The sequence below is a fragment of the Wolffia australiana genome, chromosome 11 (genome assembly GCF_029677425.1).
Source record: "Wolffia australiana isolate 7733 chromosome 11, ASM2967742v1".
NCBI lineage: Eukaryota > Viridiplantae > Streptophyta > Magnoliopsida > Alismatales > Araceae > Wolffia > Wolffia australiana.
The window spans coordinates 8,344,407-8,416,495 of NC_135845.1; the positions used below are offsets into that span (position 1 = coordinate 8,344,407).

At 38.8% G+C, this 72,089-nt stretch overlaps 2 protein-coding genes and 1 long non-coding RNA gene across 4 annotated transcripts; 2 read left to right on the plus strand and 1 right to left on the minus strand.

Annotated features, from left to right (window-relative positions):
- Nucleotides 1-21,981: 21,981 nt before the first annotated feature.
- LOC144709788 (myosin-G heavy chain-like protein) lies at nt 21,982-24,033 on the plus strand. The gene is made up of 3 exons (XM_078583433.1): nt 21,982-22,331; nt 23,097-23,153; nt 23,595-24,033. Exons 1-3 carry the CDS (start codon nt 22,127-22,129, stop codon nt 23,888-23,890), a joined length of 558 nt encoding a protein of 185 aa, XP_078439559.1. The 5' UTR covers nt 21,982-22,126; the 3' UTR covers nt 23,891-24,033.
- A 10,077-nt stretch (nt 24,034-34,110) lies between these two features.
- LOC144709576 (uncharacterized) lies at nt 34,111-34,979 on the minus strand. Its single transcript, XR_013583064.1, has 2 exons — nt 34,655-34,979; nt 34,111-34,329 (listed from the first exon to the last, which is right to left on the minus strand). It is a non-coding gene; the product is annotated as an uncharacterized LOC144709576 (long non-coding RNA).
- A 3,559-nt stretch (nt 34,980-38,538) lies between these two features.
- On the plus strand, nt 38,539-48,112 carry GPS1 (geranyl diphosphate synthase 1). Of its 2 annotated transcripts, none has more exons than XM_078583169.1 (12): nt 38,539-38,759; nt 40,904-40,996; nt 41,155-41,235; nt 41,398-41,469; nt 42,976-43,107; nt 43,207-43,293; nt 43,821-43,892; nt 46,419-46,504; nt 46,575-46,707; nt 46,802-46,891; nt 46,983-47,081; nt 47,535-48,112. In XM_078583169.1, the coding sequence occupies exons 1-12, from the start codon at nt 38,619-38,621 to the stop codon at nt 47,712-47,714; spliced, it is 1,266 nt and encodes a 421-aa protein (XP_078439295.1). In that variant the 5' UTR covers nt 38,539-38,618; the 3' UTR covers nt 47,715-48,112. The 2 variants fall into 2 exon arrangements, with proteins under 2 accessions (XP_078439295.1, XP_078439296.1); XM_078583170.1 differs by having other exon boundaries at nt 38,619-38,759; nt 40,901-40,996.
- The last annotated feature ends 23,977 nt before the right edge of the window (nt 48,113-72,089 follow it).

A 72,089-nucleotide genomic window follows, 5' to 3' on the forward strand; every position in this document is an offset into this window, starting at 1 on the left:
CATCACTATAGAAGGGGAAGGGGTAATCGAATGTGAAGGTTTGGAGATCCTTTGAAGAAAAGAAAACCGCGTTGGTGTTCCACGGGGTCTCCACATTCTCCTCCTTAGAGGAAATTTTTTTTGCATTGTAGGGTACTTGTCGTTGAAGTGTTTACTGGTCACCGCCGCCTGCAAGCCGCCACCGCTCAAAGTCACCATTGCTTGAACTGCCAGCATCAATGGACACAGTTACCATGACCGTCCGCGGCCCTTGCAGCCTCGTTTCAGCACCTACCACTGCATTCTCATGCCATCAACACTATTGAGGTGTGCTCCAACAGTCCTCCCCCCAGCTCCTGCGACCACGGCCGACCTTCCAGCAGCTGCCAAAGCTGCTTGTCACGGCCCCCATGGCGACGTTGTGCATTCGTGTGGTTTCTTTCCCCACCCGCACAGTCCTAGTCCGTGACCCAATGGTGCTCATTGCTGCCTCCTACAGCCCGGCTGTGGCACTGCCCCGGTTCCACGCGCTCCCACGGCCAAGCCCCCTTGCACGCCCAATCTCCTTGATTCTCCTTCAGCCTGCTCTCACCCGTCCTTTGCACCATCGCCTAGGTCTCTAGCACTAGCGAACACAACTACTGCGCTCACCTAGAACCACTAGAGATTATGTCCCAGCCTGGCCACCACATCCTAGCGTCGCCAGCGCCCACAGAGATGAGATCCTATGGTTATCCCCGTGTTCCAGCGACCCCCCAGTCACGACCCAATGTTGCTCACCGCCGACTTTTGCGGTTCTACTAAGGATCCGCGTGGCTTCTCCATGCTCCTACTGCCAAGTTGTCGCCATCCGCACGACCAGTCATGATTTTTCGGCTACCCCCATAGCGATGCTCTCTCTCTTGTGTGCACCCAACCGTTTTGGCAGTAATTCCCCACCATCCACCCAAGTTCCTGAGTCGACCACTAATTGATGTGGTTTCCTCTCGGTCGTCCACACGTCATCCATTCGACATTGTCACACGATCCTCTCAGCCCAAACCAGTTGTGGGCACTCTTGCTAGCGGTCACGCTGGTGATTGTGAACACTAAATCTTCCCAACCACCAGCCATGGATGATCCCCTGAAGCTTCTCCGCCCGCCATTGAGACTGCTCTCGCTTCAAGGAATCCCACGTCAACTCCACGGCAATCGCGACCCGCCCTGTCATCTGGGCCCAAGTCCATAGGACACATATTACCTTCTTCAGCGTCGGTTTTCGTTTGATCCTCTGCCGATAGTTTTGTGTATCTTAGGACTAGCCACTGACATTCAAGTTGGGGGTTTTCTTCTTTTGGTGTCGTGTTTGCATTACTCTCGGCGACGGTCAGGACGCTCATAAACACTCACTGTCCCCCATTCCGTCAGCCTTTTGATCATCTGGGTCATTGGGAGCTTGTCCAGACCACGACCCCTCGTATCATTTACGTGGACTATCAACCCGGATCAGTAGGTTTCTGTTGTGCTTCTCGTTGGGTTTTAAAACTTACACGTCATTTATCCACATTCGCATCTTGCACTATCGATCTTTCCCTGTGGTGTAACACAAGTCGTTCAATCTCGGCACTTCGTGTTACATCAGGTGACAGCTCAAGGAAGATGATGTGATGAAGTCCTTGACAAAGACAGTGAAATATCGAGAGAAGAGTTCTTCGATGATTTCTGAATGCATTAGTACTAACTCAAATGAGCAATTGGGGTTTGATCAAAGACCATGCCCTAAGTTGTCCTGGGAGCATCAAGTAGATGAGGGACTATATATACATGGTAACAGATTATGAATAGGTTCCATGAGTGAGTCGATACGCACTCCTTTGTATCTTCTAGAGCATGTGTAGCTTGGCATCCCATTTGTTGGAGACTCAACCGAGCGATTGGATTAAATAGATCTAAATTTAACTAATATATATGTTGATGTAGTTAATTAATTTGGAAGGTCAGTAAAGGTTATTGGGCTGCTCAAGTAATTAATTAGACTAATACGTGGGAATAGAAGGTCACTCACAAATGGTCTTTTGGGCGTCAGAAGATATACTTAAGTTTTGGGGATTTTTATAGAAAATACCCACTTAGTATAAATAGGGAGGGGGAAGGCCCTGAACGAAGTTCACGTGGGCGAGAATTTTAGGGGCCTTCCCCTTCTTTTCCTACTCTCCACACTTCATCTCCACTTCTGATGTGATCCGGACGGCATAACGACGACAACAGAGATTGAACAGGGCTCATCAACGAGGTATGAGGAAATTTGATGTGCTGAGGACTGCATGGATACTTCTAGACGCTGCACACATGACCAGCTCCATGCAACTCGTTCGAGGATCAAAGGAATCACAAATGTGATCTGTGCTGAGGTATTTCCTTCAATGGTTTTATGGATGCCATACAATTTTGCTAAAGTCTTCCGCTATAGATCATTTTAATTTGTTTATCTAGATCTAGGCCTATAGAATCCAACATTTTTTTCCCACTCCCCTCTTCTTTATCTATCTCTCTCCCTCTCTCTCTCTCTCTCTCTCTCTCTCTCTCTCTCTCTCTCTCTCTCTCTCTCTCTCTCTCTCTCTCTCTCTCTCATTCTTGCTCTCCCTCTTCCTCTCTATCTCTCTCCTCTCCCTTCCTATCTCTCTCTCTCATTCCTGCTCTCCTTTTTTTCTATCTCGCTTTCCCTCTCCCTTCCTAACTCTCTTTCTCCCACTCTCCCTTTCTATATCTATCTCTTTCCCTCTCCCTTTCAATCTATTTCTAATTCTCTTTCTCTACCTCTACCTTTCTATCTTTTTCTATCCCTCTTTCCCACCCTCTCCTTTTCTATATATAAATCCTATCCCCTTTATCTCCTTCTATTTCTCTCTCTCCCAATCCCTTTCTTTTTATCTCCCTCTCCATGTCCCTTTCTATCTCTCCCTCCCTCCCTTTCCTTTTCTATCTATCTCTCTCCATTTCCCTTTCAACTTCTTTCTATTTCTCTTTGTCTCCCTCTCCCTTTCTATTTATCTATCCCTCCATCTCCTTTTCCATCTCTATTTCATTCTCTATATGACTTTATCTTTTTATGTCTACCATTCTCTTTCACCCTTCACCTCTCTATCTCTCACTCATTCTCACCGTCCCTTTGTCTTTCTTTCTCTCCCTCCCTACCTCTCCTTTTCTCTATATCTCTCTCTCCTTGTCCCTTTATATCTCTGTCTATTTCTCTCTGTCCCTATCCTTTTCTACCTCTCTCATTCCCTCTCTCCCTCTCCATTTCTGTCTCTCTCTATCCCTCCCTCTCTTTCTATCTATCTATCGCTACTGCCCATTACTATATCTTTCTATTTCTCTCTCTTCCTTTCTATCTCTTTCTATCTCTATATCATTCCCTCTCTCTGTTTCCCTTTCTACCCCACTTTATCCCTCCTTCCCTCTCCTTTCTCTCTCTCCCTCCATCTCATTTTCATATCTCTCTCTCCCTTCCTAACTCTCTCCCTCTCTCCCTCCCTCTCCTTTTGTATTTAGCTCCTTTCCACTCTCTCCTTCTCCCTCCATCTATCTCAATATATATTTAGATCTACATATCTATCTCTCCACCACTTGAAGTTCTTGGTTCCAGTTAGTATTAAGATATGTGGTAGAGTTTAATACCTCTTTATTTATAAAAGAATACCACCATTTCTAACACAGTGAAAAGACATTTTGAACTTTAGGGAAAAAAGTTTTACTATTTTTGAATCCATCTTTCATAGTTATGTTCAAATTTTTATTTTTTTAGAAAATTTTTTATTTTTTTAGCAATAACTCTTGGTTGAATTTAAACAGTAATTATTCAGCAAACTCACTCATATTCTCCTTCTGTCAAATGGACTTTTGAAGATAATTTATTCGCAAGTTGAATGGTCCTTTTTTTTTTTACATGCTCTGTCATATTAGTATTTCAAAATGTAGGAAGATTCCTTAGGTTTTTAAATCTCAGAAAACATTCAAAATAATTATTCTAATATCTTTGATGTCACGTTAACTTAGTCAACAAGTTTTAATTTTGATTAATTTCTTGGATCTTTTTTTAGTGCTTATATTTCAAAACTGCTTTAGGAATTCTCATTTATGTTCAAATTTTCAATGTGGGCTTTACCCTTTACATCAATTACTGTTGAAATATTCAGCAACCTTAGTATAATGTCTCAGTCTGCGCATGGACTTGTCAAAGGGTGCAACTTTGACCTGTTTTCTCATCCTCATTTTCTGTCATTTTTTTTATTTTAAAATGAAAGATAATTGCAATATTTATTTAGGTAGCAAAAAAATGAAAGTCTTTATCTGCCTAGAAAACAAATGATGACTCTCATTCTGTGTGTGATATTGTAAATCTCCAATTTTTCCTCAACTTCCTTTGATATTCAATCGAATGAGCACGAATATGCTGATATAAGAAACATGAAGTAGCGCTATGAATTTTTTTGCAGAAAATAATTTATTGGTGACAGCTTTTTTGGCCAGATACCACTCAATCTTTATTCCTTACTTTGGACTTAATGTCTCCCATTATTCACAAATATTTATATTAATATATTAACACATTAAAAATTTTCTATTTAATGCTTAACTTTGTAATTGTCATCATTCGTTCTTCTATTATTGATCCTTGATTCAAAATAAAATCATTTATTTTATTATTCTTTCATCATATAATGCACAAAAGAAGAAATTCCTATAATAATCCAAATGATCCACACTACAATTTATACCATTAACTTACAGTACATGTATTTATGAAATATACATCTTTCCATATACCTTGATCTGATTTATTGTGATTTATGCCAAATTCCATATATCCACAAATATTTTGAATAAATATACCTTTCTGCCTTGTATCTTCAAGAAATCCAAGATAAAATACCAAGATAGGGAAACTAGATTCAATAGAATTGCCCTACCTCTCTTAGTACTTGAGTTAATTTATTATTCCAAAGCCTTGGCGGGCAAGAATGACTTTATTTCAAGTCTACATTCTTGTTTATTTTAGTCCATACATATAAATAGAAATTTCAAATATGAATTGTGATTGAATTACACAATTTTACCTTGATCTTAAAAGACATTAAATGGACCCCCAAAATGGTCTTTTAGTGGATTGTACCTATTTTCCAGGTCTAGATCATGGCTTGGTTTTATTCTCTCATCTAGTTCATGGCTTGAGCTTCTCTTTCTCTCCCACTCGCATCCATATATCACCATAAATCATCCTGTGATTCTTTTATAGATAATTCTTCCTAACTTATGTGATTCGACCTGAAATGTTGTCATAGAACTCCCTTGCTGTAGCTCTCCTAATCTTCTCTTTTATGTATCAAATGTTTCTCGAACATAAGTTAAATGATGGACAGTTGAGATAAAAATATTTCTTGGTAACAGCACGACAAAAATACTTCTCAAGATATAATTCATTCATTTTCAGTAAAAACAAATTTGATTTATTTTAAAATGTATGGATGAATCAGTTTCAACAAATAGACTCCTTCAAATTCTACTCAAAATGTAGATTGTGTAATTTCATCCTATATACATTTTCAAATATTTATCATTGTGGATAATTAAATTCTATAAAAATACATAAATAAATTTGAAAAACGAAATACATATTTATAAATCATCAAGACAGATTCCAAAACTATATCTAACATGGAAGATAAGTACATGATCATGCAGGTCTGGTCCACAAGTATGAGGCATTATTCCTTATTTAGAGTGCTTGAAATATGAAAAAATGTACTAACTTCAAGCAAACAATACTAGAGAAATGGTTTTGAAAATAAATATCAGAGATGGAGATTTGAAAACATATGGTGTCTTAAGGAAGATAACATCAATTTTCATTTTGACATTAAAGAACTTTAGAAGTAATTTTGGAAGAGAAATGTCCACCAAAAAATGATGAAAGCCAAAATTCTAAGATACTTCTATGTTCTTCTTCTGGGACACATCTCCCTAATATTTGGTCTACACCTAAGTGAAAAAGTTCATGATCTTCCCTGAAATATAATTGAGCTTCTCTTAGAATTTTCATTTTCTTTTGCATGTTTGATTCATCGGGTGTTTGGCCTGAAACAAGATAATTGACTATATGGGCAAACCATGGGATTCTTCAAGTGCTAACCCTAAGTATATGCCCATCAAGAAAATTTTAAAAAATAAATGTTGCGGTGTTGATGTGTAATCTAGATAACTGATCAGAAACAAAGTTTTTGGACCCACATCTATCTTTGACTTCAATATCAAATTCTTGCATCAATAAAATCCATCTAATTAACCTAGGTTTTGTTTCTTTATAATTCATGAAATATCTAATAGCAGTGTGATCACAAAAGATAACTATTTTACTACCTAAATAATACGATCTCAACTAATGCAAAGCAAAAACAATAGCTAGCAATTCCTTCTTAGTTGTAGTATAATGAACATGAGCATCCACTAAGATTTTGCTAGCATAATAGATGGCCATCGGCTTCTTTTTGATCCGTTGACCAAGAATTGTGCCCACAGCAAAGTCGGAAGCATAACACATAAGCTAGAAAGGGAGACTCCTGTTAGGAGCTTCTATAATCAGTGCCTTCACTAGAGCCTCCTTGATATGCTTGAAAGCTTGCTTCCCTACATCATTAATTTCTAAATTCACATCCATAACTAATAAATCTGTCAACGGCTTAGACAATTTAGTGAACTCTTTAATGAATCATCTATTGAAACCTATGTGGCTAAAGAATCCTCAAGTTCTGTGGTGTTGGTGAAAAGTATAAGATTATGGATCACTTCCACTTTTACCTTGTCCACTTTGAGACCACGGCTATTGACTAGATGACCCCAATCCATCTTGAACCATGAAGTAGAACTTTTCCCAACTTATCACTAGCCTCATACCTACAAGACATTCTCTAAGTTAGCAAAGCATGCATCAAAATCCTTAAAAAAAACAGAGAAATCATCCATAAAAAATATCTACACAATCTCCTACTAGATCAAAAAAACAAGGCAGTCGTACATCATTGAAATCTGGCGGGAGCATTACGTAATCCAAATTGCATGCTATTAAATGCAAATGTTCCAGAAGAGCAGACTAAATTATTCTTCTCCTGGTGTTCAGGATGAATTTGTATTTGATTATGCCCTGGATATCCATCTAGAAAAAGGAAATAGTTTTCACCTTCTAGTTTTTTCCCAAAAACTGATGGAGAAAGAGCAAGGGGTAGTGCGCTTTCTGTCGCTGCATTTAGCTTATTCTAATCAATGCATATTCTTCAGCTAGTGGGTAATCTAATTTGGATCTGTTCCCCTTGCTTGTTCTTGGTCATGATTATTCCCATTTTCGTAGGAACTACCTCCTACATGATGGGGTTTAATTTCCTTTGACACTCTGTATTAGGCTTCACATTCTCATTAGTAAAGATTCTATATCCAAAATGTACCAACCAATGTCAAATTAATAATTCCTAGGCATGGTCAGCAATTTAGTTTCCTATTGCAAAGATAACGAAAATGATATAATAACATGAAGGTCATTGTTCTCTCCTAGGAAAGCCTATTTCAATGTGGATGGCATTTCAAATCGATCTTCAAATAAACTGTACAAACATTATGCTCAGATCTGAAACCATCTTGCTAATCATAAGATGGTAAACCCATAATATCATAATCAAAATCATCATTAGAATCATCCAAGAAAATTTCCTCACAAGATTATTCTGGATATTTAATTAACCTAGACATCAATTTCTACTTTCTCTTTCCCAACTTTTATTTCAAGAATCCCCTCATCCCAATCTGGGTTTCCCAAGCTGTGGCTAAGAAAGGTTGGCCTTAGGGGCATTCCTAATATCCTTAGTGACCTTCATAATATCCTTAGCCACTAGCCTAACAGAAAATGACAATGTTCAATTTTTACTACAACATCTTCCAACAATCCATAGGTATGCCAAATAGATCCATCTGCCAATTGAAGTTCTTCAAAGATTGGTTCTAGATCTCCAACTTGAAATTTATCATATATGGCCTTTGGCGAAATTTTAACACTTTATCCTGAATCAAGCAGTGATTTGGAGAAAACCATTCTCCTTATCTCACATTATATTAAAGGAGATTTGAGATCCCTATGTTTTTTCAAGAAGCTCTTGTAGAATAGAACATAAATTTTGAGATAATTCTACACAAATTTTTAAAAATTTAGCATAATGGGGATTATATTGAATTTCTTCAATCAAAATCTTAATCGTTAATTGCTTAACAGTTTCAAGAACATGCTAATCATTAGCACACGATTTAGCCTTAGAAAATTTCAAAGCATAAGCAAATGGAATGGTTGGAGCATAATATTTATGATCAGATTCTTTCCTACTCTCTTCTACATCCTCATGAGACTCATCTGATTCCTATATTTTCAGAAATATCATGAGGAACTTTTCCATTTCTCAACTTAGAAATCACATGCATAGTTTCATGATGATTTTTGCTTGAGATATCACTATCAATAGATCATAAATAAGAATATGTAGAAAATTAACAAACACTTTGGATTTCAAATCTGTAGATATTCATCTTTAAACCTGAAAATTTGTATACCATATGTTATAATAATGAAGAAAAATACAAATAAATTTCGAATTCCTAATTCTAAATGATCTTTGAGATTTTTGAAATTCTAAATGATCCATAAAATCTTTCAAGGACATTGAATTCAATTTATGAAGAAATTACGAAAGAGTTTGAATTCTATTTAGCATAAATCACAAAAGAGTTATAATTAAATTAGATTAAAATCACATGATTGTTTGATTTCTTTCCAGTATAAAATCACATATTAATTTGATTCAATTAAGTAGGATTCATATAGTAATTTCAACAAAATAAAATCAAATAAAAGTCAATGTAGTAAAAGTTTACCTACGTATTGAATTAATGATTTTAGAGCTATCACATTATAGATTTTCAATTTAATAAAACAAAACCACGGAGTTTATTAATTGATAATTTGACCTCAATATAGTAGAAAGTCTTTAGAAATATTTTGAATCCTAGACTGTAAAAATGGGTTAAGATATTTCAATAATATGCGGTCTCAAGAGTCTAAAAATTTTGAGATTTGAAAATTTTCTCATACATTATTTGTGATTTGAAAGTTTGGCTTGGAAAATATTTCAAACAATTTTAGAGAAAAATTAAAAATCAACTTTGAAATGGAAGCGAGGTGAAAAATGGGTTTGGCATTTAGAAATGTATTTTAGAAAAAAATCCTTATTCAAATGCCAGAAGTAACATTAACAGATTATAGTTCTAAGACATGAAATTCAGAAAGAATTAAACGAAGGTTATTCATCAGCTAAGGAAAGAATTCTGCTTTCTACTAGTTCCAGTTCCCTTAGTTTACATTGTCCTCTTACCAAGGAAGAGACATGGGAGGACCCGAGTTTATGTTTAGATAACAATGTTCTGCAAGGTTGTGAGGTTTGTATCACAAAGTCAAGGGGTATATAGCTGTAAGTAGGGGGAATGAAAGAGGATGTGCTCGTCTTTTTCAAAGTTGGGGCAGGAGATTCTCATGGGTTATTGAGAACTTCCCCTCCTCTAAATATTAACTAGAAGCAAATGCTCAACCCAAGATAATTATTAATTAAAGGGGAATCGGATTTGATAATAACTCTGATGTATCTTCTTTTAAATACATGGTAATCATAATTACTTGCCATCCAATTTTATGAGGGGGAGAAAGAGGGAGAGATAGATAGAGAGATTTAGTGAGAGAGATCGTGACAGCCCTCACTTTCTTGAATTCTTTCACTCTTTGTTTTTCCTAGAGAGAGTTTAGGGAATGACATTGGAAATATACATGGATAGCAAGCCAATTACAATTCCATTTCTCATCTTAATTTCATTAATAAAGCATATTCATTATAGTGCACTTGAGAGAAATGAAGTCCATCAATACATGATCAGACTTAGTGAATGATGATTAGATCATAATATGGAGATCACTAGCCTTTAAGTGTGTGTTCTACATATTCTTGTTCTAAGGATACTTGAGAAGGACATCAAAGTATACAGATAGAATAGCACTATCTGGCCTCACTCATCTAATGAGTATGATTGGTAGCCATTAGTGTGGAGACATTAATGATAGATGGTGGGTGATCTTTTGTGGTAAGCTAAGTTCACGTGCTTCAAGAAGTTCACAAATATGGTTGAGTGGTCAAGATGGGATCGTCCACCCTTGGTATAAAAGAAGATGGTTGTTCACAAGATGTTTTTGGTGTCTCAGGTGTAAGGACAACTGACACAACCGTGACATGAATCAACGCGATTAACAGTTTGGTATAATACCATTCAGGGATTCATACGGATCAATTCAGTGAACTCTTTCCATTAAAGAACACCCACTATCTATCCTTGGTGTCTCCACACTAATGGCTATGGAACCGACCATACTCATCAGATGATTGAGGCTAAATAGTGTTATTCTATCAGGATACTCTGATATCCTTTTAGAGTATCATTCAAATAAGAATATTTAGAGCACATGCTTAAAGACTAAAGATCTCTATATTAGGATCTCATCATAATTCATCAAGTCCAATCAAGTATCCATGGACTTTATTATAAGCTTCATGCATACACTATAATGAATGTGTTCTATTAATGAACATCGAACGATATAAGAAATTTTTGATTGGCTTGCAGATCACATATATTTCCATCAAAAGTATCATGGCAATTAAGGTGATCTTAGATCTCCACTTCCTCCTCTCCAAGCTTTCTTAAGGCTCACTCTTGTTGGTTGATGGAGAATATGAGAGGGGAAAAGGGGGGAAGCTCTTGTTGACATGAGAGCCTAAAATGGGTGCCCATGACGAATTTGGCTGATCATGTTTAGTATCCATGTTATGAATCAATTTAACACAATAAAATTTATGTAACCTCACTTAGTACAGAGCTTAGTAAAGGGTCGAACCTCAGGGAGCATAGGAACAAGATTAGATTGCTTCCAAATTATGAAACAAACTGGAGCATAACCTACAGATCTAAGCACGTAATTTATGAGAGAATGAAAGAAAGGAAATCAGCCGTTGAATCCACATTTTAATATATTAGTTTTAGATTAAAGCAGAGCAACATGATGCTTAGCGAGTGATAATGGAGGTAGAAACTGATGCTTAGAGAGAACAAATAGGAAGAATGAACGAAATTTCTTCTAGAGAACATGTCTAATAGGAAAGCTAAGATGAAAATAAGTCAAACATGTCTTTTGTACTAATGGAGGAATTCGTGACAGGGAGAAAGACGCCCAAGCTTTCTCACAGACTCTGTAGTGATGTTGGTCTTGGACCAGGTGGTGGATTGTTTGATCTGATGATGTTCATCGCCTGAATTCTCTTCCACAACGCTCTTGAGCATCCAAAATGCTGGAACAAGTGCCTTGATCTTCTCTGGGTCTTTCTTGTAGCTCGCTGCTAAGAGGAGAAAAAAAAACAAATGGCAAAGGGAACTTGGTTCCCGTTAATAAGGTCTTAGCTTCAACCTTAGTCGGGCACTCTCTGGGCCATTCGATCATGATGATCGTGATCAGGGAGCTCAGAGAAGCGTTAAATTCTTCCCTAAGTCTAAGAGAGAGACCGCTGATAAACCACTTAATAAGATCCTAGATGTATGATTACACAGTGCCATCAAGCAGTCCCTTCGCTTCCAAATGTGTATGCCACTGAAGATTCCCATGTCACATGTTAAGACTTCCTTCTTCGGTTTTGTGTTGTGGTTTATGACGTATATGATCCAGCCATTCTATTTATAACATTATCTACTCTTCCCTGTTTCATTGCATCCAAAAACTCAAAAAAAGTGTGAGAAGTGAACCACTTGACTTCAAAGAATTCAAGTGGGATTAGTCTCATGAATTATCCACAAAAATGCATAGAATGATGCATGAAAGGACTATAAGGTAAAATTCAAATAAATGTAGTATTTCATCTTAGGACTAGCATGATTTCAGATGAATTTCTACCAAAATTTGGCATTACTATGCATGTAGGCAATGAGAAATTCATGGTTATCACCCCTCCTCTATTTATACTTCATTTAACATTTTCACTAAAATCTATTAAGTAATAGTATATTCACCAATGCTCTTATAATCTTATGAGTGAGACACTCTAGGCCCATAATTTTTTTAGTTAATAACTTTATTAACGCAATAACAACTATTAGCTGAGATTATTAACCAACTATATCAACATATGGTTTATTTAAATAATCTATTTAAACAAATGGATATGTTAGGTTTCTAAGCCATGGAGTGTCAAGCTATACCTCTTGGTCTAGAAGATAAATAGTAGTGTTTGAACTCTGTTATGAAACCTTTAATGTCATCAGTTATCATACATGTAGAATACTTTATCTGCGTGGCACTCCTGAATAACTTAGGTTATTATTAATTCTCGAATCCTAATTCATCATTCAATTAGTACTAATGCATAACGAAGATCATTGGAGAATGTCTTCTCAAATATCCTCACTACCTTGGCTAGGGATATAGTTGCATCATCGTCATTAAGTCAGTCTACTATTATAACAAGGGCGGATGATCCACTTTTGACCACTCCATTACCTCTATGTGCTTCTTACTATATCTGAGCTAAGACTTGTTTGAATCACATGTTTGGATACTTATAAGTCATTGCGAAAACATAGTCACCATCTATATGTCCTTGGTGTCTCAGGGCAATGGATCATTAATACAACTGTGACGTGAATCAACCAAATTGGCGTTTAGATTTAGTACCATTCAGGGATTTTTACGGAATAATTAAGTGAACTATTTTCACTTAAGAGCACCACTATATATCCTTAATGCCTCCGCACTAATGGCTAAGAGAAGAACCATATTCATCATATGAGTAGGACTAAGTACTATTTTATCTTAGATAATTTGACCTCCATATCGACTATCCAACAAATAGAAGAATTTAAAATACATATATATATATAGTAGCGGCTATATAATAATATTATAACAATTTATTGGGTCAATACATATATTCATGGACTTCATTATAAACATCGCATGCGAATACTAATAAATAAATGTTGACCATTGTATAGCTTGAAATGATTGGCTTGACAGATGTAACATTCATCATGGTATAGCTTGGCACCCCGTTTGCAGGAAATTGGGTTAAACCAATCTTTAGTTTATTAATCCAAATGTCGATATAGTTAATTAATGAGGTCGAACAAAAAATGTTGTTGGTTGGGCCACCAATTTGTCAACTAGATTAATACATGGGCCTTGAGGGTCATAAGATCTATGGATAATGGTAGGTATATGAAAATTATAAGGAATTTTATGAAAACTACTTAAATATGTATAAATAGAGGGGGCACCAACTTAGATGCCCACGCCAACAAGACCTGGGTGCTCCCTCTTTCTTCTTTCTCTTCCCATTCCACTCACTTCATTTGGGAGACTTCATTATGAAAAGATCTAGCATATTTTCAAGAAGCGTTGGAGGAGAAGAAGCGAAGATTCATCATTTTATCAATCGCAAGGATATGTCTAGAAGCCACACATGTGAAATAATTGAAGAGACTATCTCAAGGAGAAAGTAAAGAGAGTAACAAATTCCACATAAGGTAATGTGATTATCTATAGTTTTAGATCAAGTCTAAATTTTTTTACACCTATGTTGCGTGAACTTTTGTTTAACAGACTCAAACAAAGCCAAAAGAGCCCAACACATCTCAGATCTAAATTTCGTGCATTTTATATTGGCTCAAAAATCAGGTCAGCCATTTTGATGCATTTTTTATGGGCATGGAGTTGCATGGCAAAGCAACCGGGCTACATGTGTGGGGCTTTTATGATAAATTCGGAGAGGAAGATGGATAGTTTAGGCAAAATATCCCTGTAAAGACCTAGCAATAAATTATTGTATCTTATTTCTCTTCCTTGAGTTTTTTAATGTCTCCACCAGCAGTGGCTGGCCTTAGGAAAGAGAACAATCTAAGGTCAATTAATTATTTCTCAGGCATTAATCAGTGAGTCCCTTCTTGGTTTCTTTAAGTCCTTTTACATTGGTAGCAAAATGTATATTATTGGTGAAATGTATAAGCTCATGGAGGGATTATGTGAATAAGTTCATCAAAAATTATATTCTAGACCACATAAAAATATTTTGATGAATAATATTTATTGAATTCCTCATTGGGGCCTTGCTTAAGTTGTCAAAAGTCTTCATAAAATCAACTAAATTATTCTTTTTTCCTTGTTTTATGTTGCTTAATTGACTTTCAAGAGAATATCAGCTTCCTGGCTTCCTAGGCCCTTACCTCAAGGTAGGAACAAAAAAAAACACAATTCATATTTGGGGTATGTGCAAATCAATTATATGCACACAATATACATGCATGCGAGTCAATACTTGTGATAGTGCACAATCCTGTGCATGTGCATACGCCCACAACCTTGTGAAACATCGTGCACATGACATGCCCCGGTGATTCTAAAAACGTGCAAGCCTACGCTCATGTCAGGCTGCTCAAACCAAAAACAACAACACATGAAACACTACGCATGAGACACTCCCATGCAGACACAACAGTGCACAAGTATGAGCTCTTGGCTGCACTCATAGGCCACACACAGCATGCGCGTGAGACACACACAAAACCAACGTGTGAAATTATGCACTTGTACCTGACCCTGCACCCAACGTGTGAAATTATGTGCATGCTGCTTGATCCACTACACATTTACACACCCACACCTGATCAAGCCTCCATTGCGAGTGTTGTACGTGCAAATACAGTTTTATCCCTATTTCATTCCCATTTTTATCTCAAATACTAAAAATATTATTATCTTCTTTTACTTTACATTTATAATTCAAATTTAAAAACCTAACCACCTGAGGATTCACCCTTTCTCAATCTACACCTAGTATTAAGTGTTTGAGATGAAATTATACATTAATTTGTCAAATCTAATTACCCACTATGACTATTTTAACCCATAAAATTGGACTTACCAATGGATGGTGAATACTTAAAGAAGAGTCACATCATTTTACAATGAATGTTAGGCATAAAAATATTCATTTCTGGCGAAGATGTTATTTCAGATTCCATTTTTGAGCCTTCTTTGATGTCCAACTAAATGATAAATTTTACCTCAGATATGGGATTGGTTTGATCTTGGGCTCTATGGACGTCTCTTTGTGTGTGTAATTCAGTTAATTGATAATGAAATTGAAAACATAACTTAATATTATTCATTGAAAACATAACTTAATGCATATTTTCAGAATTAATTCTGATGGTATATTAATTTTATAAATTGAGGAGAACCTAATACTATTCATTCTGGGATTCTAAATATAACCACATTTACATTGCCAATTCAATGGGTATTATACTCCTCATGATTGGTGCCATATTATTCTGAAACTAGGTACTTCAGCTAATGATAATAAGTTATTACTCAATTTCAAATAATTCCACTATCATTAAATAATAATATACTTTAAGGAGAATTATGAAATATCCATATAATTTCATACCTTAAATTATACATAAAACTATCAGAATTTAAACAATTAAAAATGAATTAGTCAATTTAATATCCAAAAAATTCAACCTACACGTTAGTAGATCAAAATTAGATGCAAATTAAAAAGACTGATGGTGAATTAAAGAAGTTGATGCACATGAATTGATTCTTAGGTTATGTTTTTACATATTTTTTAAAGATCAATAATGAAGTGAACAAGGACAAATTTTTTTGGTAATTGAGATATAGTGATAGGATGAATCCTAGACCCAAATAAATTTGGATATTCAAGCCGAGGCTGAGAGAAAAAATGTTAATATTCTGTCTTGAGGTTACTAAAAATATATTGACCTAAATCTCATTATGGAAGGATAATTATCTCTCTTGAGGTCCTCACTTTCACTACACGTGCGCAAAACCAAGATACATCCCTATAAATGAAATATAAGTTATTTGATGTGTAAATCATTCATCTAAAAACTAAGTTCACTAATATTATTTATAATATATATATTCATAAAATTATCATATATTTATTTTACATAAGCTCTAATTTTGACAGCTGCAGTACTAATAGTTTGTGTTGAGCCTCATGATTTTTTTAAAAATGGCCTAAATTGTTAATTTGTGAAAAGATATCATTAATAGTGTGAAGACAACTATAAATGATGCAGGATGACTAGGACTGACGCGGCTAGGGTGGATAACTCAACTGTGGATGGATAAAACAGACCAAAAATCAACACGATCAACTTCGGACATTTAAAGTCAGAGAAAATGTTGATGGTGCAGCCCCTTTCCTCGGTCGAGGGCAGGAGGACTGTCTTACAACCACCGCGGTGAAAACAAAGCTCCAAATCCAATATCTCAAATGGTACATTATGAGAAGACGCTCACCTATTCTACCAAGTCTGACGGCGGTGGAAAATACAGGATAAAACATTGCAGGAGATAATGCAAAACGCCAAAGAGGGAAGAGTGGACCTCTAGCACCAGCGTAGTACGATAGGGTGATGCGGAAAATTGTCGAGGTGTTTGGTGGCGAGAGTAGTTGACGTGAGCTTTGACAAGCTGGACGTGGATCCAATTGAGCCGTTAGTTGGCGCGAGGTCAAAGGGGGAGTTGCCCTCTAGAGGGATTCTGATGTCGGACGTCGTCATGAAGTCGTCCAGTCGTCACCGAGGGTGCGGGCTCGGTGTCGTATCGCTAACTAATCGGGCTACGTCGAAAGACATCGTCCAATGGATTCGAGGGAACAGGTATAAATGACGGGATGACGAATGAAAGTCCTAATATCGTACGTGCGTGCGCCGACGAGCAGTGATTGCCGTTCCAGGGAAATGACGGGTCGCCTGAGTGAAGCCTGATGGGCCTCCTGAACCTCGCCCGAGAGGGTCGAGGGCGAGTACGTCGCCGAACGGCAAATTCCTGCTGAAGTGCTCACACGCGTCGGGTGTTCCCGACTCGTACCGGACGAGTAAAGACTCTCGTGAAATGTTCATCGTTTTCTCAACCTGTCTCACGCTCACCTATCTAACCCGAGTGCGGAGGAGGCAACGCGAAAGTATACTGAAGAAAGTAAGAGACGCAAAGAGTGCGGGAAGGGGTACCTTCGTCGCGTTGGCGACGTCTTTCTCATACCAAAACTCGAAGGAGGCAGGTGCGGGGTCGCCGATAGTAGTTGCGTGCGGGGACGAGGTGGAGACAATGCGATTAGTGGGTGTCGCAGGTGGCGGAGGCCGGCGATAGTGGCGCCTGATACGGTCTGGGCTGTGATTGCGGGCGTGGAGGGGTGCTTGGTGAGACAGTCACCGGGTGCACAATCGGGCACACCAGGGCGACGCGGGCGTCGGTCGGGGCAGCTGGTGGGGTGGGCACCAGCAACACGCCGCGCGTTGCGCGCGCTGGGCGAGCGTTCCAATCAGCCAAGCGCGCGTAGGACACGCACGAGTGCGGCGCGGGGCCCGTGAAGGCTCAGCGAGTGAAGAAACGGGCCGGTGGTTGAACAGTTGATCGGGCGTGAGAGGAGCAGATCGCACCCGGCGGCAGGGGTGTACGACGGGAAGACTGACGTCTACGGCGAGTCGGGCGTCGGCGTATCCCGCGACCGCAGCGAGTGTCAGCGGGCTATAGTCAAAGGGGGGGGAGGGGCGCGACCGGCACGTCGGAGGGAGGGGTGATGGTGGGACGGCGCACAGGTGATAGGGATTGGCTACGGTATCGGGAAGGGTGATCGGAAGGGGATTTGGCGAGGTAGGCGATGGGCTTGGGCACGGGACGGAGATCTGGGCGATGGTGAGGCTGCAAACGATAGCAGGGGGTTGCTCTGGTGGCAGGGGAGGGATCGGGAAAGAGATAGGGCGGCTTGGCGGGGAGTCGGGCGGTCAAGGGAAGGTGACGGGAACGGCGGTGCGGCAATTTCCGGCGACCAGGAGGCAGCCCGACCGGGCGTAGGCGGGTCAGCGGCGGCGCTGCGGGTTGCCGGCGAACGGACGATGGGGTAGCGACGATTCCCCCTTCCTTCTCCTCTCCTTCTTCCTCTTCTTTTTCTTCCTCTTCTTCCTCTTCTTCTTCTTCTTCTTCTCCTTCCTTCTTTCTTCTTCCTTCCTCTCACGTACGTGACTCTTCAACTTCGTAAAATATAACTTCCAAAATTCAAGAGTGGTTTGGACGCCCACCTCTCCCCCTTATATAATGGGTGAAAGTAGGCCCCCTTTTAACAACAAAGAAAAGATAAGAAATTAGAAGAGATAATGGGCTGGTTAGGCCCATGTGAGGGGAAGATGTCCTCATATGGGCTCTTCCCCTCACTACACGATGGCATGTAAGACGATGAAAAGTACCGAGACGAAAGATAAGGAAATGAAAGTACGAAAAGAAAGCAACGGGGAATAGTGGCTGCTCCGATGAAGATGTGCGCGTGCGTCATGCCGAGTATTTGAACTCGGGGTTGCGTGTCGCCGCGGCGGCTCGTCGTGTCGGCTGGACACGTGGCGGTGGCGGGCTCGATGACGATGATGGCTCCTCGCGTGCTGGCTCGATGACGTCCGGTGGCTCCTCACGTGCTGGCTCGATGACGTCTGATGGCTCCTCGCGTGCTGGCTCAATGACGTCCCGTGGTGCTACGCCATCAGATTCAGGTAAACGGAGTGCACAATTGCAGAACCACGCACTAAGGGTATTTCTGAAGCAAGACGGTGACCGCATAGAATGCGCTCAATGCCGTGGATGCGCAATTGGCAATATGAGCTGGTGGCACTACACGCAATGGCCGCGCAGGAGGGCACGCTGTGCAGTGGCCGCATGGGCAGGCGTGAAGTGCAGGCGCGGCGTGTGGGGGGCGCATGTGCGAGCGCAGCATGTGGGGGCCGCATGTGTGGGTGCGGCACATGGTAGCCACATGGACAGGTGCTGCATGCGATGGCGGCGATGGTATGCGGCAGATGTGCTGGCAGCAACTATGGGCAGGAAGGTCTCCTCTCAACAGCAACATCGGTGACAAGTCGCGGCAGTGGAGAAGACGATAGTAGGGCATGTTCTTTAGAAGAAAAAAATTCCGAAGAAAAAATTACCAAGGAGTTCAGTACAGCATTGGCGTATTTATAGGCCTTGGAGGAAATAGAAATATAAATTATCTTTAAAAATCAAATCTAATTTTAATTGACGCTCAAATCCCGGGCCCAAAGTTGGTGCTGCCGATGTGTCATGACACGGGACGTCTCCTACGGAAGTGGTGCCACGTCCATTGATGGTGCGTTGTCGTGTGTGCCACCAATAAATATAAGTGATATGTTACACAAGCATTAGTATGCATTGATATTCCATCAGCTCAATAAGAGACACAATTCACTACTATCAATGTGTACCCAAAATCCAAAGGTAAATTTGGTATCATGAATTCTGTTGTCAGTATCCCTACATTCTTTTAGCTTTTACAGTGTCTCAAAAGTTTCTAGGCCGTGATCAACGATATGAAATGATTGAAGAAGCATAATAAAAGGAAAATTTTAAAAACATTGAATGGTGATTTAATAACCTTGAGAAAAATCAAATCAACTAGATGTCTATAATCTAGATGTACCCACATGGTCCTCACATGTTGTCTCCTTACTTTGAACTCGGTAAGTAAATTCATCAATATGAGATGATCTTCTTGGTGTTTTTGTTTCACTAAGATGGGAATGGTTGCTGTCTAGATAATGTCTTCATAAGCCCAATAACTCTTTATTGGGTGAAAAATATAATTACCCAATAACTCTTTATTAAGTATCTAGGAAATGAGATGCCAATCTAGACTGCATTCTCTAGAAGGTTCAATGGAGTTCATCAACTCTTAAATCTAATATTCAGTCATTAATTATCATCTATGTGTAAACCCTCATCTGTATGACACTCTTAGAATGACATAGTTGTGGTCAATTGCTAAACCCCATTTAGTCATTCAAATTAGGAGTGATATATTGGAAAATCAATGAGGAACTCTTCACCGATATTTCTACTAACTTGGCCTAGGACTTAACCACATCATCTTCTTTGAGTCAGTCCCCTCTTATACTGAGAGATGATAATCCCATCTTGACCACTCAATCACCATGGACATTTTACTTCACACAAGCTAATATTTTTTAAAATCTTGTTATCATAACTCAGAGCTCATAGTCAAAAATAAAACTGTCCATCCACCATATGTCTTTAGTGTCCTATGTGTAAGGAACAACTTGGTTAACAATTAGATGTAAAACTACCCAGGGATTTATTCAGATGAATTAAGTGAAGTCTTTTTGTAAGAACACCCAGTATATTCCCTTAGTGTCTTTGTGCAAATGGTTAGGGGATCAACCATCATCATCATATGATTCTGAGTACATAGTGCTAATCTATATAGATATTTTTATGTCCTTCTCGAATTTTATATCAATAGAATAGTACAAGAGATATTTTAAAAGATAAGTAATCGCCGTGGTATAATCTCATTATAATTCTCTAGTCACTGAAAATGCCATTGGATTTCATTACGAGCATCACACATGTAAAACAAATATTTATTTGCATTAATGAATTTGGAACAAGACATACAATATGTAATTAGCTTGTAGGCCATTTATGATTCTTGGATTTCATTCTGTTGAAATATCATTTATGCATTAATTTAATAACTAATAAGGTATTGGAATAGTTGTATAAATTTAAAATACTGAAGTAGAATTTAACCATCAAATAAATATCACATGAGTACTAATATTTTTTTAATATAACGCCAAGATCATCCAAATTTAAAAAGGTTGCACACCAAAACTAGGCCAACTAAGGTTATGGTCATCAATACAGTAATACCAAGTAGCATTCACTATCACTAATGATAATGATGACTCTCTCCTTTTCAAGCAAGGTCTGATGACAACAACTTTGTCTCATCATCACCTTGTATCACTCCCCCTTTGTCAAGCTTACCCAAATGACATGAGGAGATGATGATTTAGAGATTTTCATTGTCATTATCACTCAAGCTACAGATAACAATTAGAGACGACAATGACAACATGTGTTTGGAGGAAAATGATGATTATGGTCGAGCATGTTTTGTCGCCACAATTGGGCAATATTGCCTAGTTCAGTTCCTACACCGACATTCAACGAAGGTGATGACGGTGCCTCTTCTCCAACGCACACCAATGCCTCTATGGGACATGAATATGCTTCTGGCATCCGAGGTCTACTTGACGAGGTATGATTGTCTTATGCCTTTTCTTTTTGTTTATGTAGAGGGCATGAACAAGAAGGGTATGTGTAAATCATGATATTAACACTCACTCCACAACTACAAACTCTGTAAAACACTAAACCGTAACATAAATAAAACTCCCGTATACGGCATCTACGGCACGACTCGATGGGTCTGCGTGTACAACCCTTTGGTCAATCGTACCAGGCACCTTTGGTAGATCGTACAATCGACCAAAGGGTTGTGCTCGTAGACCCATCCAGCCGTGCCGTAGATGCCATTTAGGGGAGTTTTATTTACGCTTATTCCACGCCTACAAATTACTTGAAAACATTAAACCTTAACATAAATAAAACTCTGTAGACGGGAATCACGGCTCGGCTGGATGGGTCTGCGAGCACAGCCCTTTGGTCAATCGTACCAGGCACCTTTGGTCGATCGTACAATCGACCAAAGGGTTGAGCTCGTAGACCCATCCAGCCGTGCCGTAGATGCCATTTAGGGGAGTTTTATTTACGCTTATTCCACGCCTACAAATTCTTGAAAACATTAAACCTGGCACGGTTGGATGGGTCTACGAGCACAACCCATTGGTCGATCGTAACCGGCACCCGTGTTTTTGCAAATGAAGACCATAAGTTCATATAAAATCTCTCGATGTACTTGAACAACTGATAAAATCTCATCTATTTTGATTGGGTCCCGGAGAATGAAACTTGTGGCCAGTAGAGAGAGGGAAGAAGGGCCGTGAGCCCCACTCTCGGAAGCTCCCTCCTTCACAGCAAGTTTCATTCTTCACGGCGATGTGATCTTGCGCCGCCCAGAAAATGGCTTGGAGCGTCTCCGCCCCATTCTCCCCAAACCGGCCGGCATCGACCCTTGAGAAATCTCGCTCAATTTTCCATGATTTTCAATGGCAGAGAGAGAATCGAAGAACCCAGTTCGAGTTGGCGAGGAATCGCCATGAAAGGAGCTGCTTTGTGGCGGGCTCGTCTTCTGATGGATCGCCCTCTACTAGCAGCGAGTACTCAGGTTTGTTGATGGGTTCTCTTACTTTGATTGAAAAACGGATAAACTGGGAATAATGTCCGCAATCCCTTCGTTCTGATTGGTTCATGGCATGGTTTGGGATTTTGTAAGTGTTTGAATTTGAAGAGGGTTTACCGGTATTGCTGGAATTGTATACATTTTTAGGCGAAATGGGGTACATTGTATGATGGTGAAGAGAAAAAGATCGTCTTTAGAGTTATAAGGTTGATCTGTTTTTCCCCCTGACTTCTCCCTTTGTCATCAAGCAGTTGGTACAGTGAGGATAAAAAATGAAGGGTCATCTGGCCTTCGCCATGATTACTATCTTCTCTTATTGTTTAAAACTAAAAAAAACCAGGGAAGGTGAATTTTTTATTCAAAAGTTGAAAGGAAGTTGTCTAATTTTAATAACTTCAGAATATTTCCTCTTCTTTTGGATAATCACGAGCTTTTGTTGGTTTTACCAGACTTCTCCTATTTTTATTAATCAGCTGATACTGCGTGTAAAAAAAATGAAATTATCATTGGTCCGGCGCCATAACTAGTATCCTCATCTATTGCTTAATATTACTATAACTACCGGATATGAAATTTTTCTGAGGAAATTGATTACAACTGAACTTGATGCTCACTAAATAGTAGCCAGAATCAGTGTCTTCTGAGAACCATCTCATATCCAAAGCTCCCATCCAAAGACTAGTTCTTCCCCACCGGCTTTCATTTGTAGTGGCATCTGCCATTGCTGATTTTAGTTCAATTTTTGTGCAGTTGGATCTTCTGCGCGTGCCCAGATGGATCTCCTCGATCAATTGGCCTCGGGAAGTGGTAAGCTTATTTTCTTCTCATGTTTATGAATTTACTTGTTGTAAATTAGGGAGTGGCATCAGGGTTTGGCCTATTTGATGGTGATTTTGATGACTAGTCATCATCATTCTCATCATTTGTTTGTGCTGAGATGATGATGATGCAAAGGACTTGTCCGCATCCCCATTCATTTATGGCTGTGGCTGACCATGATGACTCGGCATGGTCATCATCATCCAAGTTGCAGATGAATGAAGAGGATGTCAACGATGGAGAACAAAGATTATTTCAAATTTCACCAAATCGATAACAAAGATTATTTATGTTTTTTGTGCATAATTGTAGGTCTTAATTCTTTTGTAAGCGGAAATTCTGATATCTTTGCCTTTGACATGGATAATGCTACTATCCGGACCTATTTTGAAACTTTCTCTGTTAAAAAAAAAAATTAACTTTGGGCAGAATCCGAGAGCGAAGACGAATTTTATACAAGGTCAACAATAAGAGAACAGCTTTTGGTCCTCGTGGATGGAAGGATCGGCGACTTTACCATCCCCTTGGGGAAGAGGCTTAATGTGAGGAAGATCAAGCTCACCATATCCCAAAAGAGGAACATCAAAAGGCAAGCTTACCTGAACGACGTCTCTCGGAGGAATGATTCCCAGTTTTTTGCCATAATTGGGGCTTCCATCTTGCTGCCGCCCGTGGTCATTCTTGCCATAGCCATACTCACTGGCTATGTTCAGCTCTTCCCATGATCAACCGGGTATGAATCTCTGTCCCCAAGACAGAAGGATCAGAATCTCATGTATGAATCTGAAGGTTTTCTTGTACAGTGATGGTAAAAAAGCCATGAATATATTATCTTTGTTCATCGTGAAATGGGAAAGTCTTTTTTTCACATTTGATGAAAAGTTATGGGGAAATCTCTGACATCCTTGATAATTTTGTGAGATGAGAGCAGAACGTGATAAGGAGGAGGCCATCTTTAGGTTTGATGGGTCATCACAGGTAAGCTGGAATAATGTTGCAAAAATAGCAATGATCAAAGTAGCTGAAAATAACCAGGGGTTGTAATCAAATCAATGTTACTGGCAAAAACGATGAAAAAATTGACAGCTGCTGGAGAGAACTCCAATCCCAAACTTCTGAGATGATCAAATTTGCAACCAGTTGGTCTTGAGGTAGAATGTGTTTGGAGGAGAATAATACATGGGAAGAGAGCATTATGGCTCGTAATGTATGGCTCCAAGGGTAATAAGTTCCAAGGGTAATATATGGCTCGTAACAATTGAGTCTTAGAATGATTAAAAAGTGAAAATAATTAAGAAGAACCAGATCTAAAATACCAGCCTGAAACTCAAAAACAATGTGTGCAGGTGAGAACTCCAATCCCATGCATTAGGATTGCAAAAAGATCTAATGTCTCAGAATACATGTTCATAGAGAAGTGTACAAAATCATTCAAAACATCTTCATCCGACTTAAAATTGTGCAATGGAACTTAAAAACAGAAAAATCAAATTTTCAAGAGAGAAATCCAAGCCCACACATTAGGACTTCAAGCAGGTAAAGTGGCTCAGTCCAATGAGCCTTGACACATGCTCAGTGCAGAGGAACAGAGTATGGAAAAAGAGATTAACATATTTTTTTGGGAGTCCCTGGTCTAGAGGTCTAAATAGAGGATCAAATTAATACAAAATTATCAGAATAAAAAATATATATCAGAAACAAAAATTCTAATCATTATCAAAATAATAAAACAAATTGTGCACACAATCCCCCTCCTCCCATCAAACCTCCAACACACAGAACGATATTTCTATCCTCCCCTAAATCTCTCCACATGCTCCCACATTTAAAGAACTCCATAATAGACATCCCCATTTATCAATCAAGGTGGATACTAATTAATTGGCTTGTTGGTGGTGAAGGAAGATGCTACCTCTGAAAATGCAAAAACACATTCAAAATTTTTATTGTTTGATAAGTTTTAAATGTCTGAAATATTAATTCATTTTTTGATGAGTTTTTATAATCTTTGGTTTCATTTTTTGATGAGTTTTTATTGTTATATTATTTTTTCTAAGAGATCAGTGTATCACACATTGGGAATTAAAGAGAAATTAACACCTTGTTTCTTACGAAGCAGAAATAACTCCAGTTCTCATTAGATGCCAGTTGTCATGCGAACTCAAATTATAATATGTATTCATCTTCCAATTATATTTCCTCTTGAAAACTCTCTTAGGTCTTAGATATCATATCATATTTAAGATCTCTAGTTTTGTTCATTTTTCAGGCAATCAACTAGTTCCATTGTCAACTCTAGTGTAAAGGACAGAAATCAATCTAAACTAAGAGTACTCCAAAGCAGGGAAACTTAACGAGTTGACTTTCTATTTAACTTGGATATAACTTTGAGAAAAATTATCCAATAAATTGATCTTTATCAATCATGTTTCATATTTGATTAATGTGATTTTTAAAAAAATTTAAATATATTGTAGATTATATAATGACAAGGTTGAGATCACGGCCACTATAAAATGTAAGGAACTAGGCTAGAAGCTCTTAGGGCATGGATCAAGGGCTGAGAAACATAGGCGCAAACAGAAAAAAAAGGAAGACTTAGCATTCCATTTGTAAAAAATATATATACACACACAAATCAAGATAACCGCCACTTAAGACTAGTTTTCTACGTAGTGGCATAGCAAGTGATATTTCATGACCTACTTCATAACATCTCCATGAAAGCTGGAGAGTGGACATTATCCATTACCAGCTTGGACACAATATAATCATGTTGAAGCATGGTCAAACACTTGGTCAGAATATTGACCAATTGGTTCTTGTTTGGTGCATAGGTAATTTGGATATCTTGTTGCTCCAATCTTTTCTTGATAAGCTGGCAACAAAGGCCTATGTGTTTGGTCCATTCATGTTGAACTAGATCATGCAATATGCTGATGGTGGAGTTATTATCACATCATATAATGGCAGGTTGGTAGTGTTGCATCGCCACTTCTTGAAGAAGATTTCGTATCAAAAGTGTTCTACTGATGCCTTTGACTAAGGTGTGGAATTGTACTTCAGTCCTTGAGAGAGACACTTATTTCTATTTCTTGTTGTGCCATGAAACAATAGAGAATTTTATACTTTTCAATCAATCCGTGAACTAGAAAAGCCATCATAAGTGCAAGCTTCAAGAAGGTAGGGCTTACTTCTTATGAAGGTTAGGCCAAGGCCAATGTACCCTAAATGTAGTGAAGTACCATTGAATGACCTGAAATAAGTGACTTTAATAGACATCATAAATTTACTTTGAACATTAACAGTAAAATAAATATATTGATGCTTGTGTGACAAGTATATGAGCCTCCTTCATGCATATCTCTAATTAGTGAGGATGTCGATGTTTGGTTCTATTGTATCATTGGCGAGCTTCTGATTTACTTCCATGGGAATTAACAAGGGTTGACATTGGAATTTTTTAGCCTTATTGAGAAGTTTAGATACATTTCTGTTGAGGTAAGATAATTCCATTAGGAGAATGGGCCACCTCAACACCTTAAAAAGAGACAAGGAGGTCTAAGCTCTCAATGTCAAAGTTGATCTTAAAATGTTGTTTCAAAATAGTAATGCCATGACAATCATTCCCTGTAATGACATCATAAATGTAGAAAATTAGGAGAAAGACCTTCCTAAAGAGGTTATGGTGATAGAACAAGGTATTTGTCACCATCACATTAATGATAGTTAGGTGTGGTTATTGCTTGTGCAAATTTGGTAAACCGTTTACTGGGAGAATGTTGCAAACCATATAATGCTTTTTGGAGATGGATCACCTGTCCTCATAGAAATTTATATCCCAAAGGCAGTTTCATTTATACTTCATTTAAACTTACTCCTTCAAATCATCATATAGAAATGCATTTTTGACATCATATTGGATCAGCCACCACTTATGACCTACAGCTAAGGAAATAATAACCTGAATAGTATTCATTTCGGCTACATGAGAAACATTATCATGTAGTTAACACCATATTAGGTATATCACTAGGAAACCAACATTGCCTTGGAGCATTTAAGCTTGCCATCAACTTTGTATTTTATGGTGTCAACCCACCTACAACATATAGCACATTTGTCACACCACCATGTTTATTTATGTTTATTGAATAAAATATTTTGTTCATTATTATTCCAATGTGATGTTTATAATGAAATCCATAAATACATGCAATGACATAGTGAATTATGATGAGATCATAATACAACGATCACTAGTCTTTAAACATGTATTCTAGACATTCTTAATCGATGGATAGTCGAGGTGGACATAGAATTATCCGAATAGAATAGCACTAACTGATTCTACTTATACGATAAGTATAACTTATTTTGTAGCTATAAGTGTGGTGAGACTAACGATAGATAGTGGGTGCTCTTTGGAGAAAGAGTTCACATAAATGATCTGTATGAATCTCTGAATGGTATTATACCTAAATGTCAAGTAGGTTTATTCATGCCATGGTTGTATAAGTGATACATTAACCTCAGACACCAAGGGCATCTCGTGAATGGACGACTACATTTTGACTATGACTTACGAGCATCAAATCATGGCATTCAAACAAGTCATAGCTCGGGTGTAGTAAGAAGCTCACAAAGGTGATTGAGTTATCAAGATAGGAGCGTCTGCCCTCGGTATAAGAGGAGATTGACTCAAGGAAGACAAAGCAGCAAATCCCTGGCCAGGGTAGTGAGGATATTGGAGAAGGTGTTCTCTAATGATCCCAGTTACGCTTCAATACTAATCAAATGACAGATTAGGATTTGACAATGAACCATGCCCTAAGTCATTCGAGAGTCTTACGTAGATGACAGATTAGACATTTACGGTAACCGATGATGGTAAAGGTTCTATGAGAGAGCCCAAACACCACTCGTGATCTTCTAGACCATGAGGTATAGCTTGGCGACCCATAGACCGGAAACTTAACCTATCGATTGGGTTAAAATTGATCCTTAGTTAATTAATATATAGATTGATATAGTTAATTTATAAAGTTGGTCAATAATTGTTAATGGGCCACTAAAGTTATTAACAAGAATGATACGTGGGCCTTTAGGGTCACATGCATAAGGTCATAAGGGCATTGGTGGATATATTTTACTTTGTAGGGTTTTTGAGAAAAACTTAAGTAAAATATAAATAGGGAAGGGGCACTCATTTTAAGGACCTAGGCCATCCAAAATTGAGCCCCCCTTTCTCCACTCTACTCTCTTCTCTACTTAAACAAGGAGAGTATCTTCAAGGTAAGAAGATCTTCAAGATTTTCAAGGAGAATTGAAGAAGAAGAGGTGGATATCCAAGAGCAACGTGATCATGTAGATACTTTAAGAGGTTGGACACATGAATGACTTTAGAATGATCTCAAAGTGAGCAGGTCAAGGGTGGAACAAGTTCCCCATAAGTTACATGTGATGTATTGTTTTAAAGATTGATTGAGAATCGATAACACACTTCCGTATCCATGAAAACCATGTTTTCCATGATTGAACCAAGGAACATAACACAACAATTTTATGGCAATTACTTATCTTTAAATATGTTTAATAGACATTAAAGTAATTAGATAGAATGTCACTATCTTGTCCCACTGATATGATGAGTAAGGTCAACTCATGACTTCTAGGCCCGTGCGTGGGATGTTAATGTCACTCTGATAAAATATTATCTCATAATTATTAAGCCATATTGGTTTTATTAAAAGATATATCTCATACCATTCTTTCTCTAGGTTCTTGCCCCTCCTTTTCCATCCCTTACCAATGCAACCTGAGCATCGAGAAGATCATCCCAAAGAGGTGGTTATGCTTATTGAGTAGAGCAAGGAGATTCGACATGGAAAGGACTGAGAAGATGCGTCTAGAGGACAGACACCTGTGTCTCATGAGGGCTCATTTAAGAGACCATAAAAAAAAACAAATTTGATTTCACAGAAAGTGATATGACCATTTTATCTTTTCTATTTTTAAATGCCATTGTGATTTATTTTATTTCTTACAGTTTCTAAGTCATCCTTGGATTGTTGATCATGAAAACAGAACTCGATGCGCTTTACCCACCTCACCCATAACCCACTAATTTTTCCTTGTTACAAATTTAATTCCACTTAAACAACAGATGAAGAAAACAAAGATCAATGATCTAGTTTCAGAATAGTTCCAATCAAAAAAGACTCATGCAGCTTTGTAAAGATTAAAGGGAATGCAATATCAATAATCGAGCTTAAGAGAAAATCTAAGGAAAGAGAAAGATCATGGCTTTTAAAGTTTCAACTCCATCACAATAGCTGATCAAAGCAATAGGCGATCAATGTTTGAGCTTAACAACAGATCCAAAGAGTAAATTACATGGCTTGATAAGATTAAAGTTCTAAAATATAACATCTAAAGGAAATACAAGGTCAAGGGTCAAGCTCAAGAACATATCAAACAAGAAAAAAACCTAGCTTAAAAAAGATCAAATTCCATCGAAAAATATATCAATGAAATAGAAAATTCATCATCAAGCTTATGATCAGTTCCATAGGAAAAAAGACGATCAATATAACAAATTGTAATAGCAGATATGGCTTAACAAATTGCAGTCTACAGATTCAACACAATTGTAATAGTGATGTGGCTTTCTTGAGATCAACTCCACCAAAATAACAAATCAAGGACATCAAGATCAAGCATACAGCTAAAGAACAAAAAAAAGTAAAATCATTTTTTGAAGGAAAATCTGCGACAAAATATAAAATTATGGGTTGCTAAAAAGTCTATTCCATGTGATATGTCAACATGTTACATTTGTTATCATTTTCTATGATAATAAGGGGTCAACCAATTACTTGTTGAGCAGGAAATCAAAAAAGAAGGCAGGACAGAGAGGGGCTAACCTGAAAGCTTCAATGTCCATGACATCAAGAAAATTGCTGCTAGGGTTGTCAGAGGGGCCACATAGGATAGCCTATCCAAATTGCACTGATAATCTCAAATTTAGGGGTTTTAATTTTCATCTTTTTTAATTGAGATTATTTAACTGTATTTAAGAATACTTAGTTAGTGATGAGTACAAATCGTCTCCACGGGGAACGATGATTAAGGAATTAATTTCTTGTGCTAGTGATGATCAACGAGTGAAGAGATGAAGACGAGAATAGAGGATATGAGCTAGTGATATCAAGTAAAAGGATGCAAGTTATATGTTAATTTAACGAGTAGGTGAACGTTAAGGATACGATGACGGTAGAGTGTGTGGATGATGATAGTGGTTGAATGTAGACGGTGTGATGGAGAGGACAGAGAGACGAGATAAGAGAGTAAAATTTGAGTGAAGATACGATGATAAACCCTTATTACATTAATTATGGTGTCGAGAAAGAGACAACGTAAGGCGAAGACACTTACCTTAGATCGTTATGTTCTGCCATGATCATGACAATTTACGAGTGCCGGTAAGCTCCCCCTCTTCTCCAATGCTTCTCCCCACACGCCAAAGACACCAAGAACACACTTGATGGATCTCAAAACTCACTATCTTTCAATCAGACTACACAAGTAGGAAGCAAGTTCAAGATGAACTTCACAATGATCCAGGCCTCTATTTATAGATAAGAGCACCTCATGGAAAGAGGAGGGGAAGACAAAGCAATGCTGAAAGTTTCAGGTCAATCAGAGTTGTGGATCAAAAGTTATGGCCATTTGATGTTTAGCCAATCTTAGCCCTTGATTTCCTTCTATCTCATCGTCAGCATCACCGTTTTTCGTGCCTGTTAAGAAGTCAAAGCGCTCTGTATTCTGCGCTTTTCATATTCCATGTGGCGCTCTTCACATTCCGCGCCTTGTGTACCTGAGAAAAAGTAAAGGACAAAAGAGGGAAAAAGACAAAAAAACAAAAGAAAGATCACTAAAAATATATTTTATCGAGGATGTGTGGCGGTGTGTCAGCACGCGCCACGTCACCCTCTTCCTTCTTTCTCTTTTCCTTTTTCTTTTTTTGTTTTAAATGCTTCGACGTGGTCACACCATATCATCCTACGCAAACAACAAGTGAGTAATTACAGCAATCATCTCTTCGCGAATCACAAAGCAATGATTGCCTAGTTAATGATTGGCTGGCGCCAATCATTATAGAATGCTCTGATTTTTTGCCTTTCGACGAATCGAATGGCAACACGTGGCGGTGCAAAAATTAAAAAAAACTAAAAATTCTTTAAACTTTCATATTAAATAAAATGAAATCCCAAAAAATAAATATAAATATTTATTTCAACTTAGAAAAGTCATATCTTTCCAAATTTAATGTCAAAAAATTGCAAAAAAAATCATATTCTGTTTCAAAAGATATATTCTTTTAGAATATATTGTCAGAAAATTCCAAAAAATACACAGAAAATGTAAAAAAATTAGAAATTCATTCTACAAATAGATTTAATCACTTTAAGCTTGATAACATGCAAATATGAGTAATTTAATGCATATAAACATGTAAATATGATCATATTAGGTACTAAAAATGCATGTTATCATGCTCCAAATCTGCCAACATTCCTGACTCATTTTGAGACCAACACTATCTCAAGTGGTGTCAATACTAAATTTGTCTAACAAACCCAATAGGTCTGACAATAAATTTGTTAAAAAATGATATTATAAAAAATAATTCAAAATAAACACATTTATTTTGGATTCCTGATCTGGAACTAGGAGTTGGGGTTCAAATCGAAGCGGATCATTTGAATTATGATCTGAATATTTAATTGACCAAAAGTCAACTCGATCCAAACAGATCATATTTCTTGATAGAACAAGGAGATTGTTTGAGATCATTCTTGATATTTGATCGATCTGATTTCAATAATCAAAATCAATGGAAAAGCTATTCAGGTTGGTGGATCAAAATTGAACAGTTCAAAAAAAGGTAAACTCTCCCTCCATCTCTGTTTTTTGCTCGCTCTCTCGCATTCTCTCTCTTGTGCATTTTTCCTCCCTCACTCATTTTCTTCCTCTATCTCATTCTCATTCTCTCTTTTTTTCTCTCATTCTCTCTTTCTTGCTCTCTCTTTCTCTCTTTTTTGCTCTCTCTCACTCACTCTCACTCACTCTCACTCTATCTCTCTCTTGGTTCTCTATCTTTCTCTCTTGCTTGTTCTCTCTCTCACTCTATCTATCTCTTGCTCATTCTTGCTCTCTCTCATTTTATTTAATATATATTAATTTTTAATTAATTCTAACAATTCAATCTGATCCGAGCTGATCCGATCCGAATGAATGGTATGAATCGAATTGATTTGGGTATCCGGTCTGAACATTGACTGGATCATCTAATATGATCTGACCCAATGGGTTAAACCGAGTCCGAATCATTCATCTGAATTGTATGATCAAAGTTTGGATTTGATCAATCATTAGAAACTTAGGGCTGCACAAAAATCAAATTTTCACTGTGGACCAGCCCAATGGGACTTGAAAGAGATGGCACCAATTTAGAAGAAGCAGAAAGAGTAATACACTGGGTGTATTAGATAGAGACCTAGATAGAGAGATCAGGAGAGAGGCAGAAAGATATAGAGAGATACATAGAGAGACACAGACAGAGACAGAAAGAGAGATAAAGAGATGGAGAGAGACAAAGAGAGATAAACAAAAAGAGGAATGGAGAAAAACAGAGAGAGAGAGAGAGAGATAGAAAAATAGAGAGAGGTAAAGAGAAGAAAGAGAAGAAAGAGAGCAGAATACAAGAAAGAGAGAGAAAGAGAAAGAGGAAAAGATAAAGAATTAGATAGAAAGAGAGAGAGATAGAGAGATAGAGAGGGGAGATATAAATTTAGCAAGAGAGAGAGGAATAGAGGAAAGGAGATATATATTGAGAGAGGAAGATAGAGAGAGATAGATAGAAATAGCGAGATAGATAGAAATAGAGAGATAGATAGATAGAGAGATATATAGACAACTATAAAGATAGATATAGATAGATAGATAGATAGAGAAAGCGAGAGAGAGAGAGAGAGAGAGAGAAATATATAGAAAGAGAGTGAGATAGAGAGGTATAGAAATAGAAAGAGAGCGAAAGAGAGAAAGATAGAGAGAGAAAAATAGATAGAAAGAGAGTGAGATAGAGATATAGAAATAGAAAGAGAGTGAAAGAGAGAGATAGATAGATATAGAAAGAGAGAGAGAGAAATAGATAGAAATAGAAAGAGAGTGAAAGAGAGAGATATTTATAGCAAGAGAGTGAGATAGAGAGATATAGAGATAGAAAGAGAGTGAAAGAGAGTGAAAGAGAGATATAAAGATAGAGCAAGAGAGGGAGAGAAATACATAGAAAGAGAGCGAGATAGAGAGATATAGTAATAGAAAGAGATAGAAAGAGAGAGAGATGTAGAGATAGCAAGAGAGAGAATATATAGAGATAGAAAGAGATATATCCAAAGATAGAGAAAGAGAGATAGATAAAAAGAGAGAGAGGGAAAGATTGAGGGAGAGAGGACGAGAGAGATACAGAGACCAAGAGAGAGAGAGAGGAAGGTAGTCTGTCATCTGTCATTGTCTGTAACGGCGGACGGATAACTGAACGGTTGAATTTCCGTCATATGTCATTAGTCATCCATCATTCCTGACGAATGACAGATGACGAAAATGACGGACGAAACTGCGGTAATGACAGATGACTTTTATCGATGATGAATTTTTTAATGTATTTATTAGAAAACATAAAAATTTGTGTAATTTTTTACCAATTCAAATGTGCATTTAAATAAAAATCCATAGTTTCTTTCATAATTTTATATCGGTATAATGTATCAATTTGTTATGTTGATTGTGTAGGATTGTTGGAACATTAATCGTGATATTTTATTAATATTAAATGTTACAATAATCCTATTCTTACACTTTATATACTTGGTAGATGATATTTCCTTAATATACTTTGAATAATTCCCAAGAAGGAGACAAGTGATAAGTATTACACATCAACATTCAACTGAAAATAAAATTTCTTTCATATTATACTATCCAGAAATCATTAATTAGTTGAGAAAATAATTAATGAAAAATATCAAACCTCCCAGCGCAATCAAAGATCCAGCAAGCAAATATCCAGTACAGAAATTTCATCTCATAATCAATGTACCTTCCATAGAAATTTCAGCAGATTAAGAAACAGCAGGCAAAGACAAACCACTTTAGAGAGCAGTGAAAATTGTTCTCAACAAAAATAACAAAAACCATTGAAAAAAATATTTTTTTTGAACAAGTGATTAAGGTAAGAAAGTTGATTCATTTTCAGGATTCAATAGAATACACAATGTTTTAGCGAATCAACGAGAAATGTTTTTACGAATGATCAATAAGAAATTAAGGCACGAAAGTGGATTCTTCTTCGGGATTCAAAAGAGTACACAATGTTTTTGCAAATCAGTGGGAAATGTTTTGGAAGTGTGTCATAGAAAACTGACCTTCAGTTTCAGGATCGATGAGTGCAGCGCGAGACGGAAGATAAACAAGGTAGTCGAGATGGACGAGGATCAATGACCGCAGCGACTAACCTTCAGTTCGGGCCAACTGCTTGCAAGACGGACGAGAGACCCAGGAAGAGGAAGAGAGGCGCAGGCCTAGGAAGAGGGAGAGAGGCGAGAGCCGGAGAGAGGGAGAGAGTGAGAGAGGCGACAGACAGAGAGAGGAGACAGATGGAATGGGAAAAGGGCTGGAACAGGGGGGGGTCTCGGACGTCCATTCCGTTCTATCACTGGAACATCCATTCCGTTCCGTCACCAGAACGTATGTTCCATTCCGTCACCGGAACGTCCGTTTCGTTCCGTCAACAGAACGTCCGTTCCATTCCAGCTTTTTGAATGGACGAGTGACGGAACAGATAAATGATGGTCTCGTGACGATGACGAATTGGTGACGAATGACAAAAATGATGAAAAAATTTTCGCTGGACGGATAACGGTTCCATTCCGTCTGTTTGAAAACGTCATCCGTCTTTGTCCAACAGCTCTAAGAGTAGCCATCAGGGATCAGATAAGATGCGATCATTTGAATCTTGTTCAAAAGATTCGAACTGATCTGTTCGAATCTTTCAATCGAACTGACCCTTTGTTTGTGTTTGATCAAAAGTTTCGAATGAACAAATTGGTTTGTTCGTGTTCAATCGGCCATTTGTTTGAACTATTCAAACAAGTTCGAACAAATGGCCAGCAGGCACCAGCGACCGCTTGTGACTTTCTCTCTGGCGGTCGTTGGCCGGCTAGCGGCCACTAGACGATGCTGGTCGGCCATGGCCATTGCTGGGCGGTGGTGGCTGATAACATGCAAGTTAACATGTTTAATTGATGAATATTACATTATATTTTATGTGTTTTAATGACCATATTTGCATGTTGTCATATATAAATAGAGATAAATGAGATATATTTTGATTTTATTGTTATTTCTAAATTTATATTTTTTTACATGGTATTTAACCTCATTTCATTGAAGAAATAATTTTTATAGGGCATTAAATACTTAGCCATAGGTTGGTAATGGTTTTCCTATTTTTATAGAATTTTTCCATATTTTTATATAAATTTCTGACCATTCTATAGCGAAGAAATGATTTTTTTCATATTTAAATAATACATATTTTATTTATTTGGCATTTTAGAAAACATTTTTTGATATATTTATATATACATAAATCAAGTGGCATCACGTCATTCGCCCGAAATTTGGGCGAATAAGCGGATGCATATTATTAAAATAATCATAAGAAAGAGAGAGAGCATTATTGGCTCACTATGGCGTCGCAAATCACGATGCCATAATGGGCCAATCATTAGCTTGAAAGCACTTACAACGTGGCACGGTCGGCGATAAAGATCCATTTTTATTTATGTGCAATGATTCTATGCGTGCATTTATGATGTACTTCCTCGTACATACAGTCGGTTAGTTGTGTGCATTGATTGCACGTGACAATCGATAGGCGCATTTATAGTTATTAAAGAAGTCGTTTTATTTAATATATGCAGCGTCAATTCACAGTGTGCATTAAATGTACGCAAAAATCAACGCTGCGTATATTAAATAAAATGACAGTAAGCTCACCTCTCTTTTATTTTTTATTTTTTATTATTTTGAAGGCGGTGATGAGGGCGACGTGGCTCATTTTTAACCACTCAAAGAGAGCATCGATTCACCAATATTTGCGCGCTGCGGAAGCGGACAAAGACATGTCAGAATGCGATCCGAGAAGGGGAAAACGAGAAATAATGCGCCAACCAATCAGAAAATGCCATTTTCTACCTTCTTGGAGGAGAGATAAAATCAATCCAACGGCTAGGATTAATCCTCAGTAAAACGGCGATATCTTGATATCTAGCTGTCCGATTGAGCTGAAATTTTGAGGGTATGTTTGTCTTTTTTCCCTCTACAATCCAGACGGTTGGATCTTTAAATAGAGGTGTGGAAGAAGGAAAAATTGACCTTTTGAAGCTCTCCCCAAGGATTGGGCCTAGAAGGACACAGAGTTGCTTTGGAAGTTGACAGATCTTGATTCTGCATTCAATGTTGTAAGTTTCTGATTTGTATTTTGAACTTTTTCTTGAGAGATTCCAAAACGCCTTGGCATGGGCGAAATGTACATGCCCTAGAAGTTGTTTGAATGAAATTAACATTGCAATTTGAGTCTGATTCGAGATCTGATTTTTAAATCTTTAGTTTTAAATATATATGGAACAATTCTGCATTTTTAGAATTTTATTTAGGGTTGGATTTCACTATTTCCCCAAATTCTTCACTTTCTCTCTCTATGTTAATTCATCTATTTTCTCTCTCTAGATTTCAAAATGGATTTTTTGGAAATTTAATTCAATATATAAAAAACCTAAATATAAAATTTCATCCAAAAATTCGTTCATCTTCAAAACCCCTTTCTTGATTATTAAATTCCCAATTTTAATCCATTAAAGTTGTCTTAAAATTTTATAATAATTGGGAAATTAAGAATTCTAATTAATATGATCTTATAATTAAAATTATTCTATCTTGAGCTTTTTCGCTGAAAATATTAAAATCAAAAGTAAGTTTTTACTTAATTTTGATTGATTAAAAATATCATTAAGTATAATTAATGTCTATTAATTGCAAAATTTATTCATTCTTGAATTAATTCATTAAAAAATGGATAAAATTCTTGCTTGCTGGCTCCATGTGGTTCGACCCCTTGCTTTCTCTATACTCTTTATTTAGTGATTAAGGGTATTTATAAATTTTATTGTATAAGTCTAAATGTTCAATCAACGACGTATTTACACACCAATTTTAGGCTTATCAGTGGCCGGCCACTGAGCGGCGTTGGTGGCCGCTGAGCACAGCTGGGCAGCACTGGCCGCCACTGGATTCGAACATTCGATTCAATCTGATTCGAACAACGTGCTCGAATCGGATGGTGTTCGAACATTTGATCCGAACAGCCATCTTGTTCGAACAATCCGATCCGAGCAGATGCACAGATCGTGTTCAGATCGAATCTGAACTGGACAGATCGGTGTTCGGATTGGATGGTTCGAATGCTTGATCCGATCAAAATTCAAACGATCTGTCCGAATCCCCAATCCGTATCTAAGTGAGAGAGAAAGAGAGAGAGATAGATTGATAGAGAGAGAGAGAGAGAGAGAGAGAGAGAGAGAGAGAGAGAGAGAGAGAGAGAGAGAGAGAGAGAGAGAGAGAGAGAGAGAGAGAGAGAGAGAGAGAGAGAGAGAGAGAGAGAGAGAGAGAGAGAGAGAGATAGACAGGAAATGAAGGTAACAAAGAGAGAGATAGAGATAGAAGAGAGAGAGATAGAAAGAGAGAGATAGATAGAGAGAGAGAGGGAAAGAGAGATAGAAAGCGAGAGAGAGATAGACATGAAATGAAGGTAACAGAGAGAGAGAGACAGGAAATGAAGGTAACATAGAGAGAGATAGAGATAGAAGAGAGAGAGGGAAACAGAGAGATAGAAAGAGAAAGAGAGATAGAGAGAGAGATAGATAGATAGATAGAGAGAGATAGATAGATAGATAGAGAGAGAGAGAAAGAAAGATAGATAGATAGATAGAGAGAGAGAGATAGACATGAAATGAAGGTAACAGAGAGAGAGATAGACAGGAAATGAAGGTAACATAGAGAGAGATAGAGATAGAAGAGAGAGAGAGGGAAACAGAGAGAGAGAGAGAGAGAGAGAGAGAGAGAGAGAGAGAGAGAGAGAGAGAGAGAGAGAGAGAGAGAGAGAGAGAGAGAGAGAGAGAGAGAGAGAGAGAGAGAGAGAGAGAGGAACGTGTTCTGTTGAGAGCCCCTAGTGTAAAGCTCTTAAGAGAGGGTCAAACGGCGGCAAAACTGCAAAACAGTCCCCCTCCCCCCTCTCTCTCCTTCCTCCGTTCTCTCTCCTCTCCGGCCATGGCGATTTGGCGGCAGCTCCTCCGAAGCAGCCACGCCTCCGCCCTTCGCCCCATCCCCAGAATCCTCTCTTCCCTCTCCGCCTCGTCCTCCTCCCCCTCCCACGCCTGCACATCCGACGCCAGATCCGCCTCCCTCGAGGTATCTTCTCGTTTTTTCTGCCTCCTACTCTGTCGTTTACTCAGAAACTTGCCTGTTTTGTGAATTTTTCGTTGTTTGGCTCTTCATTCTTTCCGTGTTCTGCGTTTGTGCTTGCATCTCCCTCTGTTTTTGCGAGAAAAATAGAAGATTAGCTCGAAAAGCTCATGTATTACCGTGCCCTTATTGGATTTGAGAGTGGATTATTGCGCCATGTCGAAGGCTTCCAATCGGAATTATGTGAGTTCTCTTGATCGTATTTATGGATTCCTGTCTGTTGTCTGGCTTACATGTGTTGATGAACTCGGCGTTTCTCTTTCAAATATGGGAATGAATTTTGTGTTTCCTTTTTGCACACACTCCAACCTAGGTCTTTATGGGTGGAAACTTTATCGTTGTTGCCCGTGCGCATTCTTCGTTGTTGTTTCTGTTCGTCTTTATCGAGTGTGGCCGAATTAGCTTAAGAAGGATCAAAGTCTACGCTGATTTTTATGGGTATTGGAGCCTTCAAGGCTTAGTGGTCTTTTTTCTAAAACGATGGTCATAGGTTAATAGTATTAGTTCTCTTGATAGTATTTCTGGATTCCCATCACTTGTGTGGGTTACATACGTGCAAACGATTCAAATCGAAACTCAAATCGGATTGGAAAATTGTCTGCTTTTATCGAGTGTGGATGAATCGGGTTGAAAATTTTCAAGTCCACCTTGGCTTGAATGGATATTAGTGTTGACCATTGTGTCATATCAAAGGCTTAAATTGGAACAATATCAGTTATCTTGAACGAATTCTAGATGCTCATGGGTTGATGGGAATGGCGTTTCTCTTGAATATAATGGAATCATTTTTGTTTTTCATTTGTATCTTCTTGTTTTTATAGTTATTTTGGTGTCGTTTAGGTCAGAATTGATTGAACCTTGCCAGTCTTGCGTTGTCCTCATTGTTGTTGAATCATGGTTCTGTGCCGTTTTTGTTGGTTCTGTGTTCTTGAATGAAGAAAATCACCTTGGCTAAGCTCAAGGTCTACCCAGATCATGAGAGTGGATTATTGTGCCATCTCGAAAACTTCAATCCAGAATAGTATTAGTTCTCTTGATCATATTTCTGAATTCCCTCCTGTGATCCATATGAGTTTATGAAAATGACGGTTTTTATTTAAACCAAGGGAATCACTTTTGTATTTCTTATGTTTTACTGATTTATGGATCCCTATTAGTATTCTAACTAGGAAAGTTGCATTTCAAGGATTCCCTTGGTGACTTGAAGAAATAATTCAAGTATTGCTCTGCAGACCTATACTTTCTGCATAGATTCAAAGGCCTTCACGCCCTCAGATTATGCCTTACTCGCAGACTAACCTCAGATTCGAGACTCCACTATGCATTTTTCTTGATCTTATCCACCACCATATATCGATTTCAGCTTCCTTTAAATAAAAGTTCCATCTTTCGAGATATTCAGTGACGCAACATCATTGATGAAAGAGAGTTTTAGGAGGAAAATGATTTAAGACTCACGAAATATGAAGGAAGTAATTTTTTGTTTGGTTGAATCTGGCAAAAGTAGCATATATTTGGTATTATGACTCAATATTTTGGTTTGTTAGTCAGGGTGAATTCATTTGGAGTTTACTGATTTATGAGGCTTTATTCTGGGTTATCATTTTTTTGTATCTGAATGATATCTCCCATCAATTCTATGCTCTAGAGCAGTTAAGTATGTCAATTCTATAGAAACCTATAGAAGTGTGCTGCATGTCTAGAGAGAGTCGATCTCTCTAAACTTCTCAATGCCTTCACATCAACTGTTCCGAAACTAAATGAGAAACTTCCCGTTGCTTGTTGGCTCTCCTAGTTAGAAGAAGGCTCGTTGGCTTTCGATATCGATAGAGTCTTGCTCAGTAAGGAGATTTTTAGGTCCTACATGGTTATAATTGTTTATGATTTCTAAGAAGGATGACTAAATTAATCCTTATTCACAAAGTTACATGCAAGAAAAGCGAGTTTATGACTGGGATGACAGAGCATCGATAATAATTACTGACGAAGGGACAATAATTAAGGAACTCTCGTTATTATCTGTTATTTCCTGCCAAGCAATGCGTATTTTGAGATCTTTCATAATCACACCTTTTCCTGTGGTTCAGTAGGTTTGGAAGGGCGGAGGAGCCTTGTTTTGTGGTTCCCATTGCTACCACAATGCCAGATATCAACTTGATCAAGATAGCGTCACCGTGGCAGAGGTAGTATTAATTGTTTCCTTGAAAGAGCTTCCTGTTGAAAATTTTATTTTTGGTTGCCACAGAGTTCACATAGTTAGGGATGTATTTATGTGAGTCAAATTTCATCTTACGCTGTCATTTCATCCCCTCATTTTATCATGCTCTAATGTTTTCTCCAGGAAACGGTGGACCCATTTTCCCTTGTTGCTGATGAACTGTCAGTACTGGCCAACAGGTTGCGCTCTATGATAATTACAGAGGTCTGGACAAGTTTACTTTTGGCTGTTCAATTTTCACCTTTTCTTTGAAATTTTCCCGCACCATCTGGTCTTCTCCTAGCTCGAGATTTTACTAGTGTGACTGAAATTCTCACTATTATCTTACTTATGAATTTTACTGATGGCTGATTTCCTTCCTGTCAGGTACCAAAACTGGCATCTGGGGCAGAATATTTCTTCAAAATGGGTGTCGAAGGAAAAAGGTTCCGCCCCACTGTAAGATACCCCTACAGACTTTAATTTTTAATTGGTTTGTTTCTAGTGTTTGCCATCACTGATGATGACAAGAGGAAAATGATGTGTTATCCTCGTCCCCGGCAGTCATCCTTGACTGGATGATGATTTTTTTTTGAAAAGTGATTTAAGGTGGTTACCCGACAAAGCGGTAACCACCCGACGACTGGATGATGATGGTGATGATGATGATGATGATGATGATGCTGATTTTATCATGTCATAGCCTTAGGCTACTCTGTTAACCTCAATCAAATGATGAGATACGATGACAAAACTGTCATGTCCATCATCATTTGTCCACGCCTAGGGTAACGATGGTGAGGGCAGAACCGTCATTGTCACACAAGATGTGGACGATAACGATGACTGTAATGGGTTCTGGGTGATGATGATGGTTTTTGCCATCAGCCCCAAGCATTATGTGTTCGGACATACAAGGCTCGCAACATGTAGCTTGGCCTGTCTGGGACAGTCAGAATGTATATAAATACTAGTTAGGAGGCGATCCCTACCTGGGTTTGATCCTTTTGTATCTTTTCTGCAATCTCTCTCCCTTGGTATCTCTTTCTAGATTTTCTCTGCTAGGATCAAGGACCCTGACTTTTTAGTGTTAGAGCCAGATTCTGACAAATTATGACTCATATAGTCTTATTAAAAAAAATTTCATCCTTATCTCTCCCTCTTTCTCTCTCTTGTTAGATCCAATGATCCTAATATTTGATTCCAAATGCAGGTTCTTAGAGATTATTCCCCTCTCCCATCCCAAACTCTCTCTCTCTCTCTAGAATTCTCCAGATGAGTCCGATAATCATTAACTTTTTAGTGAGAGAATTTACCACTGAAGACCCAGTCAAAGGTAAGCTCAGTCAAAGACTGAGCCCTAGGGGGGGGGGAATAAAAGATTCTTGAAGATATTTAACACACATCAGATGAATGATCCCGGAGTTCTTCCTAGCATGATTGGGTTGTGAGGGCAACAATTTCTGTATTTAGAAATTTTCGAGGCATTGACCGTTCTGGCTTCTTGTATTGCTCTTCTTCTCTCATCTTTTCTTGATCATCTATCAGCTCCTTACAGCTATGTTCCAGAGCCAGGCTTTGATTTTTTAATACTCTCAGATTCTTTCAAATTTTATATTTTTTCTGTAAATTTAAGCGTCTCTCTCTGTATTTCTCTATAGATCACCCTGTTGGGACCTTGGACCCAAACATTTTACATCAGAACCGGGTTCCGACTGTTAGAACTCATAGATTCCATCAAAACTTCTCTTTTGTATCCATATCTTCCAATGCTAGGATCCTTCATTATAATATTCAGTATCAGAGACAACTTCTGAGTATCTGGTAGTCATAAATTCTAATTGACCAAAAAGGACCCTACCACCCTTTCCAGCTTTTTATTGGTATAATACTTTCAAATCCTGGATACTATGTTTTTTCATAGTTTTTACCAAATTGCTTATCACTACTGACCATCATATTTAGGTCCTTTTGCTCATGGCATCGGCCCTGAACGTTCCAACGCCCAGTTCTGCCACCGATAACACGGCTCATGATTCATCAATGGATACCCGTGCAAAGCAACAGTGCATAGCAGAGATCACAGAAATGATTCATGTCGGTTGTCCTAAGCTCAGTTTAATTTTTTTTTCCACTCATTTATTCATATGGTTATCGGGCCTTGTCCTTTACTTATTATACCCGCTTATTATTCAGGTGGCCAGCCTACTTCACGACGATGTGTTAGATGATGCAGATACAAGACGTGGAGTTGGCTCTCTGAATTCGGTTATGGGTAATAAGGTACTTGCAATCTTAGTCCACAATCATATATTTTTGTTTTATTATTTGAGATATTTAGTTTGGTTCTTGATTCTTTTAAACGAGTGATTTTGACATTTTTTAAAGAATTATATAATGAGGCTAGCACTTCGACCCTGAATTAACAGATTTATGGATATTTGAAAACTTACATCTTGATGCTTTCATTGCTTCATACTGAGTGCGAGGAGGTCCTGAATAACTCCATTGATTTGGGCATACCTTATTAAACAAATGATATGGATATGGAGTATGTTGGATCAATGCGTTATAGACTGTGTAAAGGAAAATTTTCCTTCGTGAAGCAAAATTTGGAACTACCTTTAATGAATGAAAAATTTCTACTGTACCACATTTAATCTGTTGGATCAATGCGTCACAGACTTTAGGAAGCAGAACTATTTTTATTTATCTTTTTTAGATATAAATGTTTGGAACAATATAATTCCTCAATTTTTTTTTCTGCATGAAATTTTTTTCTGACTTCGTTCATTTTTTCTACCCCTCAGCTTGCTGTTCTCGCAGGGGATTTTCTCCTCTCAAGGGCTTGTGTTGCACTTGCTTCATTAAAAAATACAGAGGTAAATTTTTTGAACTGGAGTGGCATTAAAAAGAAGCTACTTATGTTTCGCATTTTTTAACCAAATCATAATTAGATATTATGACGCTTCTCGCACTGTCTATTTGTTAGTTTACTCTGTAACCTTATTCTCTGTGTAATGTATGCATCCCTCAAGTAGATCACTTATGAAAGGATCACCTAAGGCACCAAAAGCTTTATGGGCCAGGCCCATTTCTAGTGTATCAAGTATTTAAACTGTTCAATGCAATAGGAATCCGTGAGATTTTATAGAGGAGAGGATGGTCATCCGCAAGAGGAGAGGCCCTTGTGGAATGGATATCACTCAGGGAGGGGATAGACATCTCGAGAAGATAGAGAAACCAACTTGATGATACTTCCTTGTCTGCCCTCCGAAAGGGAGGGTTGTTCTATTTAAAGGAAAATAAAAGCATATTGGAAAATGTCTAAAATGCCCCTATTTGGGGGAAACATCTAAACTAGTTCTCGATATGACGGGGAGACGGGATCCTATCATGATCGGTAAAGGAAGGTGATTAGTGTGAGCTCTAGGAGCATGGACCCTTCATGGGAAGATTGGCAAGGAATGACACGACAGTGTTGATATAACAACTGGCTCGGAACATATAGAAAGAGTTTGACTACAATGTTATCTGCATGTTACAGTATATGTAATGGACCTTCTCCAAGAAACTGGTAGCTTAGAGAAGAAGCCCGCTGGCACTCCACTTGATTACAATGGTAGGATAGAAGCCATCGAGAAGTCCTTATATGGACTGAAACAATCGCCGAGAGCATGGTTCGGAAGATTTTCAGCAGTAATGTTAGCAGTGGGATTCTTCCAAAGTGAGGGCGACCATTCATTGTTTATAAAGCATGGCAAGCATGGGAAGATTGCAATTTTAATTGTGTATGTTGACGACATCATCATTACTGGAGATGACTACACTGACATTCAGAATTTGGAGAAACACCTTTCACTATCCTTTGACATAAAGGCACTCGGTTTAATGACATATTTCCTGGGAATTGAAGTGGCCTACTCTCGGGCAGGGATCGTACTTTCTCAGCATAAGTATATCCTTGATTTGTTAAAGGAAACAGGGAAGCTGGATTGTCGACCAGCAGCTACACCAGTGGATAGTAATGTTACGTTACAAGCCGAACAAAGCGAGAAAGACACACCAGTAAACAAGACTTCATTTCAACGTCTCATTGGTAAGCTACTTTATCTCAACCACACTCGGCCGGATATTGCTTTCGCAGTCAACTCTCTCAGTCAATTCATGAATGATCCCCGGGAATCACATCAACGTGCAGCAGATTGCATCCTAGCCTCCCTGAAGGGGTCAATTGGACTTGGCCTATTATTCAACAGAGGAAGCGAGCCAAGTGTAGTTCTCTACACAGATTCTGACTATGCAGGATCATTTGAGGACAGCCGGTCTACATCTGGTTATTGCAGTTTCATAGGAGGGAATCTTGTTACATGGCGTAGTAAGAAACAGAAGGAGGTCTCTTTATCCAGCGCAGAAGCTGAACTCCGAGCACTGAAGAAGGGAGTATGTGAAGGAATGTGGCTTAAGGGTATCTTGCAGGATTTGAAAGTTTTTCCAGATAGAGGAATGACTCTGTACTCCGATAGCAAATCAGCAATTGCTATGGCAAAAAGCCCAGTTCAACATGAAAGAACGAAGCATGCCAGGGTGGCTCGACACTACATCAAACAATGCATCGACGAGGGGTTCATTATACCTCACTACATTTCGTCTCTGGAGCAGATCGCTGATATTTTCACCAAAGGGATTCCTGGTCCATAGTTTCAAGCATTGGTGTCCAAGTTGGGCATGATCAACATCTATACCCAACTTGAGGGGGGGTGTTAGATCATACGGCCCAATAACCCTGTACTCGTGTATTACCGGGCCCATGTTCTATAAATGGGCCCGCTCATAGTGAAATATGACCGTCGATTCCAACGGTCGATTGTCAACCTCTCTAAAAGAGGGGAACATTGTGTATGATTTGTGAGTTCGCGTGGGTGAAAAATATACATTTGTTTTCTTCTTGTTCAAACTCTCAGATACGTTCCTTTCAAGAGATGTATCGAGAAAGAGAAGGGAAGGAGAAGGTCTCTGGCGGCATGGACAATGCCAAGGATAGTGACGACGAGGAGGGCTGGCGAAGTGTACATAGCCAAGACGGATGAGGGCCGTCGGACTGTATGTCACCGACGGGATCGTCGTTATCAAAATTTGAGACTCACTTCTAACTCAATGTCTTGGCCTCCAATGAGGAGAGCCACATATTTAATGGGAAATGAACATTCGAAAAGGCCCCTAGTGGGCTTACAACAGTTGAGCGGTCGTAACAGTGTGGAGGAACAAGACCTTGAATTATTCGAAAAGCTATCCTCTGGGTCTAATTCAATTTCTAGATTCTATGCATGTAACTACCTTATATATACCAAATATGAACGTACCTTGTGAGGCCGCAGTTAGAGTGAGCAGCACTTCTTGTTTGGCAGGTGGTCTCATTACTAGCCACAGTCGTGGAGCACCTCGTCACCGGTGAAACCATGCAAATGACCAGCACATCTGAACAGCGGAGAAGGTATCCTTTTCTTCTTATCTTTACTCTTCATCTCTATCTCCTGCATTAAATCACACATCAATTCCCGCAGCATGGAGTACTATCTGCAGAAGACATATTACAAGACGGGCTCCCTGATCTCCAATAGCTGCAAGGCAGTTGCTTTGCTCGCGGGTCACACTTCAGAGGTCTCCCTCCTTGCATATGATTATGGCCGGAATCTGGTACGTAAATCATAGAATGATTTAACATGTTTTTGATCTTCGTGGTTTCCAGTTTCTGAGCTGATTAAAATTATGAATTGATGGTGTTCTTTAGGGATTGGCGTACCAGTTGATCGATGATGTTCTTGATTTCACTGGCAGCACTTCGTCTCTGGGGAAAGGGGCCTTGTCAGACATTCGGCATGTAAATCAAATTCCAATCTTGGGGATGAATAAACAATGTTTTTTGATGTTTTCATTGTTGGATAGATCCTCAGCTTTTTAATGATCTGCAGGGTACCATCACTGCTCCGATTTTGTTCGCCATGGAGGAGTTTCCTCAGCTGCAGAAGGTCGTCGATCGAGGGTTATCGGACGCTGCAAATGTAGACGAGGTGAGTTCAAAGAACAGGCTTCTTTGGATCGATTCTTGCGAACCCGAGTTTTTTTATGCCGATTTCGCGTTCGTTCTTCCTCCGATTTCAACTTTTTTCCGCGTTCGTTCAATGATCCCTCTGTTTCTGGCTTTTCTTTTTCTCGATCTTCGACTTGCCGGAAACTGAATGACGAGATTTATTCAATTTCTTTTGGCGAGTTAACTAAAATAATCGATCAATCCTAAAAAATATGTCAAAAAACCATAATCAAAATAACAAAAAAAAGATACATCGACGCTTCTGTTCTCACATTCGTTTTCTGGATCTTCGAGCTGCCGCAAACTGAATGAGAAAAATATACTCGTTTTCGTGTGGCGAGTAATAACCGAGATAATAACCGAGTTTTTCCTTCAAAAACCGAAAGAAGATCGATCGATTCTTTTGTAAACGTTGTTTTTTAATTCCACGCAGGCGCTGGATTACCTAGGACGAAGCCGAGGAATCGAGAGGACGAGGCTTCTAGCCGCGGAGCACGCCGGCCTTGCAGCAGAGGCCATAGAACTGCTACCGGAGAGCGACACCGAGGACGTTCTAATCTCCCGCCGCGCGCTGATCGACCTCACCCGCCGAGTCCTGAACAGGACCAAGTGACGATCACACGATCAGACGATCAAACAATCCGCCTCTACCGCCTTCTCATCGTCTTCTTCCTACATATAAAATTGCCTTCTGATCGTCTTCTTCCGGTAGATCCATGGCGAAATCTTCGTCTCGATCGTCTTCTGATCGTCTTCTTCCAGAAGATCCATGGCGAAATCTTCGTCTCAATCGTCTTCTGATCGTCTGCGATCCGCTCGAGCAGAGAAGACGAAGGTTCTTCCCCTTCTCATCCTCTTCGTGCCTTCTAACCAACTTTCCCGCCATTTCCTGTACATCCCCCCCCTTTTTAAATCGTCCAAACTTGGAATCGGTCCGACTCGTCGCCGAGTCGGCGACTCGGGGTTTTTTCCTCTTTTTAAAATAATTTGCAGGAATGGAATTCACGCCAACTCCCTAACTGGGCAACTTTTGTAAATGGAACTAGGGGTCGGCTCGTCATCGTCAATGTTGACGTCCTCGTCTGTCTGTGGAGTCCCAAGATTTCATCGTTGATGTTGACATTGTCAAGTGAATAAAACGAATCTTTGACTAAGTCAATGGTAGAGTGCGAGTAAGTCTTCCCTCCCTTACACCGGTCGTGCATATTGTCTGCTGTTATGTCGTCTGTCCGTTACTTGTTGCCTGTTACTCGTTTCTAGAACTTTATACGACTTTCTAGGATTTTTCTGAGATTTATTTAAAGAAGAAATGCATTTTTTCTAAGAAAAAAGATATATTTTATAAAACAAATTGTATTAAGATAATTTTCAAACTTTGAAGGGCTTTTTGTAAATTTTTGTTGCAATTATACCCTCAAAACAGCTCTCGGTCATGGTTGTAGGTCGTAAAGATGTTATTTAAAATTTTATAGGGTCTTATTGCAAGTGATTTAATGTGTTTTAATGTTTTTTTTTTAAACTAGAGGAGAGAGAATGTGCAAGGGGTATTTACACAATTAGTTTTTTGCGACGTCCGACGGCAATTTTATATTTTAAGGACTTATTTGTAAAGTGACCAGGCGACCCTCATTTGAGACTACGTGGCATCCTTGCTGCTGTCAGATGAGAATCCGACGGCGGGTAGTGTTAGCAGCCACCGGGCGGTAAGGTTACCACCCGTGCGGCGCATGCACAGCACACACACGGGCGGTGGCATGGCGCGTCCTGAGTCGTAAAAATGAAGATAAAACTCACATTTATGTGCGTATCAAAACGTATGTAAATCTGCGGCTCTCTGTACACATTTATTTTCATTTTTTTCTATAATTTTCAATCTTATTTTTGCAAAATCTTAACTGGGCAACTTTGGTAAATGGAACTAGGGGTCGGCTCATCATCATCAATGTTAACGTCATCGTCTGTCTGAGTCCCAAGATTTCGTCGTTGATGTTGACACTGTCGAGTGAATAAAACGAGTCGTTGACTAAGTCAATGATGGAGTGCGAGTAAGTTTTCCCTCCCTTATGCCAGTCGTGCCCGTTGCCCTTTACATGTTGCTTGTTGATCTGCAGCTCTTCATACACATTTATTTTTATTTTTTTCTATAATTTTCAATTGTATTTTAGTGCTTCATCATTCCAGGTAAACAAGTCCACCTCATAGTCATTCATGAACTGCTCTACTTTTTTGGAGATGGTATCAATTTTGGTTTGCTTAATGCTGCTAGACTTGACCATACTTTTTCAATTTTTATCTCTCTCAACTTGGATCATGAGAGATTGGCCTTGGAACATTTTGGACTGGGCTGGAGGAAATCTGATATCTTAAAGATGTAGAACTCATAAAGCTTTAAACCCAAATAAGTTACCTGCACTTAGACATGGTCGTTCGAATTTGTGCGAATTGTTTGTTCTGTTCGGTTTTTTGAACAGAACAAAAATAAATTCGAACATAACATGAGCAATATATTTTTCTGTTCTCACACAGACCCATGCGCAGTTCTTTTGGTCGCTTTGTGCGAATTTTGTTCTAGTTTTGTGCGAATGTACTAATTTGTGCGGATTTTGTTCGTTTTTGAAAAAACAAGAACATAACAAAGAACAAGGCCCTGTGTGGTTCTTTTGTGCGAATTTTTTGTTCATTTAAAACAAACAGAACAAAACAACCATGTCTACCTGCACTGAAAGTAAATGTGTTAGTAACAGAACATTCTTCAAAAAGGTCTAACGAGTAAGCTACATAAGCAATATATTGACTGTCCTCTCCATGAATAGGTTCAATACAACAGCATTGTCCTTGGTAAATATCAAGACTGGTAAGCCCTAACAGTCCACAGTGTTGTCCATGTGCCAGTAGAAGATTTTCATTGGCTTGGTCATTCTTTACCTGGTCAACTACCAAATACTACACAGGCTCATTAAACAGTGCTTTTTAGTTTTATTCAGGATTTGGTCCGGGAACTTCTTTTTATTATATCTAGTTTAAGTCAAACAAAAACAATTAGTACCAATAAATTTATCTGTAATATCTAACCATTTACAAAACACTAAGTGTAATTCTTGTTGATTTAAACTGAGATCCTTTAATTAAATGGTTAATTGATGGTGTGAAATATCACTCAGCATTAAACCTCCTGTTATTGGATCTAATCCTCCACGAAAACTCAGAAAATCTGAGTATTTTGACCAGTTCAAGGTAAAAATGGAGTTTTTCCTTCAGCAAAACTAGGATAAACAGTTACCACAGGGCCTGGTTCTCCAGGTTGAGGAGTCTATCAGAATGCTTCCAATATATCAGAATATTTTGTCTCATAGCCAGGATTAAAATTAGTCAATTTGTAACATTCAACCCCAGCTTTGCTACTGTTTTAATCTCTGTTTGTGGTGACATACATCCCTCCAAAAACATTTCATTATCAGTTTATATTCTCATTTAATCAATAACAACGCATAAATTTTAAAATGCTCATCAACAAATTAAAATGCTATTATTTGATTTATAGTTTTAATTGGTTGATATTTTTTCCCCTTCCCATGTCCAAGAACTTGTGACTGGACAACCTTTTGTCACATGGATGAAAAATCATTATGCATGAGACTCATGGGACAAAAAGTCACCGCGTCCTTCTTTCTGTGGGACTGAGACGTGATGAGGACTCATCCCTGATGTGAAAAATTTTATTGTCTCATCTAAGAAGTCGAGTGATAGAACAGTGTGTAGATCACCTAGCACTCATGGTAAACCAATGTGTGTCCCACCTAGAGTAAGAACTCACCCAACATGCATTTGCCCATTGAGTTATCACCCAACATACATAAGCTTAATGGAATTAATCCAATAGGTGGTTTCTAATGTTAAGTGGTTGAGTGGTATCGCAATTGCTATTTAGAGGACAGAGATGGAATCATTAATCTAACTCATGAAAGATTGTCTGCTATTTTTAAATGTCTTGCCTTTGATTAGTCATCCATGATTGAACAACTTGCATTATTATAGGTTCATATTGTGTTGCCTCTGTGATATATTGTACTTACAATAATTAAAATAATGCTCTTTCTTTATAAGAAATTTTTTTATTTATTAAACTTTCATTTATTAACTATTTTCTATTAAAGCAGCATTTGAGGATTTATTGTACATTAAATCCTCGGCTTATTAATCATCATCTATTGATTTGTCATCTAGTAATCTTTAATTCATCGGTTGTTTCAAAAAAATTAATCTTCAACTTTCCATCAATTCCAAGGTGATGTTGCCCAGAAGCCCATTTTCTGAGGCCCATTAGCAAGTTGTGGCCCAAGAAGGACATTCTTCTAGAACCGACAGGATCTGCAAAAAAATATAGAGTCCCTCAAAATCCTCTAATAGGATTTTCTCTGACAAGATATTATGTGACAAGATCTTCTAACATAATCCTATGACAGAATACTCTGATAGATTCTTCTTCTGTCAGGATCTCTGCTCTAACTTGTCAGAGCTGCATATCTTTTGTTTTGTCCCATCACAATCTTCTAGGGCCACACAAATATATCTTGACACCTTCTACATGGCCCAAAATCTGCAGGATATCTTTGCTTAGGCTTGTCAGGTTGCTTATCATCTGTTTTAGCTTGTCAGAATTATTTTTTTCAATGTTTTGACTTATCATTTCATGGCTACAGCCATTATGGATGACCCTGCACTTGTTCTGGCCTATATAAGGCAACCATGTACCCCTTAATGAGCATTATTGAAGTCTATTATTTTTTTGAAACTATTGTTTCTCTTCTCCGAGTGTTCTCTTTACTAGAGAGTACTTCTGTGCTTGTGGATTCAAGCACACCCCCTTGTGGACTCAAGGGTTGGAGAAGCTAGTTCTGTGGATTCAGGACTTGGCACCTTCCAGTAATGTAAGGCTTGTAGATTCAAGTCCTATTCTTACATTGTTCGTGTACCAAGGTTGCGTCAAGTGGTATCAGAACCAGTCTATCTTTCCAACATCAACGTCTAAGGATGTCAAGGGGCAAGGGTGTGCATATTGAGGAAGATGCTTCAGCTGAGGTATCCTCTATTTTAAGGCAAGAGCTTTATGATTTAAGAGATTTTGTTCAAGAGTAGTTTGACAATGTGAAGGATACATTGAAACAAATCTTGTCACGTATTACTGCTTTTGAGTAATCCCCTTATAATCAAAATCATAGAAAAGGATCTGATGCAAGATCTTGTAGAGAGGATGCAAGGCGACACAAGGTTGGTGAAGATGTCGAGTTCTCCTCCTCAACAACCGTTAGAAGCATGCATGATGATGAGTACCGCATGAAGATGTAAATTCCTCATTTTAATGGCAACTTGGAAATAGAGGAGTTTCTTGATTGTCTTGTTGAAGTGGAAAGATTTTTTGACTACACAAAGGTCCCAGAAGAGAAACAAGCGAAGGTTGTCTGTTACAAGTTTAAGGGTTGTGCATCCACTTGGTGGAAGCAGGTGCAAACAAAGCAAACGCGATCTGGTAAAGAGCTTGTTCGTAAATGGGAAAAGATGAAGAAGCTCATAAAAGGTCGATTTCTTCCACTTGATTATGGAAAATTTTTATATAAACAATATCAAATTTGTCAACAGCAAAATAGATCTATTTGTGCTTATACCGAGGAGTTCTATCGACTTCAAACAAGACGTGATTTGAATGAACTTGAAGAATACAGTATCGCAAGATACAAGAACAGCTTGCGGTGGGATATCGAAGAGAATTTTTCTGTTCAACCATTTCACAAGCTTACTTATGTGGTGTTAGCATCAAAGCATGTTGAGCAGCTGATGCAGGGAAAGCGAAAATTTTGCACGGCGCAATGTGGACCTTCTCCATTGTAAGATGGTGTCAGGCATGGTGGAGAGAACCAACCACACAACGAGTGGTCTAACTCTTTCACCCCAACGCAAAGTGGCTCGGTTCCACCCGGGAGGAGCTCAACAACCAAGAACCCATATGCGCAAAATATCGTGGTGAAGTGTTATCGGTGCAATGAAGAAGGACACAAATCTAATGTTTTCCCTACTTGAAAGGTGATAAATTTTGCAGATGCAAATGATGATGAAGAGGAGGAGCTCAGAGATGAAAATGAAGAATTTGAAGAAAGTGTCATGGAGGGCAACTGTGGCGAAGCTCTCTCTCTTGTAGTGAGAAGGCTAATGTTCACCCCAAGAAAGGAAGAGCACCCTCAACGATGGAACATTTTCTGCACTCGGTGCACCGTCAAAGATAAATTATGCGATGTCATTATTGATGGAGGGAGTAGTGACAATATTGTTTCTCTCAACATGGTGAAGAAGCTGGCCTTGAAGACAGAGCCCCATGCACAACCTTATGAGATTGGTTGGATACATGATGATATTGGAACCAAAGTCAACGAGACTTGTCTGGTGAATTTTTCATTGGCGGGAGATATGTAGATGAGGTGCAATGTGCTTTTGTAGATATGAATGCATGTCACATCATACTTGGGCAGCCGTGGCAGTCTGATCGCGATGCAACCCATAGAGGTAGAAAAAATTGCTTTACCTTCTTTAAGGATGGTCATAAATTTGTGCTAAATCCCATGACTAACAAGCATGCTCCTACCAAGAAAAAACAAGAGATGATGTTGATTGACAAAAAGGAGCTGTTTTCTTGCATTGATGAAAAATCTTATGTTTTATTTGTTGTTTTGAAGATAGATCCTCAACCATGTGGTTCTCAAGAAGTCCCTGAACAAGTACATAAGCTCTTACTTCAGTTTCCCAGGATTCAGAATACCCCATCTGCTCTTCCACCAATGAGGAATATACAACACCACATCAACCTCATTCTAAGAGAAAGTTTGCTAAATTTTCCTCACTACATAATGAGTCCTAAAGAGAACCAGACTTTGTAGGATCAAGTTGATAAGGTGTTTTAGAATGGACTCATCAGAGAGAGTATGCGCTCGTGCGATGTTCCTGCTCTGTTGGTTCCAAAGAAAGATGGGAGCTGGAGAATCTTCGTCGACAGTCGAACAATCAACAAGATCATGTTAAAGTATCGCTTTCCCATTCTACGACTTGATGATATGCTGGATATGTTATGTGGCTCCAAGGTGTTTTCAAAGATAAACTTGAAGAGTGGATACCATCAGATTCGTATTTGCCAAGGAGATAATGGAAAACTGCATTGATGGAGGACCATGCTGTTGAACACGCCCTGACTCATCATCAGCCTCGTCACGAAGCCAGAGCCGATGTACAGAATCTGAACTTCCACTACCAGGTTTAAAATCGCATCCGCGTTGTGTTGTTTTATTTCTATTCGTGCAGTTTTTATAGTCTTTTGGAGGTCCTTCGTAAGTTTTACGGAGGTTCCTCATCACATTGCCAGTTTTATTTTCGTCAATGTTGAATTGTGGGATGACCTCCTCCTGCGTGTGCACGGGTTCTTTCCCCATTCCCCATGAGTTTGTGCGTCGTGTCCTTTTTTTCACTCTCTTGAAAAGGGGGGGAAATCCACACATGGTTTCTTTTCCCCCCTTAAATCATCCTTTAGGGAAGGGGAAAGGCCCACTAAGACTTCTCTCCTAGAGGAGCCCAGCTAGGGCACCCTTTTGACACCCCCCCCCCTCTCTTTCGCTATGAAGGGGAAGGGGTGGGCTTCGTTTAGAGAGAGACTTGTTTTGAAGAATGAGAAAAAGAATGTCATTTGTTTCTTTTATGAATTGCTCCTCTTAGGAAGTTAGGGTTGCAACTTCATCTTCTAAGATTGCTTTTGCTTCATCCATCTCCATCAAGGAAGACGAGAACCCTCTGATGCCCGGTGCCGTTGTGGGGTTCCACAATTCCAACCTTTTCCTTACGCCAATGACCCTTCGTGCACCCCCTCTCCCGCCTCCCAGACCACCTAGCTCCCATTTCAGTTCTTTAGTAGCTCCTGCACGTTCGACAGTCGACTAGAGGTCTTTGCTGCTCTGACAATCATCAGCCTTTTCCCCCTTCCCCACCCCCCCTTGTTTCTGTTACGACCACAGGAATTATCACCGCCCTTCCACCGTTCCACGATCCGCAGCTCCCCAGGTTGACCATGGATCTGGCGGTAACTTGTCAGTCCGCAGTCTTTGATGAATTCTACCATCACGGAGTCAATCGGGACTCCCCAAGCCTCATTCCGTTGCTGAATCTGCTAAGCAGTTTGTAGTGTGAACGCAGCACTGTGGCATTTTGTGTGTCTCCACAGAAGCCAAGTCGCCAGTGTTGTCCAGAACTACTCTTTTGCCTCTCGGGGTGGTTGACTATGACACGCAACCAAGGAAGTCAGGAATTCACGGCAACAGTCTTCTCTGTTCTTCCGACAATTATGCTACACCGCCCGAGGGCCTAGTCATCGCCACTCCATAGGAGAAGGGGGGGGGGGTTGAGTTGTTTCTGCCTGGTGAAAGCGGCCAGCGCAACCGACCACAGCTCTCCGGAGCCTCTCTCAAGACGGCGCTCTTGATCGTGTGGTCGACTACCTGTCTGCCTCTTTGGGTGGTTCTCTGTTCTTCATGTCGCTGACTACCCCCCGTGTCGTCGACTACCCTCACGCGGCCGAGTACCGATAATTCCACGGCGACGGTATTCTCTGTTCTTCTTGGTAGTTGTGCAACACCACTTGAGGTACTAGCCGCCACCACTCCCCACAGGTTACTTCTGTCCTCCTTCCCTCCCCTTTTATCTTTTGCTGTATCATTGCTCCCTTTAGTACCGATTTTCGTCTACTTCCCTGCCTTGAGAGATCCCTTTGACTACGACATAAGATTAGCCACTATCTTGCGTTAGAATACTTATTGATGGTATTGGGTTAACTAGTTATCGACGATGGTACGGACGCCACAAGACGGTGACAAGTCCCCACTTTATTGGTCTTCGAGCTGGCTCCTCGGATCATTGGGAGCCTGGACAAGGCTCGACACCCTCGTGTCGTCTCCTGACTCTCGTCCCGTGTCAGTTGGTTGCTGTAATTTCTCGTTCGATTTCCCATTTGAAATTGCTTGCATTTCTATTACTTGGCATTTCGCTCATAGCAGCTATCCTAGTGGTGCAACGCGATGAGACGAGCACGTCGTGTTACATCATACATTTAAGACAAAGGCAAGAGTGTATGAGTGGCTTGTGATGCCATTCGGCCTCTCCAATGCACCAAGCGCATTTATGAGAATGATGAATCAGGTACTACAACCCTTTATTAGAAAATTTGTGGTTGTTTACTTTGATGATATACTGATCTATAGCACAACTGAGGGTGAACACATGGTGCATCTATGAGAAGTTTTAAATGTGCTGGAGAGGAATGAACTATACATAAATTCCAAGAAGTGTTGCTTTATGAATAGCAGTGTAGTCTTTATTGGATATGTGGTTAATGCAGATCGAATACAAGTTGACGAAGAGAAGATCAAGGCGACTCAGGATTGGCCAGCTTCTGCGAACACCCAACAGGTGTGAAGTTTCCATGGACTCGCCTCGTTCTATTGACGGTTCATTCAAAATTTTAACGCCATCATGGCTCCAATCATTGAATGTATGAAGAGAGGAAAATTCTCATGGGAGGAGGAAGCAGAGAAGAGTTTTGAAGAAATCAAAGGCAAACTATGTTCTGCTCCTGTTTTAACTTTGCCTGATTTTGATAAACTGTTTCAAGTTGACTGTGATGCTTCAGTTGTGGGAGTTGGAGCAGTACTATCCCAAGAAGGCCGTCTGATGGCTTTTTATAGCAAAAATTTATTCGATGCCAGAAGGAAGTGGATAACTTACGAGCTTGAATTCTATGCAGGGGTGCGAGCATTGCAAACTTGGGAGCAGTACTTGATTTAACGTGAGTTTGTGCTATTCACTGATCACCAAGCTTTGAAGTCGTTGAATAATCAGACCTCAGAAAACCGCATGCATGCACTTTGGGTTTCCTTCATCCAGCATTTCACTTTTGTCATCAAGCACAAGTCTTGAGTGACAAATAAGGTAGCCGGCGCTTTAAGTCACAAGACTGGCTGTTTGGTAAGCCTTCGCACTAAAGTGTTTGGTTTTGAGTACATGAAGGACTTGTCTATAGATGATGAAGATTTTGCCATAACTTGGAAGGCCTATGTTGAGGGAAAGGGGAAAGGAGGATTCCATTTTCAAGACAACTACTTGTTTCGAGGAGACTAGGTGTGCATCCCCCGCACATCATTGAGGGACAAGTTGTTGAGGGAGCTGCTCTCTGGTGGTCTTGGCGGTCACTTTGGATGTGACAAGAACCTCTAGTTGCTTGAGGCACGATACTATTGGCCGCAAATGAAGAAGGATGTGGAAAACTTTGTCCGGCGTTGCAGCATTTGCCAAACCAACAAGGGACAAGCTCAAACATCGGCTTGTACACTCCTCTACCAATTCCTGAACATCCGTGGACGGATATATCTATGGATTTTGTGTTGGGATTACCCCACAGAATGAGGTGATGACTCTGTTTTTGTTGTGATTGACAGATTCTCTAAGATGGCTCACTTCATACGATGCAAGAAGACGAATCATGCGGTTCAAGTGGTGAATCTTTTCTTCAAGGAGATTTTACTCCTTCACAAGGTGCTGAGAACGATCACCTCAGATTGAGATTCCAAGTTTCTTTCTCATTTTTGGGTTACACTTTGGCAATGGTTTAACACCATTTTGAAGTTTAGCTCAACATGTCACTCTCAGACAGATGGTCAAATGGAAGTCGTCAATAGAACACTAGGAAACCATATTCGTTGTCTTTCTAGAGATAAGCCAAAGCAATGGGATCTAACATTTGCACAAGCTGAGTTTTATTGCAACTCTTGGTGAATATCCCAACCAAGCAGTCCCCATTTTTAGCTGTGTATATTTATCCTCCAAAGATCCCCCTAGACCTCCTGCAACTCCCTTTACAAAAGGGCAAAAGCTTAGTGGCGGCCAACATGGCTCACTACATCGATTCGGTCCATAGTAGTGTGTAAATCACAATTGCTGTGAGTTATGAAAAATACCAGGAGGCAGCAACCAAGAAACGACGCAAGAAGGTTTTCACTGAAGGTGATATGGTTATGGTCTTTCTGTGCAAGGAGATGTTCCCAATGGGCACCTACAACAAAATGAAGCCAAAAAAGTATGCACCTTACAAGATTCTAAAGAAAATCAATGACATCACATATGTCATCGACCTTTCAGGAATATCCAAAACATTCAACGTAAGTGACATATATCAGTACTTTGCTGCATAAGAACATAACTCAGGGGTGAGTTCTTTTGAAGAAGGGGCACCTGATGTAGCCCAAAAGCCCATTTTCTGAGGCGCATTAGCAGTTTGTGGCCTAAGAAGGAGATTCTTCTAGAATTGACAGGATTCGCAAAAAATTACCTAGAGCCCCTCAAAATCATCTAATAGGATTTTCTATGACATGATATTTGACAGTATTTTCTCTAAAAGGATCTTCTAACATGATTTTCTCTGATAGGATTTTCTCTTACAAGATATTCTCTGACAAGATCTTCAAACATAATCCTCTAACAGAATCGTCTGATAGATTCTTCTTCTGCTAGGATCTATGCTCTAACTTGTCACAGCTACATATCTTCTTTTTTGTCCCATCATGATCTTCTTCAGCTACACAAATATCACATGACAGCTTCTACAAGCCCCAAAATCTGCAGGATATCTCTGCTCAAGCCTATCAGGCTGATTATCTTCTGTTTTAGCTTGTCATAATTATTTTTCTCAATGTTTTGACTTGTCATTTCATGGGTACAGTAATTATGGACGACCCTACCCTTGTTGTAGCCTATATAAGGCCCCATGTACCCTTGAATGAGTATTATTGAAATCTATTGTCTTGTGGAAATGTTGGTTCTCCCCTTTGAGTGTTCTTTTTGCTAGAGAGTGCTTAGCTGCTTGTGGATTCAAGCAAACCCCTTGTGGACTCAAGGGTTGGAGAAGCTCATTCTATGGATTCAGGACTTGGCACCTTCCAGTAGTGCAAGACTTGTGGATTCAAGTCCTGTTCCTACACTGTTCGTGTACTAAGGTTGCGTCACAAGGTGATGTAGTTTTTATTCCCAGTTGATATATGTGAGCAGATTTCATTTTTTGTACTTATATTATTCTGCATGTGCACATGAAAAACTGTTATGCAATTTGGTGACATCTTAACTGATGGTTCTTGTCGGGCATTCTGTCCAGACAATGTTCAAAATACTCCTTCAAAAGAAAAATCCATTTCAAATATAACACTACCAAAAAATGCAAACATTATGAAGTGCCCTCAGATATTGCACCTCAAATATAATGATCACAAGATGTATCACACTGTCAATCCAAACTCAAACAAAAAAGTAGAAGAAAATATGATAGTGCATGTTTTAGAGGCATCTTAAATACATCCATCATGTTATTCATGATAGTTTTAAGGGTTTCAGATCAGGGCGATGCAAAATGACAAAATCACCCCAAATAATTAGAGAATACTCATCAAAATGAGGCAAAACCTTTGACATTACATAGCAGTGGTTGCAATGAGGAGAGAAAATAATTGTAGTTAAATTGACATCCTGTATTAATTTAGAAGGCTTGATAACTGATGATCCAAAGGATTAATCAAACTGAACTTTTGTGGGCATGTTTTTCTTTATCCATTGTTTCCTTCATTCTTTATCAAAAAATATCAGCTATTGATCACTGCAAAACCAGTTTTGAACTCCCTTTCTACATTTTTAGGCTGAATGAAAGAGAGTCAGGTTAGGGATTCATCAAGTGATGTATTGATATCACGGATGATTGAGGAGAGGCAACAGATAAGTGGAGAGGACCTTGGGTAAGGTTATAGGGTAAGGATCTGCATGAACAAAACACCATTATCCTAGCAGAATTTAAGGATATAAGGTAAGTTTTTTAGCCTTAAATTATATTGTCTTTCTCATCATTATGACGTTGAGCTGGCGGAGGAGAGAGGGATGGATGGGGGAAGGGAGGGAGAGAGAGATGGGGTAGTGAGGTGGAGTGGGGCTGGTTTATTTTTGCAGTTTTATAATAAATTTTATTTTGAAAAATTATGTTTGATAACACGCAATAAGTATAGTCTAATATGATGATATTTACAAATTAATTCACATTAAATTGGTGATATATGTATGCCATCAAACTTAAAATGATTAAATCCATTTTTGGAATGATGTTTTGAATGTTGTACAGTTTTTTGTATTCTTAGGGATTTGTTTGACTACATATTATGAAAGAAAAATATTATTGAGTCACAATAATGTTTTTCTTGAATTTTTTGACATTAGATTCATTGACATATATTTTTCTACGTCAAAATATATATTTATTCATGCCTTTCAGGTTTATATCTAATATTATATGAATTTTACGAAATTTTTTATTTTTTATTTCCATCATGCCTTTTTTATTATTCACTTTTTGAAACGACGACCAACCAGCGGTTATGGTTAATGATTGGCATGCGCCAATCAGTAAACGCAATATAGCATCGCGATTAGCGAAGCCATAATGGCATTTATGACTAACTCTTTATCTCTCTTGTTTTTCTTTTCAAATGATGATGTGCACTATTGAAAAAACATGATTTTTGAAGTAAATGCAATGCGGAAGTTGAGGCTCAAAATTTTAGAATAATGCTTTTTAAAATACTCTGATTATTCATAGATAACGGTGACAACCAACGTGTCATGAGGCACTTGGCACCACCTATACACATTGCGTGCATCTCTTGACTCGGGCTTTAAAGTAAGAGAGCTGATGTGGCATTGATAACTTGCAAATTAACATGATTAATTAATGAATTTTACATTACATTATGTGTTTTAATGACTATATTTGCATGTTATCATATTAAAATAAAGATAAATCACTTACACTTTCATTTATGATTTTTTATCATTTTTTACATGGAATTTAAGCTCATTTCAGTGAAGAAATATTTTTTCAGGACCTTAAATACTTGCCTAAAGGTTGGTAAGGGCTTTTCTAATTTTTATGGAATTTTTTTCATATTTTTATATAATTTTTTGACCATTATATAGCCAAGAAATGATTTTTATATATTTAAATAATACATATTTAATTTATTTGTTATTGTCGTGTCCATGTTTGTCGAGTCATGTTTGTAGCATCGGGCGTCGTAATGTTTTGTCACGTTGTCGTATGTTTTTTTGTCTTTTGTTCATCTAGATTTTATTTTAGTTGTAAAGGGGGGGGTCCTACGTATATGGACCCCCCCCCCCCTATTGGATCCTCCCCAGGGGCCCATCTTGGACCCCTATATGAGGGAGAAGAGGGCGCCCTAGGTTGGTTAGACAAGATTATAAAATTTTCGAAGCTTTTTTTTGTTCAGAGTCTGGTCTCACCGAGAAGAAGGAAGGAGAGGGAGGAGAGAAGGGGAAGAGGACTGGAGGAGAATGGAGGACGAGAAGGAGGCAGGGAACACACTCTGCCTCGGCCCAGTCTACCAGCGACCAAGACGCTCACAGGCCATTGGCCTTGCACTTGCATCCTCAAATTTACAAGCGCCAGTCCACCCACATGCATTCAGTACTCCCACCTTGTTAGTACCCGACACCGGCATTTACACGTCCGCACACGGGATGTTAACTGGCCACGATGACCTCGTTGATGATGGCAAACCACACTTGGGATAGCATGCCGCTCTCCTAATGTCGTTGTAGGGTCAATCTCTACGGACGTGGTGGACTGATCGCCCTGACCAGTGGCGCCGCCTGTGCAGCTAAGAGCAGAGTTGCATCATGAGGAAGTCAACCCTCACATCGCCGAGGTCGCCCCAGCGAGAGGTTGCCTATGCACCGCCGAGTCAAATTGGGTTCGCTGGCATTCTATAGCGGAACATGTATCTTCCCTGGTGTGCGGCAACTTGGTTGACTGCACTACGATCTTCGCGGCCGTGTGACAGCTATTTTGGTTTGCCTACGGTACCGGGAAGCCACCAACGGTTTGTCTGACAGCCAGACGAACTCACGGATGCCACATGTTGCCCCTTGTACTGCAGGATCATTCTGTCGTCGCTGTAACCAGCGGCTTGCTCCGTCAGGCTTCAGGCGGCGCATTCCCGACTCCTGCCAGCTGCATATCTGCCACACCCGTTGTGCTGATTGTCGGGTCAACGGCGCCCAACTAGTAAGTCCGCGAGACATCCGCACAGAGCCGCCCCCCCCCCCCACGCCACTCGCCAGAGTTGTGTACTGCTTCACGGGCAACTATGCATGTGCCGTGCCAACGCTCGTGATCGCTCCCGTGCAGCATCTGCACCGCCTGTAGCTGACGATACCGCCAAACGTGCCCGCACCTGCGTCATGGCTGTGCCACCTGCAGCGTCAACACCGTTGTGCCACAATATTGCCGCTCGTCGTTGCCAACCCCGTGGCCGTCCCACTTGCTCGCCTTTACTCTCCTAAGACACGCTCTACGCCACACCATCGCCGCCAGTGGAGCAAGGTCGTGCCCGTCACCGGCACGCCTCCACCAACCTGCTTGCACAAGCCCATGCACCGATCAACACGACGACGACGAACGCCGCCACTGACGAGGTATGTCATTCCCCTTTGCACGTCAGTTATATTACGTCTTTCAGTATATTTTTCGGCTATAATCCACAGCGCTTGGGTTAGTTTAGGTGAGAGCTTAAGTATAAAAAACTATGCATTGAGTGATTTTCTACGTATGGGATGAGCCCGTCCGTTACGTGGGAGCGTCCACGGAATTATTTTGTTCAATGTTGTAGTCGTCGTCGTCGCTCTGACGATGGTCAGTGATAAGCTCAAATTATGGGTTTTTTACTAGTTGTTTACTGATTAGTCGTGTGAGTATTTGAGCTAATCAACAATAAGAATTAACCTCACAGCTATAGAGCAAGTAAGGTGTCGATCCACAGGGAGCAGGTAATAAAATAATATTTCCTTTCAGTTTATCTTATGCTATTCAATCCTTATAACTTATCCTAACAAACAATTCAAAGATGTGCATTAAAATTCTGTAGAATATTCTTCAATAGAATCAGTTTAGCAGGATCTCCAGCAGATGATTTACGTTAAATGGATTTTAACTAACTTCTATTAGAGTCTTTCTTATGGAATTAGATTAAAAGAAATATAATCTTCAGAAGAAATTTATAGTTGATAAACTCTTAGTTACAAGCTCTCGCTTGTAACCGCTCAGTTACAAGCTTGCGCTTGTAACTCTGAGTGAGTACAAACCGAGCAAGCTCCCTTGGCTGTGCGGAACCTGTCTACACACGGCCGAGGGGCAGCGCGTAGTGTGCCTGTGCGCGGGTTGTCTGCGCATAGCTTGTTTGTGTGCGACTTGCCTGCGCGCAGCTTGCCTGTGCGCGGCTGCACGCGGCGCTGTCCGCGTGTGGCTTGCACGTGGGTTGCTTGTGCGCGGGCTGCATGCAGCGCTGCCTGCGCGCGGCCTTGCTGTGTTCAGTCTGGCAGGGCGCAGTCTTGGCTGGGCGCAACACACTCTGTGTGCTGGTCGCGCATGGCCTTGGCTGCGCTCGGCCTGGCTCAGCGCGATCTTGGCGGCGCTAGGCCTTGGCTGGGCGCGGCCTTGGCTAGGCGCAGCCTTGGCTGTGCTCGGCTTGGCCGGGTGTGGCCTTGGTTGTGCTCGGCCTTAGCTGAGCCAAGCCTTGGCTATGCTTGCACAGGGGTTGCAGTTGAGCGAGAAACTTTGGGTGGCGGTGAAATCGAACAAGAACTAGATGATAGAGAACGATTTTGAACAAACAAACTTGAAATTAACCTAGAACGAAGAACAATGTCAGTTGGAAATGTTGGAAAGACACTGATGTGTGATTTCCAACCCAACCTAGATTGTCTAATAGGGAGAGTTTCACAATCACTGGAACTTAAGATATCACTCCAACCTTGTGTCACGATCCTTGCGGCGAGGTGGAGGTCGTCTAGCTCAAGCTACTCTTCAGCTTGCTCCTTCTCTGCAACTCCAATGCTCATCAGCCCTTAGAGGGTCTGCAGAACTCTTCTTCTCCAACAATAACCTGTTTAGACAGAAATTTTGGACAGCCCTCAAATGGCTCTTTGAAGGACTATTTATAGGTTCCTCCCTTGAGCTTCTTGAGTCTTTTTTTAGGGCTTCTTCTTGTAAGTTTTTGCAAGTCTTGATTAATCCGGTGCCTTCATTGTATTTTATCCACATCTAAACTCATTGAGATGAAAGGTGAGATCCAATCCACTTGATTCTCTGAACCAAGTGGGGTTAGTAAATATGGAAATAATACATGCAAATAATGGTAAATATGGAATCAATGTATGCAAATGATGTTCTGATTACTGGCAAATCCCTGATTATTTTATGACATAATTAGAGTCATCAGTCAGAAGGTCATCGTCACCGTCATTGGTCGCCCACCCCAGAGCTCGGAGCACGACGAATCCCCATGAGTCGAGGCCTGCACGTACATCTGCCTAGGACCTTTGCATCACGTAGTTACATTCCCCTTAGGGAATTATCCATTGGATGGCCTCATTGGCGACGTCCGACATCATCTAGGTATCCGAGCATTTTCACGATACCTGACCCAGTGACGCCCGACATCAAATTGGTATCAGAGCATCGTCTCGATACCCGACCGGCTGATGTCCCCGATGACGTCCGGCATCACGTAAGACTTTATTAATTTATATTATAATCTTAAATAGTTAATCCTTTCTTTTTATCTTTTTTAGCACTTGACATGTGGCGCAACAACATCCATTAATCACGAATGAAGAGGATGGATCTGGTCCAATGATTGCATTAAATACCATGACAAGAAAAACCCAAAAAGAGACATGACAATAGTGGCTGTGACGGTGATGAGGATAGAGAAATAGTCATATTAAATCACCAACTGAGCATGTTCTAGGACTGATATCTGATGATTCAAAAATTCAATTGAGCTTAAAATTTAAGGGTAGCTTTGTCTTTATGTCCTCTATCCATCCATATGGTGGGATTCGTAAACTGAGCCCTCGATCTTTGTAAAATACATATTTAGTTGGATCTATAAACTGAGCCCTCGATCTTTGTAAAAGACATATTTAGTTGGATCTGTAAATTGAACCCTCGATCTTTGTAAAAGACATATTTAGTTGGATCTGTAAATTGAGCCCTCGATCTTTGTAAAATACATATTTAAGCTCCATCAAGAGAGGTAGATTGAAAGAAAGTGAAGTTGTGAAGGTCCATCAAGAGTGTTCTTGGTGTCTTGAGTGCTTGGAGAGGATCAATAGAGAAGTGTGGAGGCTGATCTGAATTAGGGAGATACCTCAATCTCCGTGGAACATAGGGATCTTAGTTTAATATCTTGCCTTACATAGGTCATTCTTCATCACATTCATTTATGTAGAACATCTATCATCCATATTCATCAACACCCATCATCCATCCCCACCTATCCTCATATACTATCCACCTCATGTGTCACCTAACTCGTCACAATCTCCTTATGTGTTCCCCTCTCATTTGTCTAAAGAAACCTGGACCACTATCTTCATCCATTCTACTCATCACTCTAGTCCTACTTCCACCACCTTCATCACCATGTCTCATACCATCATCTTTATCCCATCGCCTTCATACCCGCCTATCTTTTATTAAACTCTAAATCATATAAACCTTATAATTAGTTCCCATTTCATCTTATCGTCACTCCATGTCTTCCTTATGCTACCTCTTATGTTATACATATTCCTTTTCGTCATCTCAAATTCACCATATAGAGAGAGCTATTTCTGTAAGATCTGTTCCACGTGGAGATGACCCTTGTTCATTACAATCTATTCAAAATATTCATGAGAAAAGGTTTATAAATTTCATTGATTAAACTCAAATCTGCAATTTTGAGTTTATCCATGTTCAATTTTTAATGCTTTTAATAAAACTGATCATTTTCAAGATTTTTTTTGCAAAGGTCTAGAAATTAAAGGTGATCTAGTGGCAATGTTGATGGCAGAGATCTTGATAGACGGTAATATTTTATATATTTAAGTCATATTCTCTATTCGTTAAATATTTCCGGCTGGAATCAAATATTAACCTTAAATATTTTATGAGATCCTGATCCCATTGAAATATAATTAAATTATAAAATTAACCTTATGACATTTTTTTGCAAATATAATGCATCTAAATTTATGCATATCCCTCCCATGAATTTCTTTTATAGATACCGTTATCTCACAAAGGTCTCACTTCAATAGATATATTATGGTCAGCAATCCTTAAATAATACCTGATCCAACTATTTCTTTATTCCAATAACATAGTTTCAGAACCAAAAAAAATAAACATTCGAGTTATTATTTCTCAATTTACTGAATATTCTTCACACTGAGGATTCAACATATATCTCTCATAGAGACATTTTTTTACAACTTCATAGTGATACAAATATCTAGATAGTTAAATGTCTATGTCCCAAGATGATGATGCCAATATTTCATCTTCAATGGGGACGACGACAATCTAGGAGCTATAAATAGTAACAACCACAATGAGATCTGACTTTGGAGGAAGAAGAGTAAGATGTGGCAACAACGATGATGGTACCAGAATGGGTGCTCATGTAGTGGCTTGCAGTTGTAGCGAGTATGTGCGAGGTCTTTAGTGATAATTCAATTCACAAAAGTCTTATTAACAGTCCCTAAATAACACCATTATCTAACTATTTTTTATTCAGAAGACCTAATTTTATACCGTAACAAACTAATCATTCAAGCTATTATTTCCAGACTAAGGCTTGAAATATATATCTTTAATAGAGACATTTTTTATTAACCGGCTGTGGCATTATAAGTTATGCAGAAGCCCTTTACTGTTACATAAAAAATTCACAGAGGTCTTATTAAAGCATTCCATAAAGAATAGCAAATCCAACTATTTGTTGATTCTAAAGTCTTAATTTCGTAACTAAACAAACTAATCATTCGAGTTATTATTCCATTCTGAAGCTTCAAACATATCTTTACTAGTGATATTTCCTTACGACCAGATGAACAGATGAACAGTTTTTTTTACATTTTTTTATGAACAGTCCCTTATGACCAGATGACAAAGCAAATCTGTCATCGTCAATGGAAGACAACCCAGGCTTAGAAGTAATGACTGTCGCGGAAACATCTAAGCTAGAAGGAAGAAGAATCCCTTCAATTTAACATAAATTTACAGCAGTTTTATAAAAACATTCCTTTAAAATATAAATATTTGTTGATTCTAAAGTCTTAATTTCAGTATTTAACAAACTAATCATTTGAGTTATTATTCCATTCTAAAGCTTCAAACTTATCTTTACTAGAGACATTTCCTTACACTACATATTGGTACAGATATACAATTGTTAGTTTAGGTGGCCAAGGAATAATCAGAGGGGGGGGTGAATTAGGTTCTCTATTTATATTATATTTTTATTTTTAATTAGCCTAGGATTTTTCTACCTATGAAATGAAGTAGGGGAAATGGGAGACACAGTTTTTTTTTTTTAGACAGCTTAGACTAATCCTTAATGATGTTTGGGGGTCTCCGTCTCAAGGTGATGATGTGCCCTAACCAAGTTTGTGTGAATCCCCCCAAGCAAATCATTTGGAAATAAGGCTGAACAAGGATACCAAGAAAAAAGAAAAGTTGATGAAGCTTTGTCATCCTCGACCCTCAAAGGCTTCTAGAAAATGACATTGCTTGATCTACTTCAACTAGACCCCCGAAGCCTTCTTCTTATGGCCCCCAAAGCCTTAACCTGAGTGATCACAAATATCTAGCAATAATAGTATATTTATGAATAATGGATTCTCCTCAACAACACTTAGTATTGATGGCTACTTAAAATAGTCTTCAAGATAAGGACAACTTTTAAGTATTTGAACAAGAATACTTCTATGTAAAAATTGTATTAATTCAGAGATCAAGATTCATAAATATAACTATGACTTCCCTTCAGTAATACCTCATTGTTTGTGGTCGTTCTTTCTTCAGTCCTCTTCTTCTCCACATTTTTCTTTGGATGAAATTTTTTATTCGTGTTTGATGTTTGATGCTTAAAACTCCAATATCATTTTTAATACTACACAAAATACAATGATTCTACCTAGATTGGTTTTTCAACACAATTTCACACAAATTTTATCTCAAAGTGTTCAAAAACAATCAAATAAATCTCCAGAGATCAATCTCTCAATGTCCTTTGTTTACCACTCGATTCCTCTGCGTCCAATGTTAAACCCCTGTCAATCTTTCCAAACTCACCCAAATGATGCAATTCAAATTTCCTCAGTTTTTTATAGATGTTAGCAACAATTCATATGTTGAACAAAAGCTCAAAATCAGTATAAAAAATATTCTACAAACTATAAACTTATCACACGATCGAGGTGTGCGAAGTTTGGACCCCAGTCTTCTTTTCTTTGGATCTTGAAATACCCTGCACCCAAAACCATGATTCCAAGTTCTATGGACTTGGATTGATGTTATAAAAAAATTATCTCTTCAAATAATTCTAAAAAATGGCTTAAAATTGCTCCAGAAATTGAGAGATCTCTCTAGCTTTTGGACTGTGATTTTCAAAGGACAAGGAGAAGGGGGTTTGAAATTAGGGCTAAAAACTGCATACATGGACTTGAAAATCCAAAAGGGTACAATGGCAATATTGAAATAATTCAAACAATCATATTCATTGATTATGATTAAGAAATATAAAATAATAATCATTTTAATTTTTATTTTCAATATTTATAATTTTGCCATCAATACAAAATACCTTTCAAGAGTTAAGAGCAAAAACTAGCCGTTATGCCAAGGAGTTGAGATTTAAAATATAATTAAAATTTTAGATATGTTTACCACATCATTTATATAAAGATATCACCATTAGATAATTATATCTTCATGTAATTTATTTTCATTAAATCATCAATAAATTCAGCCTTAAATACTCGAAGGTAGTAATTAAGATTTTGAAAGAGTTATTCAACAAATCAAATGAAGAAAAAATCACACAAATAGATGAACAGTGGTAAAAATTGTGTTTATCTTCATTTCATAAAATTACAAGTTTTAAATACATAATTTGACTTTTTTAGTGTGTGGTCAAACTAAGCAGCCTTTTGATATATCTATGGCTCTTATTTTATCTTCACATACAATTAGTCAACTACTTGACTGAGGGCCCATTGTGCTTTGATTACAACCCATTTTCAGGCATGCATCACTTTGAACATTCACCAAAACACACATTAAAGCATTTTTCTAAAAATTCCCTTAAAGCTTAATCTTCAACAGTTAGCCAGACATCTTTGGCCCATAATAACTGAACTAATCCATCATTGTCAATGGAAGACAAACTGGTGCCTGCAGATAGTGACCACTGTTGTGAGATCTGATCTAGGAGGAGGAGGAAAAAGCCTTCCACAGATACATAAGTTAATATAGGTCTAATTAATAGTCCTGGATTTACACCATACATAACTATTTGTTGATTCTAAAGTTTTACTTTCAGAACCTAACAAACTAATCATTCCAGCTATTATTTCCATTAGAAAGCTTCAAACACATCTCTGATTAAAGACATTGTTTTTTGATAAAAGATAATAAAATACATTTTTCTCGTTACAGATATATATAGTTAGTTATACATTTCTTCCCAGGACAATGTAACCGAACCGTCACCTTCAACGAATGATGACCCGACGCCTATAAGTACTGACCGCCGCAGCGATATTTGAGCTAAGAGGAAGAATTTCTTTAATATCATATAACTTCACAGAGGTGATCTAAAAAACATTCCTTAAACAAATGCCAAATCTAACAGTTTTTTTATTATAAGTCTTAAATTCAGAAATTCACAAACTAATCATTCCAGTTATTATTTCCAATCTGAAGTTTCACGCATATATTTGATTAAAGCTATTGTTTTTTCATAAAAGATAAAAAAACTACATTTTTCTCATTACAGATGTATAGAGTTAGTTATACATTTTTTCCTAGGATGACGAAACCAATCCGTCATTGCCAACGGACAATGACCCGGCGCCAATTAATACCAACCCCCCAAGCAAGATCTGAGCTAGGAGGAAGCAGCCCTTTACTATTACATAAATTCACAGAGGTCCTCTAAAAAGATTCAAAGGTCTTAATTTCAGAACATAACAAACTATCAGTTATTCATGTTACTAAAACACATATGTACAATAAATTATCTGTTTTCTCCCAAAATGATGAAACCAATCTGTCATCATCAACGGACGATGACCCGATGCCTATAAATGACGATTCCTTGGCGAGATCTGAGCTAGGAGGAAGAAGCCCTTTACTATTACATTAAACCACAGAGGTCCTCTAGAAACATTTCTTAAATATTACTAAATCTATCAATTATTGATTCTAAAATATTAATTTAAGAACTTAACAAACTAAATAATGATTCATGTTATTACAAGACAGATATACATTTAATTATCTGTTTTTCTTCAAGGATGACAAAACCAATCCATTACCGCCCACAAACGATGACCCATCGCCTATAAATGACGATTCCCCCGGCAAGATCTGAGCTAGGAAGAGGAAGAAGAAGCCCTTTATTATTACATTAAAAAATTCACAGAGGTCCTCCAAAAGAAATCCTTAAAAAATACCAAATCCGAGTATTTGTTGATCCTAAAGTATTAACTTCAGAACCTAACAAACTAATCATTCATGTCATTATTTCCCTTGATTTTTTCAAGAAAGAAAATTTTAAAAAACTACACAGCGCCCAATACATGTATATACATTTAGTCGTACATCTTTGTCCCAGGATGATGCTGGGTCGTCAACGAATGACAACCCAACACCTATAAAATATTGACCCCCACAACGAGACCTGAGCTAGGAGGAAGAAACCTTTTATTATTACATATATTCACAGAGGTCCTCTAAAAGCATTCGATAAACAATAACAGAGCTGAGTATTTTTTGATCCTAAAGTCTTAAGTTCAGAACCTAACAAACCAATCATTCATGTCATTATTTCCCTTGATTTTTACAAGAAAGAAAAATATTGACGACTACACTTTGCACAATACAGATATACACAGTTATTATACATTTTTTGTGAGAGTATGATGGCAGAAATCTGTCATCGTCAACGGATGACGACACGGAGCCTAAAAATAATGACCCCCGCTGTGAGATATGAACTAGGAAGAATAAGCCCTTTACTATTGCATAAATTTACAAAGGTCCTCTAGAAAAATTCCTTAAAAAATACCAAATTACAATTTCTTAATTCAAAAGTCTTAATTTCAAAATTTAACAAACTAATCAATTATTCATGTTATTAAAACACATACTACAAACAATTATCTATTTTTCTCCCATGATGATGAAACCAATCCATCATTACTGAACGGTTGATGACCCAGCGCCTATAAATACTGACGCCCACAGCGAGATCTAAGCTAGGAGGAAGAAGCCCTATACTATTACATAAATTCAAAAAGGTCCTCTAATGACATTCCTTAAACAATAGCATATCTAACAAATTTTTTTGATTCTAAAGTCTTAATTTTAGAACTTAACAACCTAATCAATCATTCATGTTATTACTGTTGAGTTCGGTGCCTCGATTTGTCCATGGAAAACATATTTCCATGGATGTGGAAGTGTGTATATCGATTCACAATCGATCTTTAAAAAATTGAACATTGAATGTAACTTTTGGGAACTCGTTTGACCCTTGACTTTGCAGCTCCAATATCGTTCTAAAGCCGTTCACACGTCCGACCTCTAGAAGTATCCATGCGATCACTCGGCGCTTGGATCTCCACGTCTTCTTCTTTAACTCTTCTTTAAAATCTTGAAGATCTCCTCACCATGAAGACACTCTTCCTTTGATGAGTGGAGAAAGGGAGGGTCTCTCAAATCATGCTTGCATAGGTGCTTAAA

Excerpts from the sequence above, each read along its gene's own strand:
- GPS1 (XM_078583169.1), top strand. The coding sequence starts at position 38,619 with ATGGCGATTTGGCGGCAGCTCCTCCGAAGCAGCCACGCCTCCGCCCTT. Across the intron at positions 46,505-46,574 it reads ACATCTGAACAGCGGAGAAG|CATGGAGTACTATCTGCAGA; the intron begins GTATCCTTTTCT and ends CAATTCCCGCAG. Across the intron at positions 46,892-46,982 it reads CCTTGTCAGACATTCGGCAT|GGTACCATCACTGCTCCGAT; the intron begins GTAAATCAAATT and ends AATGATCTGCAG.
- LOC144709788 (XM_078583433.1), top strand. The coding sequence starts at position 22,127 with ATGGCTTGGAGCGTCTCCGCCCCATTCTCCCCAAACCGGCCGGCATCG. Across the intron at positions 22,332-23,096 it reads TACTAGCAGCGAGTACTCAG|TTGGATCTTCTGCGCGTGCC; the intron begins GTTTGTTGATGG and ends ATTTTTGTGCAG. Across the intron at positions 23,154-23,594 it reads TCAATTGGCCTCGGGAAGTG|AATCCGAGAGCGAAGACGAA; the intron begins GTAAGCTTATTT and ends AACTTTGGGCAG.